This window comes from Thunnus albacares, chromosome 20 (genome assembly GCF_914725855.1).
Source record: "Thunnus albacares chromosome 20, fThuAlb1.1, whole genome shotgun sequence".
NCBI lineage: Eukaryota > Metazoa > Chordata > Actinopteri > Scombriformes > Scombridae > Thunnus > Thunnus albacares.
Window position 1 is genome coordinate 13536720 of NC_058125.1, and position 72089 is coordinate 13608808.

The 72089-nt window shown below is 39.9% G+C and overlaps 2 protein-coding genes across 5 annotated transcripts; both read right to left on the reverse strand.

Moving 5' to 3' along the window:
* Positions 1–2294: 2294 nt before the first annotated feature.
* Positions 2295–47621, reverse strand: svild (supervillin d). Of its 4 annotated transcripts, none has more exons than XM_044337309.1 (30): positions 47492–47621; positions 47208–47283; positions 34122–34657; positions 29554–29588; positions 26100–26161; positions 23723–23820; positions 22413–22518; positions 20633–21069; positions 20174–20291; positions 13268–13415; positions 12624–12707; positions 12235–12321; positions 11633–11816; positions 11105–11277; positions 9762–9923; positions 9307–9443; positions 9008–9155; positions 8452–8597; positions 8105–8280; positions 7682–7817; positions 7254–7554; positions 6857–7011; positions 6614–6716; positions 6292–6499; positions 6065–6198; positions 5755–5910; positions 4992–5135; positions 4661–4773; positions 4150–4305; positions 2295–3758 (listed from the first exon to the last, which is right to left on the reverse strand). In XM_044337309.1, the coding sequence occupies exons 3-30, from the start codon at positions 34508–34510 to the stop codon at positions 3672–3674; spliced, it is 4383 nt and encodes a 1460-aa protein (XP_044193244.1). In that variant the 5' UTR covers positions 34511–34657; positions 47208–47283; positions 47492–47621; the 3' UTR covers positions 2295–3671. The 4 variants fall into 4 exon arrangements, with proteins under 4 accessions (XP_044193244.1, XP_044193243.1, XP_044193242.1 ...); XM_044337308.1 differs by lacking the exon at positions 47492–47621 and adding an exon at positions 47380–47485; XM_044337307.1 differs by lacking the exon at positions 47208–47283.
* Positions 47622–49063: 1442 nt separating this feature from the next.
* On the reverse strand, positions 49064–55564 carry LOC122970662 (glycylpeptide N-tetradecanoyltransferase 1-like). Its single transcript, XM_044336810.1, has 12 exons — positions 55461–55564; positions 55228–55336; positions 54868–55012; positions 53369–53487; positions 52145–52236; positions 51527–51643; positions 51243–51413; positions 50817–50925; positions 50437–50607; positions 50150–50317; positions 49811–49948; positions 49064–49249 (listed from the first exon to the last, which is right to left on the reverse strand). The coding sequence occupies exons 1-12, from the start codon at positions 55478–55480 to the stop codon at positions 49226–49228; spliced, it is 1383 nt and encodes a 460-aa protein (XP_044192745.1). The 5' UTR covers positions 55481–55564; the 3' UTR covers positions 49064–49225.
* Positions 55565–72089: the final 16525 nt, after the last annotated feature.

The window sequence follows — 72089 nt, forward strand, 5'->3', positions numbered from 1 at the left end:
GGCATCACTGTGATTTGAGGCTCTATAGGGAAAAGATGTAAAACCAGTGTATGTTTTGAATAAGTGCTCCAATTGGTGTGTGTTCACTGTATGTCAGTGACCCTGGGTGTGACGCACAGATGGTGCTGTGTCCTAGCTAAGCAGGTGTTTTTAAAACAGCTATTGCAATGCATGAGTCAGGCAGACTGTGATGGATATTCATGACTGTTTTTAACACAGTGTTTGAGACATTTCCAAGACTTTCACCCACAAACAAAAACATCTTCACCGGGGATCAACAAGTTGATAATTTTTTTTATACTTCATTTTCTCCTCATCACTTCTCGGTTATGTATAACCCAAAAAACTGCACAGATTTAAAGGAAATGCTTTGTAGAACATAAAAGTTGAACAGACATCACCCTCTGGTGGTTAAATATGAACATGACTGTCAGTATTTCCTTTAACCTAAAGCACAGCTCGCAAGGAGGTCCTCAGAGAAATTAGGAATAAGATAATTCCAATATTATTTAGACTCACTATATTTAAATTTGACTACTTTGAGTCAAATCTTAAATCAAGGAATCATTATTCGCCCACCAGAATTGTATTCTTTGCAGTATGGACACTTTGAAACAGCATTTAGACTTTCATGTTGGGAAATTAAATATTTAAAGTGTATCTTAAAACAACAGTCAGATGTACACATGAACACTGAAAGAGGTTTTTCTCACTGTAATCATTCCTCCTGTTCATACTGGCTATTAAAAGATCCCCTTCAAATGTGCGTTCAGTGCAAGTGATGGAGGCGAAAATCCACAGTGTGTCCACACAATTATTTTGTGCAAAAATGCATTAAAAGGTTTATCTGAAGCTTATAATAGGCTTCAGCAGTCTGAGTTAGTCATATCAAGTGGATATCTGTCACATTTATAGTCTTTTTAGCATCAAATTCCCTCTTTGTGTTTCCCTGTTGAACTGCGGTGGAAGTATAGTAACAGAAAGAGGGACTTTGGCACCAAAAAGACTAATGTTGAAAGATATCTACTTGACTTGACTCATTTGGATGACTGAAGCTTCATATTAACTTCAGATAAACTTTGAAGGAGGCTTGTGGATTTTGGCCCCCATCACTTACATTGTAAGTTCATTATGAAGGGATCTTCTAATGGCCAGTATGAACAGGAAGGATGATTACAGCAAGAACCTGTTCAGTGTTCATTTGGGCACCGGACTGTTTTCAGAAATCCTGAAAATATGCAAACCCGTTTAACAGTTGACTAAACATAAAAAAAAAATAGGTTATCTGAATATTATTCAAGAATAATTTTATTCCTAGCACTGTGGACGCTTTGAGAAAGCATTTATACCTTCATGTTGGCTGACTTGGACTCTTGACCTCCATATTTCTATAAAACCCCTGGCTACAACCCTGAGCACAATAACGTAAAATAGAATGAGCCTGCTGATCATGATGTTCTTGAATGTTATCTCCCAACTGTACAGTATTTAATGAGCCAAATCTAACGACATCAATCTGTTCAGAAAGGGCAAACCGATACATCTTAATGAAATGGGCATTTGTGGCCTAAAGGGGTCCTAACATGATAGATTTTAAAGCAACAAATCAAACAAAACTGCAGAAGCAGCAACACCAGTGGACATTCCTCACAGGGGACACTTTGACTTGTCAAATGCAGGTGTTCCTAATAGCATTAATAACTGCTGTATTTAATTTAGAAGGACCAGTTCCAGCTCTGGTATTGTGTCTGCTGCTGGCAGCCATTGTTAATGAGATTAGTTCCACCTGTGTTTCTCCTGCTGCGACAATGCCTGCCAAGAAAAAAGCCTATCAAGATGTTTTAAGAATAGTGGCTTGGGAAAAGCATGTTTTTACCATTGTAGTGTAAGTTCAGTGTTTCTGTGCACTTTTTGCTGAATTTCTACTGGCTTTGGTAACATTGTGCTCGGATGTGACCAATAGACCCCAAAACAAAAAAAATGCCCCCTTTATATTAAATATCAGCACAGTGGAGAAAAAAAGTCACCAATAAATGAATGTGTAGCTATTCCAAAGAATCAGTTCTATCTGTACTGCAACTATTTCAGACACTTCAGGATGTTTTTGTAGGAAAAGCACAGGTGGTACGAATAACCTTAACAATGGCTCTGTGCGTCTCAGTAAGCAATCGTTAATTTTTATTACCTACACCTGTGCTTTTCCTACCGCAACAAGTTAAATGTCTTACTGTAGGTCCTGTTTGTGAGAGTAATGTTATGATGCTGGTGTTGTATAAAAGGAGATCAGAATCAAATATTTTAAAAAATATTTTATTTAAATGGGAATACTGAGCTGTATCTCATTCCCTACCACCAATGTTTATTTTTATGTGCCAAGAAATAAATGCTGGCCTGGTATCTGTCTGTCTGCACATATTGTATGATGCATATCTGACATATCACAAAAAGATTCATATTGCAACAAATTCATAAATTGATTGTTAAGCAAAAAAATGTTTGTGAACATCATGCAGAGATTTCACCAATTCAGACAGCACAGGCGATTATTAACAGTATATTTCAACATACCACTTTCCCCTGAAAAAAAAAAAGCACAGATTTTGCAGTATACATTTGTGGTGTCAACAGTTTTAAAAAAAGCTGTTTATACTGCACAGTTTCTCTCTTCCACACCCACACATAATACTTTTAAAGTTGCACATTTACACATTCACAAAAACATTTATGACAAGACAAAAAGATTAGATTTGGTCCCAAACAACCAGATGATCAGAGGGTTGCCATCAGTGACAGTTATTCATGAAATCCAGGAAGTATTCGGTACCAAACTTGTAACTGAAAAAACATGAGGCGTCAGTTTCAATGTCTCATCCATGTAATGATTGCAAAGTAAATGGTTCATGTTTCAATTTTGACCAATTTCTGTTCTTCAGAAGGTCACAACCGGATGACAAAAATAATCAAATCAGGATATTATTAATAAGGAAATCTTTGGGATTTTGGAGTTTACTTGCCACATGCACCACACGTTCTGTTACAATAAAAAGATGAAAACTGAATATGTTTGCTGCAGCAATTATAACAGCGGAAGACGTCTAGCACACAATCTTGGTCTGACACCATCAAACAACTGCAAATTATAGGGATTGTTCTCTGAACTTTGATTTGTTTTGCTTTTCATCTTTTCTTTGTCAACCTCAAAGTGAAGACATCTTTGCTGAACAACTGAATCTCATTACACAGAGCTGGCTTTTGCATGAAATGTAAAAATTGATGAATAACTCCCTCAGTTTTAAACCACACGCAGTTTTTATACAACACATTCTCACACAAAAATTGACAATGTTTGGAGTAAACATAAAAAAAACATTCATTTATAGTATATTACATATTTATAATGTGAGGGTAACTATTTTTTACCATATAAGGAAAACGTCTCGCCATCAAAAGATTGCACATAATAGTTGGCTAAAATAATTCAATGACACAGGGAAACTTTAAAAATGGCATTGTTATTAAAAATAGATCAACATTTGAACAGAATTGTACATTTGTTTTTAATCCTTTACAAAATGAGGACATTATTATTTTTTTTTTTCCTGGAATACAAAATTATGAAAAGCTGCTGAGAAGATAAAAAACAGGCAGATTTGCACACAAAAAGCTGTGTTTTAAAACAGGCCCTTGCTTTTCTTCCGATTCTTTTGCTTCCAGTTTGGCAGGGCTTTGAACTCCACCCGACTCATCTCGAAAAGTTTCTGCAAAACAGTAAAGCAAGAGGACAACAAATGTAACACAGAAGGTAACATGTGACAACAGTTTGTTCTCAGTGGGCCGAGTGCTGTCGTAACAAATAATGTTTTCACTCAAAGTGTTTGTGCGACTGTACCTTTTAGTATCTGTGGAATATTCTAAACCTGTGTACATGTATATCTGCGATTTCTTTCTTTTACTTTTTCTGCTTTGTTCTTAAATCTTTCCTTTCGAATGTGTAACAGTTTTATGTGGATACTGTTTTAAAACGTTCATCTTGTTTCCTTCATTTGGTTTGCTTTTTTTTGTACACACTGCGCAAAATTAATTGCAAATAAACAATTTTAACTTTGATTTCGCACTAAAATCGGTCTTTTGGTCTTCTCTTTGCCCTACCTTGAAGTCCTCGTCAGAGAGGTAATCCTCCAGCCGTAGAGGGTCCACTCCCTCTGGCAGCGGCACAGTGGTGAGCTCTTCGATGGAGTACTGCAGCTTACTGAGCTTAGACAGCGCCTCCTTCACTAAGATCACTTTGTTCTTGGAGCTCTCAGCCTGCATACACATACAATACAGGAATAGGTAAACAAATGCAAAACTGAAATACTATCATCCCTCTGTTTTTCTAAGCTAAAATTATACAATTTAACAGATTTAAATAGCTTTAAAATATGCAAATCAATAACACCCATAGGACAGAATATACAGTACTGGGGTGATGGGGGGCTGAGATTGTTATATCACTTTTACCAGGACAGATCCTGTTCAGTGAGATGATTTGGATTCTTTCTAGTGTCAACAACATGGAACGCTGCTGTCTCCTGTTTCTCAGCTGTGACAGCTCTCTCAACCCCAACACAGACTTTTCACAGAGACGCCACAGTGGGGAAAAAAGAGAAACGTCTCCCACCTTTGAAGTGACACTGGGGTCTTTCTTCCAGTATGGGAAGATGTTGGTAAAGGTGAGCGGCTCACAGCCTGCTAGGACCAGATAGGCCTGAGGGGGGCGCCGAGGGTTCTTTTCTGTTAATCAGAGAAGACATGAATTAAAAAAAATGCATTTGAGTTCATTTCCAAATTCAGAAACAAGAGCAATAAATGTATTATTTGAAGACTATTTATTAAATGAACACATGTTTTTGTGAACTATAGACACTTTTAGAGGGATAGTAAAGGAAAGTAAACAAGGATTTTAATCCTAACAGACTATTTAAATACAGTGGCTGGCTGTGAGCTCTGACCTTTGCAGTACTGCAGCACAGTCTCCATGGCACACTTCCTCTCGCTGTCCCAGCGCATCTTTGCCGAGCCGGTACACTGCGTGTCTTCAGGCTGCCAGCCCTGCCACAGGTACACCTCCATACGGTTATCCAGCATAAACAGGGCTGGTGAAGTAATAGCATTAGAATCAGCCAAGATGGCAGAGCTCTCATATACAGTAGCATAGACAAAGAATCTTTCAATGCTATTGCTTTTTGGTTTTCATCAGTGCAAGGTTCAAACATGGAACAATGTGTTGCTGAATGTTTTTGTAATTTTTGCATCTTTGTGTGTCCTAGATGAGAAACATGCCAAGAAAAACTATTTTTTGCAAAATATCTCTTATTCAAATTCAGGATGACTCTAAATAACAGAACATCCGCTATGTTTTTCCATGACGATGCATCCCTAAAATGTCCTGATTATTTTGATGAATGCTGCACAAGAGGGCAAAGCTTCAAAATATGGGATAGGGGGATTTTTACAGTACAGTCCATGACATCTGACCTAACAAAGATAAGTCATTTTTGGTGAATAAATAGTCCAATTTCTGGTAAATGAATTCAGTCCTGTATGTTGACTCCAAGTAGCTCTTTTATCTTTATTCTAGGATAACATATTAGAAATAGTTTAACATCCATCTATTCCAGAAAGAGAGGAAAATGTTTAACTTCTCAGGCAACATCAGAAAGACTAAAACATAATTTGCTGAATTGCAACTCTGCTACGTGTGTGGTTCTGTACCTGGCTGTGGTGCGGAGTACAGGTTCTCCTGGAGGAAGGGCATCGCCATGACTCCCTCTATCACCCTGGCGGGATACAGCTGCTCCTCCCCTTCAAACACGCCGGAGCTGGCACTCAGCCGGAACAGCCGGGGTGTGTAGTTGTACTTCCCTGGATCTGGAGACAACACATACATCAGAAGCAGCTATTAATGATCTTTCTCTGTCTTTCTTGCTGATTATGTGTTTGTAGTTGTTAAGTAGAGGTACGGAGGGAGAAATGCCTGAAGTTGCTGAGTGGTTTTAAGCAGCCTGCGGATGTCAGGACGTACCTTGCAGCATACAGTCGTAGGCCTTCTTGTCCTTCAGGCCCAGAGCCTCTGAGAACTCTGCAGGTTCAGCTCCTTCATCAATTTCCTCAACTTTCACATTGCTGGTGATGCTCAGACCTAACTCCGAGGGACACCTTGAAGACAAACACATAGAATATTATCAGTCCACCACACAAGACATATGACCATCTATTAGACATCCATTTATCCATCTGCACATGCCTTACCTCTGGGTTAGTTTGTCCACAGCCCTTTTGGCTACCTGTCTGGCACTGACATGTGCTTTACAGCCATGCCACAAGTAGAGACATCCTGTCTGAGCATTAAGCAGCACCAGGCTGGCACGAGAGCGCAGGCTCGCACGCTGACAGTCCACCTCCACCAACAAGGCCTCCACCTCTGCTTCACCACGTACGCAGAACAACCTCCAGCCCTCTGGGGAAGGGACACAGATGTGGTTAGAAGTGTTTATGTCAGAGTATCACCAGAATAATTCAGTGTGTCTGTTCTGACATAAAGAATTAAAGGCAGTATACTTTATTACTTTACCTTTGTTGTTGACATTGTCTTCCCGGCTGCCCTTGTGAATGATCAAACCTCCCTGGAAGAGCTGGAGGAAGCAGGGAGGCTCTTTCCCCTGACTCACCAACACCTGGATAAACGGATACAAGCAGATAAATAAAGACACACTAAAATCAAAACACTAGCTAATTATGAGTGCTACTCTGGAACAACACCTACATTATAAGCAACAATTTATTGACTGTGTTGTTGTGATGAACCGATACTGACCTGTGAGCCCCTGAAGCTGCCCAGCTCCACTGTCATTAAAGCCGAGGTTCCTTTCTCACTGATGCTGGAGTGATGGCCCTGCCAGAAAAAACAAGCAGTTCTCTCCCTTCCGGGAGCGCCGGCACTCAACTCCCCAGGTTTCTGTCGCTTCCCCACTGACAGGACAGAACAGAATCACAGTGAAGTCAGTGGATGGAAAAGCTTTCACACCATGTCAACCACAGTTAATCTATATCTTTCCTCTCTTTTTTTGGTGATAAACAAATGTTTTTCAGCAGCTTTGTAATATTTTTTTACTGCCAATGTACTACAATATTTTCATTATATTAGAACCTTCCATTTCACAGGTTCACAGGTCTATTGTTTAGGCTTCAGCCAAGCCAAATATATGACTCACCGAGTGTGGTGATGGAGTACTTCCAGCGGATGATGTAGGCGTCACCCTCGTGTAATTGGCCCAGGCTCTCTTTAGGCAGTTCCTCCTCACCGTGCTCTTTGATGTGCCAGGCGTCTACAGCTACTGTGGCCAACTCTGCCTGCCTTCTGTCCTCTGTCCGCACCAGGCCATGGCCCCGCTCGACGTCCACCCCCTCCAGAACAGACTTCACTGGCTCTGGCTCGTTGTCCAGCAGGGCTTTGGCGTCGCATGGTTGCAGTTCCAAGTCAAATGGGGAGCGTACACTGGAGTTGACTGGGCTCTGAGGAGACACAGAAAGCAACAGTATTTTCAGCTATTCAGATTTCCTGCTAATGATAAGTAATAATGCATACACTCAATGTCTTCCTGCAACTGAGTAGAATATAGAAATTTCTATCATTGTCTACCTTGATTTCCTCGGCTAGGGCTTGTTCCTCCTTTTTCCTCTCTGCCCAGTCCAGGAACTTCTCTCTGAACAGGGATGTCTCATTGTGCTCTGACAGCCGGCCAAACAAAGCCCAGCTTGGACGGCCCTCCCCTTGCCTTGACAAACACACACACGCACACACACAATCATTTAAAAAGTCTCTTTTGTGCAGCTTCTTCTGGGAGCTGTAATGGCAAGCTTAAACCACTAGGGGTTACAATAACACAACCAATACACATTTTGCAGTTAATTTATGCCACTTTAAAAATCAGATAAAACTGCATTCATCAGGTGCACCCAAAGTAATATATATTCAAAAATATATTCAAAGTGCACTACAGCTTTCTTCTACAAATGTATACAAACTGCTATAAACGTGGGGGGATCAGCATGTCATACTCACTGAGGCACATCCTTGTTTGTGCAGGAGGCATCTAAAGGGTTGACTCTGCAGTTTGTGTAGTCATAGCTGCCACTGTAGAGCTGTTTGCCCAATTTGACGGCTACTTTTCTGTCGCCCAAGGGCACATCTTTCCCATGCCATACGTACACTTCACTGCCAAAGTCAAACACTAAAACCTGGTGTGAGGTGGGGTTTTAGCAGAAAGAGAAAAACATACGTATGGAACAGTCTGTCTGAACACAACAATATGTATTACTTTCTATGCAACTAATGTAACTTTTACAAACCAGAAAAGGTTCAAATTTACAGATCTGTATAGGAGGTCATTAATCCAATAGCTCTGTTACCTCTTTAGAGTTCAGCAAGGAGACACTCGGAATGGATGCCCAGGCGTCTTCATGTGGCACCAGTTTTTCTCCCTCGAGTCTGTAGATTCCATTAGAGTCTACCACTCCACTCTCATACAGCTCATCCTCCTCTGGCTCCCCTGCCCCTATAACACACACACACACACACACACACACACACACACACACACACACACACACACACACACACACACACACACACACACACACACACACACACACACACACACACACACACACACACACACACACACACACACACACACACACACACACACACACACACACAGAGCAGAAAGAGCAGGCTGAGCATATGTGCAAGGTGGCAGAAGGGGGGTTTGTGGTTAGACAGATAATCCTTCAAATGGTAAACGAGGCTTCAAGCCTACCAAGTCAAGTCAGAAAGCATCCATGAAGCTGACATGTTCTTGGTGAAAACAAGGAACACCTTCTCACTGATTAGAGTCATTAGAAGTTGAGAACAACTTGTGTATGGGTGATCCTTTCTCATTACATAATAAATGTGTGTATGTACCTCTATACTGGGTCTTTCCTCCCAGAAGACTCCAGAACTCTTTGGCCCATCTGCTCTCAGTGTTGATGCCCTCCTCCAGCACCGTCACTTGAGGGGCCTTACAGCCAAGGTCCCTCTTGGCCTGAACGAACGATGCCATCTCTGATGCCTGGACACACAAAGCACATGTCACGTTCATATACAGGTGGAAAGTTTATCATAATGTATGAGCACTTGTCAAAATGGTCATATCTAACATTGGTTCTGAAGCCTTTCTTTCCAAATATGAAACCTTTTATTCTGGGTGTGAGGTTCACTACCTTAGCTTTCTCGATGACGTTGGCAAACTCGCCACTCCACATGAAGCAGTGCTTTGGCGTTATGAGAAGGAAGCAGTCGCCGCTGTTTAGGGATTGGGCTGTGGGCTCCATCAAGCGCACCTGGATGTGCCTCCGACCTACAGACAACACAAATATAGATACACACACACACACACACACACACACACACACACACACACACACACACCTCTGGGGTTAGACACAATTTCTGAGGGTGAAGAAACAACCCTTCCAAAGAAAGCGCAGCATGTGCTTATTTGCAACCAGATTTCAGCAGTCAGTGATATGAATCTGTAATTTACAGTTTTAGTTTTAGTTTACCATTTGCTCTTCATTATAAACAGTAAACGGTGAGAGATTACTACATTGTTACTACACATGCATTCAACAAATATTTGTAGAAAAAACACAGTACATCTTCTGGCGTTTCTGACCTTTGATGCGAATAAGCATGAGTTTGTGGAAAGGCACTGCACTGTTGTTGGTCACAACATCGGTGGACTTCACACTGCGCAGGTTGACTTTGCGGAAGTTCTCCTTGCTGGCGAGGCCTGCCAAGGCCACATCGGCCAGGTTGTGTTTGGAGTGTTTTGCCACTGGGTGGTAGGACGAAAGGATGGTCAGTGACACAGTTATCAATTTATACAGGGTAAATGTTGAACTGACTGATTATTACTGTTTCTTGACCAGATATGCCATCAACAAGTTAAGTCCACAAACAAAGCTTTTGTGTAGATGATAATAGACAGGAAGTGTTTTTTGATGTCTTCTTTCATGTGATCTCTTCTGTTCTCGCTTCCTCTGAGGTCAGACTAGTCTGTGACGAGTATATATACAGAGGAACTGAATATAGAAAATACAAAAGCAGCAACAAAAAACTGATATGTATGAATATCTGGTCGCTAAAACGCATGAGTTTTTTCAGAACAGCTTCAATCCACAGAGGGCTTCAACTTAAACTTTAGCTTTCATGCGGTGCGTTTATGGCACATGCACTCAAATAATCGATTTACGGTTGGCTGTAGTCATCTGATTTCTTAAATGTCATGCAAATGCAAAACCCGTTTTCCATAATCAGGGAAGGGGAAATGTGATTTCCGTGCTGGTCTTGGCTGGTCTAAGACTTCAGACATACATAATGTGTCAATGTATTTAAAATAATCGGAATCAAAATCTGACTCAAACTGAAACTGACACAGTAGCCACTTTAAGTCATAACAGTCAGGAAGCAGCATCTGGTATCACTAAAATACACTAAAATAAGTGGTTTCCTAAACAAGGTTGGGGTAAGGGAGAAAATTGATTACTGTAAATCTGCACGCACATGCAGCATCCATTCAATTACTACAGTGTATGTAAACATGTATAAACATGTCCAACTCTGAATCTGATGGAATATTAAAGTTGTTTTACATTTTGTATTATTTTGGGCATCTCTTACAAAGAAAAGCCAATAATATCATGATATTTCATATTGGAACAGTACTATATTTACTGAGTGTAATCTTATGCTTTTGTTTTTTTTTTCCTTGATGTTTTTATGAGGGTTTCAGACACCAGTAGAGAAAACTACAATGTTCAGAAACCGCTGAGAGCGACTGGAACCCAGTAGGTTTATCAGACACAACACAATACATCTTGGTAGAGCTATACAGAAGATTTTGATTGTGGAACTTTTAGTGGTTCTTTAAAGCTGTTAAGCCATCTAAGACTCTTAAGTGTAGCTAGAGTAAGAATCTTAGCAGTGCTACAGAAGGTAAATTTTGAGTAATCCTACTCCTCTCCACTTGGATCCTCTTGGTCTCTACTGTGGCTACGTTAAGCCTCTGTTCAGTGTAGACCTGGCGGATATCGTTGCGGGCAGCCAGAGCCCGCAGAGGGTTCCTGGAGCCCTGATTCCTCCTGGCTGGTCGCACTGCACGCTTGTGCTCTGCTACAGATGAGGTGAGCCTGAACAAAAATACATATAAAACAGTGGTATTTATTCACTCAAGCAACAAGGGAACTGGGAAGTGGAGAAATTTTAGGAATTATGAAACATTAATGTCATATGATATAATGTGTGTTTATATGATATAATGTAAAATAATGTATAATGGTTATGTTATTTCTGCCATAATAATGTGTTCTTCAAGTCATTCCCATATTGAAAATATCTGACAAATACTTTTAAGGACATTATTGATGGCAAAGGATCCACAAACTGTACATTTCTATTATTGTTACTGTAATTAGATACAGAAAAAAATTCTTAAAAATAGTGATAAAAATGCCATTTATTCATGTAGGATTATTATGAACTAACTTTGGTGTATTGGCCTGGATCTGGCTGAGGTCCTCCTCAGTCACAACCACGCTGGAGTCCAGCGGTGTCATGGGTGAGGCAGATTTGTAGAAGCTGCCAAATGTCTCATCATCATCCAGGGTCATTACTTCTTTCTCTGTCTCTGCAGTCACCTCGATGGTGGATGTTTTGCTTGTGCTCACACCTGACCGATCCACCAAGACAGGAAACAGGAAAGATTAAATCAACTTTTCTCTTGCAGTTGATGCTTTTTTTCCCCCTGAACTGTGATTTTGGTAAACAGGACGAGGACATGGTCATAGCAAGTTAATTCAGACTTATTGATTCAGATACTATATATACACAAAGTGTTGAATATTCTATTTTAAAATCCTCATGTCTGTGTAGGTTAATCTATAAAATACTCCTCTGTGATGTTCTTATTCACTTCTGTACAATGTACACAATGGCTGGGTGGCAGTGAAATAGACATGAGAATGAAATTAAATGAATGTGGAATAACAAATCAGAATACATACATGCACATAAAGTAGGCTTTTAATAACTATGATTAATTACATACGATCTTATGTGGAAAACAACGACAAATAGGAGGATTGTACCTTTATTGTGAAGCTTGTCTAGGAAGGATTCAAGCTTGTCAAGCCGTTTGTCTCCTTCCACCTTGACATCAGTTCTACTGGAGATTTCTGTCCAAAAGAAACAAAGAGAAGTCTAGCTATGAGTGGTTACATGTTTGTAATTTTTGGTATCAATATTGGTTTAAAGTGTTTTCAAAGATTCAAATTAAATCTGATTGTCATTTTAAATTAGTCAGACATGTGGACACAAGAATGTAGGTCAAATATTAATATACTTTAAATACTCACTCATTATCTTAACTACACTCTACTAGGTTTATTGCAAGCAACCGAGGTATATGGTTAATCCATTTATTAATTAACTGAATGACTCACACACTGACTATAGGTTGAAGGGGAATGTCTACTACCTTCATGCGGCTTCACAGGTGTGGCATTTGACTTCTTGAGAGAGATAAGAGGTGACTCTTCCTTTCCTGTGTCTGTCACAAGACCTGGTGGAACACAACAGGAGAATTATTTTGAGGTCCCAGCTTCAGAGTTCACACAGTATTCAACAAACTATCCCATGTGTTTTGTGCAAACCACTAAAGGCTGATTGCCTGTGTATGGAAGATCAAATTTGAAGCAATGAAGCAGGGTTTCCACCAGTGCATTGCAAGTCGGCAGCCTGCAGGGCCTAAGTTGACTCTGCACCAGGCCTACGTATCAGGGAATTTTTTTTTTTTTTTTATGTATTTGTAAGATGTTCTTTTAAAGTAAAATTTGTTATACAAGTAGCGTAGCTCCTTTAAGGAATAGCTCAGTGTTTTGTGTGTGCAGTCGAGAGAGAGAGAGAAAGAGAGAGAGAGAAAAAATGAAGTCAGCAGTGAAGGGGGTTAGCCCCCCTCACTTCAGCTGGATGGTCCCTCCCTCCCCCTCCAAAAAGACACTTAGCCGCTGGCCCAAACAACTTTTGTGGTGGATACCCTGGTAAAGACCTGACTCATCACAGTGGAATGACGAGCTTGCTTGTGCTGGTGTCAAGCCACAGTGACTGAATGCTGTAGTTTACCCCTCTTGGCCATGCGTCCAGCGACCGTGAACTGGATGGAGTCGTTGGCAGCTCCTTTGCCTTTGTTCTTCCACTGCTCCTCCTTCTCCTTGAGGATCTTCATCCTATCTGCCAGCGACATCTTGGGCTCAACATCCACACTGGATTTCTGTTGGAATATTTCAAATACAATCCAACTTTAGATTTAGCATTAGTGCTATTTTTAGCCATGCTAACAGCATGGTTCTAGGTGTGGCAATTTTGGTCTGAAATTTGAAATGAAATGAAATTTTGTGCAGACATTCATGGCCCCCAGAGGAAGAAGCTTACTGACTTTAATGATCCCCTGACTTTTTAACTATTAGATGAATTGCCATAAAATTGGGAGCAGATGGTTGTGTCCAGGGGATGAATCAAATGACTTTGTTGATCCCCTCACATTTCTGAAAGTGCCATCAACAGAACAAGGTTTTTGGTAAAATATCTCAACATCAACTATATAAATTGCCATGAAATTTGGTATACATGTTCATGTCTCAGTGTGAACTGTAATGTCTTTGGTGACCCCTGACTTTTCATCTATCCATCACCATATCCATCCAACCATCACCAGGTAACATTTTCAACCATCACCAGGTAACATTTTCAATATGTTCAGTACTTTGGTTTATGAATTAATGTATGCAAAAGCAAACCCATGTCTACCAGCTACAGCTGTAGTTTGTGTTTAATGCTAATCAGCAAATGTTAGCATGCTAACACACTAAACTAAGATGGTGAACATGGTATTCCTGCTTAGCATCACCATGTTAGAATTGCCATTGTGAGCATGTTAGCTCAAAGCACTACTGTGCCTAAGTACAGTCCTACAGACCTGCTAGCATGGCTGCAGTCTTGTTAAGGAATGTAGATCTCTCACTCTCCTGTCCATAATGCTTCACACAAGGACATACAGTTATGGAGACAAAATAAGGAAACATTGAGTGAGCAGAAAAGGCTGCATGAGGATAAGAGAGGCTAGTGGTGATGGTAAAGGAAGATAGTGGTGCAACCACATGCACAGAAAGTAATCTAACAGATAATTGTGAAAGATCCCATGACTAATTATTTCTGGAAGATGGAAATCTATCCTTGGCAAAGTCTGAGCGTGGGTGTACTGCTTCTCCCAAAAACAACTACTTTAAAAGCAGTTTTTATTGTTATTAAAAAAGCGTTCTTAAAACAAAAAGTATGAACAATGTTGAGTCTTGAGAGGAAAACACTAAAATCCCTGTTTATATAACGAGGCTATCCATCAACGATTATTCAGTAGAGCTTTCTTTATGTGATTTACTCCTGCTGCCATTTTTTCACCTGAACTCCACCATTAAAAATGAATTACCAGGGTTTACTGGGCCCCCTGGTCCCACTGGACCCCAGGAGCGGTGTTTCAGTAATTAATGATATTCCTCTCCTAAATATCTGAAGCGTTTTATCGCCCTGACTGAGTTTTTACTGGCTGCGACCCCTTATTCCTTTGCTAATAAGGAGCAATTCATTGCGTGTAATGTACCCTGAGGGGTGACTTTCTCAACACACAGCATAGTCTTGCAAAAGCAGACTTATCTCAGCACTACGACTGCATTTTCCCAGCACAGGGGAAACACAGAAAATACATTTCAAGCAGAAAAACAAATAAAACTCAAGTTATTGAACAAAATAAGGCAGATATATCATGGTGCTTGTATGTATTTATGAGTATATATGCTGTAAATTCTTGGGGTGCACTTGTGTCTGAACTGCATGGGCTGTGTAACATACAGTATTTATTCATATGAGAGCAAGGAGAGGGCAGTACTACAGGAAATGAAAGTAAATGACTGACAGTTGATTGGGATTCCTAAAACCAAATAGCTTGTTACAGTTATGGAGGAATTTTCTTTGTGGATGAATGATGGTCTGTGTGATCCGCTGACTGTCATACCGATACTCATGGCATCATCTTTACTGTCAACTCTGAAGAGCTGACTTAATCAGTCACAGATGTCAGCAACTTTTAAGAGTAAAAGGGTTTCAGCTAAAGTGGTGAACTTCAGTCAGGCTGATGTCAGTGCAGCGTTAGAAAAGGAAGTTTCCCTGCAGAATCAGCAGTCTATTCTCCAATTATGACATTAAATACACGAGTTAATACAATAACAGGAACAAACATATAATAACTACTCAAGTGTTTTGTGAAATGCAAACGTCAAAACTTTTCTGTTTTAACGTTGTTAAAATGTTTATTTGACATGTGCAATAATATTCTATGAGATGTCATATCAATAGTCCCTGTTTTTTATGCTAAACCTGTGCATTGTGTGCAAACTTTGGACAAACTGTTCAGCGGCTAATAGGTTAATTTGAATCTTTAATTGATTCCATGCTTACCACTATCATTCTCTTTATTTTATGGCAAACATTAGAGGTACCCTGTGGGTTTTTTTTTTTTTTTACATTTAACTGTGTGTATATGTTGAGGTCTAACAAATGGACACATCTTTCTTTAGAAAACACTTGCAAAGCAGATTTTTAGAAAAATTCTGAAACCTGCATTGTTTACATCCATATTTACTAGCTAGCAGACTTCTTCTTTGCTGCCTTTTGCCAGCACAATGCTTGTTTTCTTGGCACATTACCGCTATCTGTAGATCTGTGAAACAAGGTGAACACATTGGAATACAAGTGCATGAGACAAGCAAAACAGAGGGTTGCTCGTAACAATGCTCCATAGCGCTACTAGTGGTCAAAACTTTAAGTACCAACTGTAACATACAGTATGTTTGGTATTCTTACTGAACAATTTATCAGTTAGACATATTATTATTAATTAATTCTTTTGATCAACTCAAAAACACTACCACATTATCAACAGCTCACAGAATATAAAAAATGAATGAAACAGAAATTACAGTACATAGATCTGAGCCAACAGTCGCTTGGAGAAGCAGAAACAAAATAAGCTGGTGGTTGGAGACTTCCTGTAACTGGTAGGTCAAAAGTTTAATCTTTCAGTCCTTGTCTCCAACAATATATTTACTGTTATCAACTATCACTGAGCAAGACACTCAATCCCTGCTTACTAATCAGTTTTGATAACTTGGTGGGAAATTTGGCCATATAGCCAGCTAAATTTTAATAACAGGCCTGGGGAATCTATTTGTTATTTGTCTCGAATGAATGTGAAACATGCTGCTATACACAACCAGCCATGTACTGAATGAATGGAAAAACACTGGTTTCCCACAGACAATCTTCTACTCAACACACCAAAATCACTTACACACGCTCCCTTTCTCTGTCTCACTACACACACATCGGCAAATATATAAGTGGTAACAGACTTTTTTTAGAGTCTAATGTCAAACATATTGTATGGTGTGGTCAAATATTAGCCTGACATGAGACAAAAGTTCAAAGAAATACATTTAATCATAGAGACATACACACAGGGACAACGCACTAGGTCCGGACATCAAAGTGAACCCTTGCTGATTTCTTAAAATGAAAGTATAAAACATCTTCTGACCTATAGAGGGGTTTCTGCACATACTGTAAATGTTTTGAAGGTATTATGACTAGTATGAGTTTCAGAAATCTCAGCACACTAATAAAATATACCTTTGTACTATAAATCCTGTTTATTGTACCTTTAAATTACTGATACTCAAATCATCTTTCCTAATTGCTAATACAGTATGACCTCTAAGTACAATCATAATACTTGTGCAGTCATGCAAACTATAATATCATACTATAATATATAACTATAACATGTCATATCGCATGGTCCTGAATCATTGTCACACACTTACAGTCTGACACACCTCCTCCAGCGAGCAAGCCCATCTCTGGAGTCAATCAGGGAGGGGAAATACCTTGGCCTGACAGGACCCCAGAGAGAGAGTAGGAGAGGAAAAGGGCCTGGGCCTCAAACCCCCACAGGAAACCATTTTTCTCAGCCATGCCTTACTGTACGGTGAAAAGCAGCACCCTCGGCCAAACCACTGACACAGATATCTACCAACTGAGGGTCAGTAAACCACATTCATGTAGCAATAGCAAGTGTGTTGACAGCTCTGATTCCTCAGTGGTAATCCTGAGAGAGTGTGAGAGACTGTCCAGTGCACAGCCGCAGAAATAAGGGCAAAAAAAAATAATTAAGAAATTAAGTCCATGCAAAGAGGCGCATACATACAGTACATATGTATGTACACAAACACACTCACCTGAAGAGACTGGAAAAGGTTGACAGGCAGGTGTCAAAGTCAAAGAAAGGGGGTAGAGTCTGGAGTTGAGAACAGAGGTAACTGGAAATACGGGAAAAAAGGAGGAGGAGAAGTAGGAAGAGGAGCAGAGGAAAGTAAATAAACAGCGGAGAACAGAGGAGAGAGAGAGTATAGCAGGGCAACATTAGAATGCAACAGCTGGAGCGAGCAGGTTTTAGCGTGGCCAAAGAAGAAACCAGGGTCATTTAAAGCATGGCACAAAGTTTGGCAGGATAAGGAAAGGAAAAGGGAAGTAGACTGTTTATAACCGCGCATGAGGAGAGAGGAAACACCATCAACAGAATGTGATGGACATGAATTATTCCAATTAATGAGTGTATAAAACAAGCTTCACCATTTACTTGGAATCACATGAAAATGTCTTGCCTTACTGGTGGATTTATTGTCAAAATTTTGACTCCTTTCACTGCATTACTTTTTTCACGAACGATGCTATGAATTATCTTTTTAAATCGCCTATTTAAAGAGCCCATTTAACACACTCACAATGTATTCGAGATAATCAGCAACTGATTATCTCTAATATACTTTCTGGGAATCAACACACAAGGGACAACATTTCCAGACGATCGTTAGTCTTAATGGACTGATGGATGTGTGGGGGCGCAGCCCGGTCAATGTTTTGACTTTTGAAGAGAAGTCAGACTGGTCACTGAGTCATTACTGGAATACAAAGCCCAGACATTTAAAAAGGAAACTGTACACTTTAAGACTTCCTTTAGATGATATCTTTCTGTGTGGATTTCCTACAGACGCTTTAAAATGTGTACCTTAATATGATCTCAAAATGGAATTTAGATTAACAAAGCAGCACTGAATCATTAACTGGTGACATGTTGCCAATGGTCAATGTAACTTATGATTAACAATCAATAAAAACACGACAGACCATATTTAAATTAAATTTACAACATGGCCTCATTTTACAATACAACAGTGCTGAACAGAACAGCTTAGCAGGCGTAACAGGAAACATCTGGAGCTGGTTGGAGATGACCATGGTGTGTACCATGCATGTTTCATTCCCTGGTCTCCCACAGATCAACCAAAGAGCAACAACATCTGCTCCGGCTTGGCAGTGCAAGATAAAATGACATACCTAAACATGAAAACCAATGGCCTTTTCTTAAGAGACAAACGGAAATGTATCAAGAATAGTCATACAAGAAAATGCCCTGAAGCTAGCGTTGCCATGGCATCAATTCCAATAATTTAGCCAAACCATGTATTATTTGCAGCTCTGATGTAAGTTAGTTTTGCAGAGCTCTACAGTACAGTGGTAGCCACAGTGGACAGAGGGTTCCAGACCAATTCACAGGCAACGACCTCAGATAGAATTAAAAGGAAGAAATCCGCAGACTTTTTGGATACCAGCTTGGTCCTCTTTCATGCATGCAAGTGTTGAAGATGCAGTTTCTGTGCCATCAATGGAATTACACTAAATTTTCATGGACTTTGTGTTGATTTATTATAATGAGGACAGACCACACAAATATAAAATGACATCACACTTCAGTATTTAGTTAACTGGGGATTTGTTCAAAAATTTTGGCTGTCTGTAAGTACTTATAAAGTGGCTTTTTCCAGACTACGAGTGGATTCATTCTACAGTTAGCTCATCTTTGGATAGAGGATGAGCCCAAACCAGAAATCCCCCAAGAGGATCACTGATCTTGACAGACATCAAGCCAAGAGATGACCTGTTTATAAATAAACATGACATCATTTCAATCTTAGTGTCCATTTGACTGTTTTGGGGATGTCCGTGTGCCAGACATAGGGTTTTTGCACTGCAATAGTACCATTTTTTACTTGCACTATCCATGGAATGGTTATATGGTCTAGAGTAGGTTTTCCACTTGAATACTCCTCAGGGGTGGTCTTTTTTGTATAGAAGTAGAGCATGTAGAAACCTGCATGCACTTCTTTCCCCACAAAGTGGGCCACTTAAAAATATGTTGGTTGCCTAAGCATGTATCTGCTAAACCCTCTATGCTGACCTATGCAAAAAAATATGACCTGAATGTTTATTTGCATTTGTGAGAAAAGTCTGTTAAGAATAGAAAAGCTTGCTTACAGAGGGAATTATTTTTTTAACTTTGGGGACAGGAGAGTGCAAAATTCAACAAAGGAAGCAGGCTTAAGTTTGGAAGGTTTGCAGGTGTTTGGTCATGGTATAGGGTTTTATTTTTACAAGGGGAAGGGGGGCGTGCCTCTTTTTCTCTTTGGGAGGCTAGCTAAGCCCTGGATCTTTGGCATCACCACTCCCAAATCTGCTACGCCCCCAAGCCCTACTAACCTCACACCCTCTTGGCAGCAGCTCAGGGAAATAAGCTGATTCAGCAGAGGGAGAAATGTGTCCAAAGCCAATTCTTTCTTTCTCTGCACACAAAGCTGAGGGGAAGCCTAAATGTACAGCAGTATGTGCTCATCACCTCCCGTTAACCCAGCTCAAAAAGACTGATAACTATCACTTGAAAAGCAATGCACTCCAACAAAAGTAGCTTTTATTTTTAAGAAGTTTTGCTGACCTGTTTTTAATCCTAACAAACAAATGAAGTATCTACTTAACTCCACAACTCACAGAAAGTGTTAGTCCAACAATTTAAAAACACTGACTCACCTTTTTCCTCCAGGCGTTTTCAGCATCTTGGAGCTGGCTGAAGCGATCAGCCAGCGGTGTCTGTGTCAGCTCAGGCACTTTGGTCTTTTTCACTCCATCCTTCTTCTCACCTTCCCCACTATTGGACGTTGCCAGTATAAAAAGAAAATAGACACATGTATTATGGAAAGCCTTAATGTGAGTCACAAAGGAGCAAAAGTTTGTGAGAGAGATGGATTCTCTTGTATTTAGCTATCACGTAAATCAGATTGCGTAACACTTGGTCATAGGTCCATGGTAATATCTGTTACAATCATTGTATTATCTGTATACTGTACTAAAATAATGCAATAACACTTGAAACATGTATCTAATATTTGTTTGTAATTCCTTTTTCTTTGTATAGACAAACATATGGCCATTAAGGCCTTATAATTAGTCATTCATCATTATGCATGCGGTGTGTGTACATCTAATGACCTCTGTTTGAGAGAGGAACTCAGGCTTCCATTCAAACTGCTTTCCAGCTCCTCAACGTCCTCAGATACTGTAGAGGTCTTCTCCAGGCTCTCATCAGGCGAGGGACTCCGCATCTCCTCAAAACTCCCCCCACTGCTGCTTCCCTCCCTCTGTTGTCTGTCAATGATGAAGCTCCCCCCGTCTGTGATATCATCAGTTAATGACTCATCCTCTCTGTCATTCTCCCCGCTGAACTCTTCCCCAAACTCCTCCTGCTCCTCTTCACCCATCTCCTCCTCACTCTCAGCGTGGCTGAGGGTGACGCTGCTTTGTCGGGCTGGCGCGCTCTCAGGCGTCGAGCCCTCACTGTGGTCTGATTCCACACTGGTGGAGCGGCTTTTCTTTAGGATTCCCTTGATGCCTCGAGGCTCTGAGTCTTGGCGCTGCAGCGAGGCAGGCTGGCAGGGAGGGAGGAGAGGGAGGGGGAGAGGTGTACAGAAAGGGAGAGAGAGAGTGCTATTATATTTATAATATCTGGAAAAGCTGACGAATTTCAGCTTGTTTACAGTTTCCACAAAAATAGTGAGAACCCTCTTTCACCACTACTACCATCTCTGCTTTCAATGACCTACAGCAGTTATCAAGAAAAGGTCAGATGAGTGGGGTGAGGGGGTTAAAGAGACATAAAAGTGCTGATAAGTAAAACAGAGCTTGAGTAAGGGGGAACAATGGCAATTAGAAAAAGGAATCAAGTGAAAATCCAAAAGTTAAGGGTGGAACAAATAGAAGCAAACAGTGTGTCAGCAAAGACTGTTCTTTGTCAATAAATCTGCAAGACTTGTTTGGGGCATCACATGTGTTTATTGTGCTTTTCAGAAAGAAAAAAAAAAAAGATGTTAACAAAAAACATATGTTGTGTCAAGTACTGTTGATATTGTAAGAAAAAAAAGCCTATTGTGGTCAAAGATACTGTAAAATCTTAACCATTTTTAGGATGAGATCATGCATTATTTATATATATATATATATATATATATATATATATATATATATATGTGAGAAAATAAATCAAACATAAACATGCAATGATCTGTGCATTGTGTGTGTTAAATCTGCTAATGCTTAGATGATACAACAGCAGCTGGAACAACAGCAGACGCCCTACTGACAGGTCAAAGGTTATGAGGGAGTGCTGATTTAAGAGGAGATGAAGGAAGAATGAGATACTGAGCCCAGCTGGGTGTGAAAGAGCAATGCTGATCAGATGGTCTGGTTAAATTAAAAACACCAGAGTGCATACTGTGTGTCGGTTTTTGCATGTGGAAAACCGTATGCGTACATACTTTCTTTACATCTGGGTTACTTAATAATGTTTGTCCAAATTATAAACTAACAGCTATGGTCGGGCTCTTGGTTGTGATATGATTTGGTATCTCGTGATGAGTTTAAATGCTGGAGTTTAAGAACGTGTGTGTTGCAACTCACATCAGTGACATAAATTACAATCTACACATCAACTTCAAAAAACTAAACCAAACCAGATCCAGAGGAGAACGGAGCCAAAGTTCAGGTGAGTAAGAGTTTTGGAATTGACTCACATCTGGTAAAATGTTTCAGAATTGCCAAACAGCAGTGGTTGAGGATATGATCTTTCCAAACACAATCACAGTTTTATAGCCGAGCTATTGACTTTTGAAAACCATGTGACATTTTTTTGGAGATACCCTCATCGTACTTGCAGTATGAAATCCTTAGAATTCATGATCTTTCATGCAAAATGGAAATACACTGTAATACTGACCTTTTTTTCTTCCACTGTGGTATCACATTCATGCTGCTCCTTCCATGAAGGTTCATCTGTGGCCTCTTTCTCTTCCATTTCCTTGCTTATACAAGTTTTAGGAAGGCTAAAATATCAGCAAATAGGGACAAAGAAGGGTGGAGACACAAACAGAAATAAATAATTAAATTTGTTAACAACTTTGACTGATAAACAATTCAGCCATAACATAATGGGGCTATGGGAAAATGCTGACTACAAGGTGAATTCAAACCCACAAACTAAGACATGTAACAACAGCATCTGTCTTCTCTTATGGATGAATTCTCAAGGGTTAGGGCTATAGTTAGGTTTTTGTTTATTTTTGAACACCATAAGTAAGCAAGTGTTGCCAAAATCAATAAATAGTACTGATTTGGTGCTTTGTAATCAATATAGGCACTGGACCAGCATAATAATGAATACACTATGTAGTCTAGGCTAAAACACCACATTAAAACTTGGCAGGTTAACTAAGACCACAAGCTCGTAATCATCTCATTTGATCTCTGAGTGTTTTTGGACTTTGAAAAGCAATAATACTCACTATACCTTCGTCCCAGAAACATTCACATTTGCTTTTGTCATTGAGCAATTTCTTTTTTCATTTTTGTTTCTGAGGGTAAGTTCTTCAAAATAGAAATTTATTTATATGAACATTTTATGGATTATTGCAGTCCACATGGACAAAAAGGGACAGGGATGAAATAAATTATATCTAACCTGTCAGACACTCACACACCTAAACACACACACACACACACACACACACACACACACACACACGCGCACACGCGCACACACGCACACACGCACACACACACACACAGAACGCAGTCCAGATTCTTTACTCCAGTGGTTGCAGTGCTAAGTACAGTCTGGCTCTCACTGCTGTAGCTATTAACTTCAATCTGGTTTGGATCACCATGGCTACCGCATAGCCCTGAGTGTTTGTGCGCTTATGCGTGTGCATGTGTGTATGTATACGAGTGTGTCTGGTATTAAAAGGCAAGCTCTGCAGGTTTATCTGGTTTATCTCTGCAGCTGTTTACGTCATTAGACTGCCTTTCAATTGGCCTGTAATTACCGCTGTGCTCCATTCAGTCTGCTTAGTTTAAAAGGTGGATCAGTTTGTTCTATTTGCTTGTGTTGTACCATACGTCATGTACTGTGGCTATAAAATCTATTACTCAAACGGTGAAAAAGAAGTCTACACTGAGCATTTTAAATGCACTTAGTTTAACAGAATGGTCTGACCATGCCGGCATAAAAATAAGTTTTAACCTGCCTACCTAGTACTGGCTTCCTCTTCGTCGCTGCTGATTAGCTGACGGTTTCGTCTGTCGTTGGCAGGTCGATCGCCGCTTCCATCCTCCATCTCCTCCACATCCTACAGGTAAAGAGGAGAGGAGATGACAGCAGCCTAAATGTTAGGACCTGGAGTTCTGGAGAAAAAACATGTTGCTTAAGTCCTACACCAACTGTAAAAAAAAAAAAACCTTGATAAGTCAAGCGAATGAATGAATTGGGCACCACCCCTCCACTTGAGCAAGGCAGTTAACTCCTCTGATGCTGGGTAGATTTGCTCAGAGGTCAGTAGTGCAGTGTGCAAGTGACTGTGAAATATGTGAAAGAACAAGTAGAGAAATCTACCCACCCTGAGTACATATAGTAAAAACTATAAAACAAGGAGAGATGAGCAGTGCCAGTGCTGCATTTTCCACATTAAAGCAAGTTCCCCTCAAGGGAGCCATTAGACTTTTTATAAATGTTTTGGCATCAAGTTAAATATTGCTTCACTAGGTCCACTATCTATCTGACTCACTACCCATTTTAAGACCTGAGGGGATAGATACAGTTGACATTGTAGGGTTGGCCTACGGCATTCTTGTTCAGGCTGTTTACACTTAAAATAATGAATGATAAATGCAAATAAACACTTTCAAAATAGAAATTTGCTGTTCAGTCTGAAATGGAGAAAGTCTTGTTTTATAATAGCTAATTGGAAGATGAAGAGCAACAGAGAAAATGACCTTTCATTCGGAAGACTCAATAAAATAAGTGTCTCACGTAATCTCTACGTCTATCTTTTGTGGTCTATCAGTCAGACTTTGTCCGACCTGCATACAGTGTGATCCATGCAGCTGTATGTCAGTAAACAGTACCGAGGCCCTGGGGTGACCTGGTGAAGAGAAGTGGATCTCCAGCTGTGAGGAAAGCAACAGAAATCAAATGCTCCTTTTTTTTTTTTTCTTCACAAAATGACATACTGACGCTTACAGAATTAGAGGCTTCTTCCGAACTAATCGAAACTGACTGATTTTAAAAACGGAAACTTATTTTCCACCCAACATGAATGCGCTGCCTTCTGCAAAACAAGTTTTTATATACTCAGGGAAATTCAGTCAGGAAATTCAAATTATAAATGAGCTGTATCTTCCTTAAGGAGTCTCCATGTACACTTTTTATTGCCTCAGTTCGTACTGGAAAGCAGACGTGCTGTCGTAACCTCACTCCTACTGTCTTCCCTGCTGGAGACACTGACTCACTGGCTTTCAACAGGGACTGTGGAGGAGAAAAGAGTGATAAGGGGAAAAGACAGTGAAGGGGTATTTCTCACTGCTGATGACTTTGAAGTGGGGTATCTTAAAATAACACAGATCTGGGAGGAGAGAGAAAAGAGAAAGGAGAAGGGAGAAACAAGAACATGGAGTGATTGCAAGACAGTTTCTTCGTGGGAGCCTGTTTTCCCAGCAGGTTTTTGCTGCCATCTGGGTTCACTTGGCCAAGCTTGGCACTGCTCCTGGTCTGTGAAGGCCAAGTTAGAACAGCTATTTACATCCAATATCTTGAAACCTAACCACTTCTGAAACCTAAGCAGCCTGGGAAAGCCTGATACTCATTCATTTTTAAGTACTACATGTCAATATCTCCCATTAGGATTGGGGACAATTTCAAGGTTTTGTTCCTGAGTGCATCTTCTAGCCCTGTAGGCTTTTCTTCCCATCGCTGCCTTAAGACCTCCATGGACTGCGTGCGTGAAGTCATGACTTTGGCCAGAGCGTGCATCCAGGTGCAGGACAACTCAGCGCTGTATGGAACAGCTCAATTTGTTATTAATGGAGCAATCTTCCAAAAAAAGGGGGAGGGGATGGGGAGTTGAAGCATACACCAGATGCATTGGAAAAGGTTGGGAGTAAATCAGCGAGGAAAATGAGAAGAATTAACCATAAAATATAGGAAACTACTCATACCATGTGTGACATCATTCATCGATTTTAAACTCATGTTTTTAAGCTTGGATTTGGTTTACTGTGTGCGGTCATCAAGACAGTTTTTGGAGGTATGAAATTTAAATTTGACTAAAAATGGAAGGCTTGGAGCTGAGGTGGGATAAACAAGGTTGTAATAAGTGCTTCCTATATTTGAGTAAACAAATTGGGCCTCACACATGTGCTTGAAACATTAAGTCTTTTAAATCTATTTTCCATTAAAACAATAAACCCAAGTTTTAGTCAGTCTGTCAGTGTTTGGGTACCTAGTTTGACAGACAAAAATTGACATAAGTCAAATTAAATGTCATAGAATAAACATCGTGTGCTACAGAGACATGTACACACCCACACACTCATCCATACAAAACAAAATCTTTGGATGAAAATAACCTACCTTCAAAAGAGACATTTTGGAAGTAACACTCGTCTTGGCTGAGTCCACAGGCTTCTCTTCAGCTGTAAGTAATACACACACAAGGTTTACCATACATGTGACAATAAGAAGGCATTTGTTCAAAGAATGCAAAGAATTGCTTTCTGCAAGTGTAGTAACACATGATCAGGCATGGTGTCACCTTAGTACGGGGATTTCAAATGGACAGTGTGTGTTTGGCAGCCACGAAGTAACGGCACTGTTGATGGTTTGGAAGATGGTGAGGTCAAACATGGTCGACCATATGCTAGCTTTTTTATGATAAGAAAATACAACTACACATAAAGAAAGACAGTGAGAGAGAGGATAAAGTCTTTCCAGGTCAAATGGAGGTTTTACTCACTTGAAAAAATGCAGACAGGAAAACTGTCAGGATATAATCTTATTGGCCTCACCAGTGCTTCTAAGGTGTCTTTGGAGCAGGAAAGGAAATGAATAGAGCGATATGTCCCCTGCGTCAGGATGAGTCTGAAAAGTGGATTCAGACATCCAGAGAAGGTAAAATCCTCCTCTCTCTAACAGTGACTCAAGAGTTTGAATGTAAGATTTTTTTTTTTTTGAAAAAGAGGAATTAACTTTGTATGTGTGTGTATATGTGCAAGAGAAAAAAGCAATAATTTCACATGTGAGTTGTCTAATCAAAGCCAGACCTGAGAATAGAATATTTTAATCTGAACGAAAGGAAACAATTAAATTTAATGCTATTCCAAAACAACACAAGTTTCTAAAGTCAGCACACAAAATTTCATTTTCCCACTCTAAATCTGTTTTTATTGCTTGACAATAAGACATTTCAAGCCAAAATGGCCCCTCTCCAAAGAAAACCAAGGAACAAACAAACCCAAATAATGGAAAATCTGTGACAAACTCAGATTCTGTATTCTGTTGAAGACTCATACTCTACTTTTGAGTTATGTTTCCTGGTTCTCTCGCTGTCCAGAGCGTAGCGTGATTTACTACAGATGATGAAACACTAAGCGTTGCAGACCAGAGATACTCGAGAGTGTACTCTTTTAGTCTTGACTTCTGCCCAATCTTTTTTACATCATCATCCATCCAATGCAGAAAAGAGAGAGAGATTAAAAGAAAAACTCAAGTGATGGAAAACCCTCCATTTATATTTGCTGAGTGTTTTCATCCATCTCTCAAGGCTGCTCAGTTACAGCTGCCGAGAGCTCATTGGATGAGACTTTGACCTAGAATTGGCCGATAGAGTCCACACGGAATATTAGCCAGCAGTCTATGAGGAACAGTATAGAGTCTATCACTCTGCATAATATACTTTCCAACAGAACTACCTTTCCCCAACCACAAGAAAAATCTAATAGAGAGTATTACTTGAAACAGGTTGAGCTTTACATACTGCACATGCGATATGTGTGATCACCTACTGTATGTTATGTGGGGAGCAGCAGACATTGTGCTGCAATCATTTTGAGCTCATTTGAGCATGACAAAGTACGCATGTGTAACTAAATGGCCAACCATCAGGAGCAATTTGGGGTTCAGTATCTTTCCCAAGGACACACATGCAGACAGGAGGAGTTGGGGATTGAACCGCCGACCTGCTGATTAGTGGACGACCCGCTCCACCTGCTGAGCCACAGCCGCCCCACTAACTGAAAACAAGTATGTAACTGAAGGCATATATGATATATTCAGTATGAAGCAGCTGGGTGTGTGTATGTGTTGCTGGCTTGTGGGATAGCTGAGGACTCCGGGAAACCCTTGATGCAGCCATGAGAGGCGATCTGGCTCAGAGCACTGAATCCCCTGCCAGCTTGGACAGGAAGCTCTGTCAGCCATGTGGAGGCATTGCCAACGCGCACACACCCACACGCCCACACACATATTCTTTCTACTGCAATTTTCACTAAGGAGGTGAAATACACTAGTTATTTGTTTTTCTCTGGTTAGTTTATGTACAACCAACATTTGACAGGCAATCAATCATATCACAAACAGAGCAGTTCTTCTATGTGAGGGCTGGGCAAGATTTTAGTCAGTAAAACAGTAGAGCACTATTTAACTCAATGAGATCAACATGCAATGGCAATATGTGATTGTCAGCAGAATATCAGTAGCCACTGATGGTTAAATTTCAGAACCTGTCAAATATACTAATCACCATTTGGATAAAATCTATGATTTATTGACACATGAATTCACAGCTTTTATCTACCGTCTATGTTTCCTGTGCACTTTAACATGATGTGTCATTGGAAGTTGCGAGGATCTGTAACAGGCAAATTTTCAAATAATGACCGGATGGATTATTTTGATTCTTACAGAAAAGGTGATGGACTAGAGAGGTAGTATGTACTGTGACCTCAACATCATTGCGTCAGTCATAGTTTACAGAATACCATTTGCCAACTCCAGTTTTAGCTCCCATGTGGGTGTGCATGATTAAACAATAAGTTATTAAATCTTGCAACAATGTTGTGAAAGAAAAAAAAAGTATTCTTTTGAAAATCATTTGGACTTGGTTTACTAGACTTCCTGATTAAATTATAGGGGAAAAAAAATGTCAGTTGACATTGTTGTGCAAATAAAACATGTTACACAATGCTTCCTTAACATGTCCTCAAAAACTGAAATGACCCTGCTGTTTTGCTCTTGGGGCCTTCCAGTCACCTCTCTGTCACCATCTTTCTTTCTCTTGTTCAGTCTAGCACACACAAACATACACGTACACACATACACACACTATTGCAGGCAAGTAAGCAAGCACAAAGCAAGGCACCCAAATCAAATCCATAGGCAGAGAAATACATACAGTACAGGCAGATAGGCTAGTAATCAGTTAAAGAGAAATAAAGCTTCTGAGACAGACACACAGACTAGCAGACAGAGACTCTCAGGCTGTGGGCTCAGGTGGCCAAATATAAGTCAGAAAAGCAGCCAGCGGTGTGTAAACTCAGCCATTTTCTTCTATGTATTGTTACAAGCTCCAAATTCAGTCCATACTGCTAGCTAGCTGAAACACAATCCCAGTGTAATTGCATATGATCTAACATTTGCACAGAAGGACGCACAAGTGTTAGTGCACACACCCAACGAGTCATGGCCTTTGAACAAAAACTGCAGGCACGTGCCAAACATTATCTCCCTCGTTTTTTTGTAAAAGAAAACCATCGCCTGAGGCAAAACAGTCATTTTAAATTATACAGGGAAAGAAAACAGTGCCAAATAAATCAGTATATTGGTTTTCTTTCACTGCTCCTCCTCCTCCTCAGTGGCGGAGTGTTAAAAGAAACGTGTCTATAAACTAGGTAGGTGATCTGACATCAGCCCTGAGCTCAGTATTCCTTCAACACTGAGTAATAGAGGGACCTTGAATGAGTTCAGAGATAAAGCAGTCTGTGGAACAATAGAGGATCTGAGTGCAGTGAAAGTGGAGAGTTCTTCTTACCCTTCGGCTCCTCTGTGTCATCGGTTTCCAGCAGCCTAGGAGAGAGAGACAGAAACATGAGGTCACTTTCTAACATACTGAAGTGATGACAGAAATTACGTAGCTGCCGTGATCGATGCTTGCAAACGAGACAGAAAAATGAGTACATAAAGTCTTACATCTACTACTATAATCCGAAAATGGAGACTCAAGCCACAGAAAAAAGAAACTTGATGCAGTATAAACCTAACTAACAACAGGCTGCAGAAAGCCACTTACTCTGCCTCACATGATGAGCATCCTACAAAATTTACTCATGCTGCTCTTCCAAACCCATGTTGATAATGATATAAAAGCAATGCTTGTGTAGCATTTGAAGATGGTCATTCATCTCTAAGTAATGGGCGTTAAATATGGATGGGAACAGCAGCTGCCTGTGGGGTAGCAGCGATGATGTAACAGGAGGAGGGGAGAGGGCTGCATTAAACACAATAGAGAATCGTTGGGGACAGCTGGGAGGAGTCAAAGGTTATTGAAGAAGAGTAGACGACCCCAAGATGATCCACAGGATCGGAACCAGTCCAGGCATTTTTTTTTTTTTTTTTTTTTTAAAGAAATCTATTTTGGCTAAAAAGAGCCTGATCCATTTCTGATCATTTTGTTGTTATTCTCCACTTTGCTCCATTAAAAACACTGCGACCACACAATGTTGTGCACAAAATCAACAAACAGCAGCCAGTAGTTTTAATTAATCATGACAGGCTGCATCAGCGAATGGTGGGAGCAGAGCCTCTGAAGTGAAGCTGTTCATGGAAAACTGCATTTAGACCTAAATGTTTTGTTCATGATGGAAAAGAAGAAGCAGTTGCTTCAATAATTTAAATGAAGTCATACTGTAGTGTGGACTGTGCAGCTGTATTATGTAGGAAAAAGTCCCAAAACATTGTTGAAAAAGTTTGTTTTTTTTTGTTTTGTTTTACAGCAGTATGTTATTATGAGTAATTTTCGGCTTGGGTTTGGCTACTGGGTAGAGTTTTGTCAGTTTTGGATTGGCACGCCTCACTAGAGCTAAGTGATATCATGGGAATCCAAATATGCCAGGCAAAGGAATTAATAGTGTAGTTACATGTTAGGAAATGTGATGGTGTGTAACAATAATGACAGTTAGGCTATGTAATGCACAATAAGTGGCTGTGTAATACACACATTGCATAATTTAACATACTTCAGCACTACGGTATATAATGTCACCCTTTAAAGCTAGTCTACGAGAAAGACTGTTAGCAGGTCTACCCTTAGCAGTCTCAGTGGCTGATGTTACTCAGTTCTCAAATACTCTAAACACCCTCCTCTGCGACCACAGGCCCCGGTGACACTTCATCAACCCCACCTACATTTTGACTGCTGGCTGAAGGGCCATACGCAATCACAAAAAACTAACCAGGGAATGACAGTACAGACAGTAATGGGGGAACGTTGAAGAGCGAAAAGCTAAACACACATACAAGTCAAGGCAGGCAAGTCATTAATCAAACACTTCCTCACTCTTGGTCTATTTAAAATTATGTCATACTCACAGAGCACTATGTGAAACATGGAAACGGACAGAGAGGATATAATTAAAGCAGAGAGGAGTTATAATCATGACTTTGGCATAGTTAAAAGACTTAAGTCTTGTTGTCTCTAATTAGCACACTTATTTGTCCTCTGTCCGTCATATGGTAGGTACTGTTTTTTACACTCTGTACTATAAACGTTCAGCCATGTAAACAATAATCAGCCCAAATCACATTCAGTCTTTTTCAAAGTCCAAGGCTTTTGACTAACTGCAATGTGCCGGTAGCACAATTACTGGTGTTTACTACACATGCTTAACATATAGAACATCCAACCCAAAATACTACTATATACCATTCCTGCTTGTGAAGGATATTTCTTTAATTTCCTACAACCTAATTGCAACTCCAATAATCTTATTTTGTACATTATACATTTGTATGATTATACATACCCTGCAAGATTGTATAATCTAGTATAGTTTGAATGGATTGCTGTGAAACTGAAGTACGTCAAGTTCTTTTTATGGTCATAACAAAATACATTTTAGATAAAGAATCACATTTTTGTACAAACAGTGCTCTTGTCTATGTGCTATGGTTCAGCTGATAACATTAACCACCAAACTAAGGAATCATACTGTCTTCTTTGTGAAACGAGATTAAGGCAGCTGCTCAGATAGCCAGAGGGCCGAGATTACATTTAATTGAACAGATAAATTCAATTGTGGGACAGTACAGAATATGTATTTCTTAAATTGCTAAGTGTAGATTGTAAGTAACAGTTCATTCTAAATGTCAAAACGCAGTGTTTTGGAATGTAACTCTTCAACTGCAATTTTACAAGGGAAGGATTCCTGTCTGTGTCAGATAAACGCATTGACTGACACGTTTCATTATCACTGGCTTAGCCAAGTTCCAGTTTCCTTTAACAGACACCCACAACCATCTAAGAAGATTCAGTGAATACGTGCCAAGTTCTTATCAGAGAGCATATGCAAGACAAGCAGGGACATATTGCGCAGTATCAACATTGTCCAACAACTCCAATTACCACTAAGAATTAAAGGTGTAAGCATAATATATGAATTAACCAATAACAGAACAGACTAATAACAATGGCTTTTATATGGCTCCTCTGTCTAATCCTATATGTTGCATAAGTGTGCCTGCACACAAGACTGCACAGCCGGATTTTGACATGCAGAGAATGTCATAACAGAACTGACAAGATTAGTGGTTAACGTGACAGACATGCGAGACAAACACATCAACAAGTTAACCTGCCTTTGTGCTCTCTGTTATTAAAAAAAAATGTAGTCCACAACGTTTTTATGTGATTGTACTCTGTATTTTGTCACATATTTTTTTCCCCACGGTGGTTAGTTGACACAGTTGTATAATGTGCAAAAAACAAAATTGAATCCAAATTCATCAATATCCACAGTTTAAACTGAAAGTTGATGCTTAATTACAGAATATCTTATTAAAAGATTCTGAAAGTGGATCAATTTTAATACTGAAATCTTGCACCTTGAACAAATAAATGTTTAGTTTCTTTGATAATAAACCGTTGCTATGAGAGATTATCCAGTTCAACACTTGATAGCGGAGATCTGCTGAAACCTGTCACACTGCAAGTAGCCTATTTCTTTTCAATTACAACACAAGCAATGCCTTTCCCAATCTTATAAAATAATCTGTCCATAACATCGAAGAGGACATCAATCACAACTCTCTGCATATGCTGCTTCATTAAGCAGAGGGCATGAAAACTTGGCAGAGCTCAGTAACTCCACCCCCACAAGCCCCAAACTCTGACATATCTCGACACTTCTGTCCATCTCAGTTCTTCTCTCTCTCTCTCTCTATCTCTCTCTCCCCCTCATTCCCTCAGGCTGTTTGTCAAGAACAGACAAGCCTGGCTATGTGCACACAGCAGAATCCAGCTTGATTACAGCTAAAACATCCCCAGACCCACGACTGGACATGTTTTGCTCCATCTATGCACAACGCTCAGAGCAGTCCTGGCATCCAATGAGAAATCTCCAAAAGTCTTCCAAGACTGATTTGTTATTCCCTGGATGTGTTAAACACATGAGTCTCTCCATATGAGTGTAAAGTGAACCAAAACAAGCAGCTTGCATGTCATCACAAAAAAAAAAACATACCATAGCAAAATAAATGTAGCAGTTCTTGGCTTTGCACACATGGCCAATTTTGGAAATGTTTGCAGTTGTGTTTATTTCACACAGAATAAAGTGTTCTCCAAATGTGCCGACTTGTCTCCTTTTCGCTCATTTGGGGCCAGCTATCCTTGTACAGTAAACTTATTAGTCATTATTAGTTGAAATCTAGCTAAGATACATGTATGAATATTAAATGCAACAATCTAAATTATTAATTATGATATTATATATATGTATATATTTCTAAAATGTTGGGCCCCCCACTTATGGCAGAGGTATGCTTGGAACAAACTAGTTTGTGCAACATGTTGTCTGGCCATGTCTGAGGACAAAAGTGTTCACAGCTGTTCTGAAGAGCCACACTCGAAAGCGGGGCAAAAAGCCTGCCGTCATAGAGACTGGTGAGAAAAGGTTAATATTTAAGTTACTACAAGGACCTTTCATTTTGTGTTGATTTTGGCAGCCCCTGTGGACAAAAGTGGTAGTGGTTCCCGGAATGAAGACTGCATTTCACATGAGCACGGCCGACTTGCCTGTTTTCTCACCCCCGCACGCCTTGCGAATCGCTGAGTGAAGCGCGTGTCAATGTGGGATTGTGCATTTTGGAAAATTATAGAAATTGCAGGACGCAGCTGCCCATTTTCAACGTTGGAAGTTTGGAGCATACTGGCACCCTTACCTCAACTTGTATTAGCCCTCTGAGTCCCTATGCCTGGGCAGCTTAGTGTTTCATGACTCTGGCCAAGTTTATGTCACATGGAAAACTGCGACTGTTGCTGCATAAACAATAGGCAATAGACATGTGCTTTTCTCTTAAAAGTACAGACAATTTGAATAAACTCACCTGAAATGAGAGGACGTCTTTATAGAAGAGCTGACTTCTGATTTAGAGGATGAGATTGTGTCTGTTTTAAGGTGAGTGGTAGCCTCTTTTTCCTGGGCAGGCTCATCTTCAGTGTGCTCCTCAGGTTCTGTAACTTTATTCCTGAGGCCCCTCCTGGTATACGTTTGATTTGATCCATTATCCTCATGTTTTTCCTTCTCCTTGGTTGATGAAGACACTGTTTCAGTTGAATCGCTGATTTTCTTGTCCCTGCGGACATATTTGGAGGAGAATTCTTCCGTGTTGCCATAGCGCTCAGCCAGTTCCCTCCTCCTTTCTGCTTTGTAGCGGGCAATTCGCTCAGCTTTGGTCTCTGGGGCTGAGCTCTGTAAGGTGTCTATTCCATCCATTTTGTAGTTTAATGCACTTTAGGGTTTAAATGCAAGTGAGAAGATGCCAAGTTGCTTCTTCAGTTGTCCTAACCCAGTTATGTAGATCAGCTTTCTTGTAGATCTCCCTTGTCAGCAATGTCTCACTCCATAAACATCATCCCAGTGCTGCAAACAAGAAAGGAAGACAATGTTAATGTGTCATGATTGCAGAGCAGCATTTCCAACAACAGGCTCTCTAACACTGAGCAAAACTGAATGTACCAGGACAAACACATCTCCAGCTTTCACAGGAAGCTGGCCACAATTGGCTCAGCTGTAGAGCTCCAAGCCAAGCCCTGCCCTGCCCCAGCTAACACCCCCCTGTGAGAATGATGTCAGCCAGCTCTGCTCAAAGACAGCCGACCACCGCATTGAGACTCTCATATAACCTCTATTCCATCAGTTGGAGCCATCTGGAAAGAGGGAGGAGGAAGAGAGAGAGAAAGATAAAACAACATCTTCACCCCACTTTATTTCTTACTTAATTGGGGGCTTTGTGCCTGGGCTAATCACTTCTTGAACACTATCCAACCCCATAATAACTCAGTATTTACTACAAACACAATGCATGAGAAACTCGAAATTGCCCATGAGTGTGAGAGTCAGTGTGGTCGTGTTTTTCTATTGACATGTGTTATCCTTGTGATAAACTTGCAACCTGTCCAGGGGTGTATACAGCCTCTCGACCAATGTATTAGGTTTCAGCCCTCTGTGACCGTGAAATGGATAATCTTTTAAACATCTCCTTTCCACATCTAGCACAATAAAAGAAGTGCACCATTTAATAACTTTTGACTGTTCTATACCTAGTGGGTTAAATTTAGGAGGTAAAAATTAGGAGGTTGAGTTGAGCTCATTTTGTTCCATTAAGTATTCACAGAGCAGAAAACCACATATGGCTCAGCTGCAGAGGTCTTGAAAATTTCACTCGCTTAAACGCATCGCCAGCTGACAACAGCAGTAAAAAATTATGTGTGTGCAGTTTCTGATTGTTCCACACCAAGCACAAGGGCTTTTCCACAGACATTTCTCACAGCACAAGTATGCTTACGATGCTTTGGGGCTTCTGTCTGAAGAAAGCCAAAAAAGAAGGCCAAGAGGGATATGAACAGATGGAGGTGTATTTACTGTATGTTAGAGGGGCTTAATGCTGCCCTGTGGTATCCCTCCAAATGCAGGGTAAGAGTTAATTCAGCGCGTAAACGCTCACATTTATGGCCAGGAACAGAGGTATGGAGAAAATATAAAAGGGGGAGCTGTGTCTGGACAATAGGGGACAAAATATATCCTGATATTTCTACTTGTGATATGTTATCAATACACTGTTGTCAAGTATCCATACATTTTTTTTTTAGGACCACTCAGAATTGATTCAGCTACTTTGGCTCACCACTACCCTCCACCTCCTTATGGAGGTGCTGAACAGACTGGTGACAGTGAGATGGATGGCAACTGTAGGTGCCAACAGAGAAGAAATGCAACCAAAATAACAGTAGCCATGAGCAGCTGCTGTTAGACTAAGTGTCTGTAATGGAAATACAAAGAGTCTGCTGGAGCTTTGACAGTCACCAGAAGCACGTTCATGGCCCTTTGTAAAAGTTTCTGTGTGGTACTTGTGTTGTAGCTGAGCTAGCTAGCATTGTACATTATCTGGCCTATTTCCTGCTCTTTGAAATATTTTTTTTCCTTTCTTCTTCAGTTATAGATATTGTGATATATCGTAGATTTTTTTGTGTGTGATATATCGTGTATCACAGAATTGCCTTTGTTGTGATATATCGTTATTGTGGAAAGAATATTGTGATAGTATCGTATTGTGAGTTCATCCGTCATTCCCACCCCCACTGGGCAATGTAATATAATAAATGAGCTGACTCCAAGAACCTTTTCTGTAATAATGACAAACTTGAACAAATCTCCGGGGCACCCCCTCTGACCTGTGACCACCTGCTGGGCTGCAAAAAAAGAACAACCTCGAACTCTTGTCCCCATCAAAAAATATGGCTTCGAAAATTACACAGGAAATCAGTGTCAGGGGACGTGTGTGCATGAATGTGTGTATGTGTGTGTGTCAGTCTCTACCTCAACCTCTCTCATCCCTCCTCAACCAAACATTACAGTGCTTGGCTAAACAACAAGGGACCACATTGCCTCCAATGCAGTTTATAAACTGTAACTGTTGGATGATTACATGTCACCTGGTCCTTGTTATAAGCCTGGAGATGAACGAGACACTTACACACTGGGAAATGTATGCTCTACCCTATATAGAAAAAGAAAAAAAAATACAATTCACCATCTGTTTGTTAAATTAACAATTCAGCATTGGTCACTTCAATTCCAGTGAGTCCAGCTACAAGTATCCATGGCCAATTAAACTTGGCCAGAAAAGAAACTAGAACATATTCTGGGAATGTACCTGGGATCAGATGGGGTTAAAGCTTTTTAAATGGAATTTACTGCATAATATGAAAACCAAATGGCCTATTAAATATGCAGGTCTAATCAATTGGTAGCAGTAAATCCACTACTACCCAGCCTTAAGCCTTCAAGAACTCTACAACTCAATAAGCAACGCATGTTATGGGACTTGCAGTTATTTTAACTGCCATTTTTCTCATCAAAACCTAATACAGATGTTTTAAACGCAAACATGTCACTCCAATTCATGTGAATTTCCTTATGAAGGCAAAAGGATCCTGAGGCTGGATGTTGATTTCAGGAGTATGCACACGATTACATAATTCACCTAGGTCACTACCTATAAAAGGAGTGCTAAACAGTACGCTAAAGCTTGTCCATGGAGACCCAGAACATAGAGTTGCTTTGTTTGGAAGCTACCACTGTTATTTTAAGCAACAACAGGGACTAAAAGTGAGTCATACATTAAAAATCATCACTCCTATCAGCAAATGTGAACTCACCCAAGAATATTTGTTTTGGTAGTTGTTTTATCACTGCCAAAACAACCCAAGGTGTCTTTACCTATTTATGGTTATTTCTCCAGAAATAAAGACATACAGGGCAAGCAGGAACGTGCAGGATCAACACACACTCAGAGGGCTTTGAATAAAATCTTATCTGCTAGTATTGATCCAGTCCAAGATAAAGTTGGTTTCATTTGCATTAGATGAAAGTAGATAAATGAGATTGTTTAGTCTGACAGTCCTAAAAAGGCGCTCAGTGTCACGTTTATCACAACTAAAAGGTTTGTTGATGAACAGAATGGGGAAAAATGAGCACAAGCAGCTTCCTTCAATTATTTTTTCACCAATAATGTCTTGCACAATATGTAATTATGCCAGTCCTACCTGCTAATTCATGTGAGTAATATTATTTCTGTTCCTCTAGGGCATGTAAACAAAGCGAATCCTCAGTTTCTAATCGCTGGGGTGTTCTCTGACCTTTTGTTGTCCATTGGGAAATGTTACTGGCTATGAGAGGAAGATCTGTCTCAACAAAGGCCAAGTGTGTCACTTCCTGACTGTGCCCCATATCCTCCTTCATAAAAGCTCAATTAAATCAGGAAATGTTGCTCATAAACCTGGCAAATGTCCAGAATGCTCTTACGAGAAGAGATTGGTTACAGCAGTAAGGAAACTTTGGATGGGTTCAACAGCCATGCATCCCCTTTGCACTTAACACGGTATCGGATTTAACGTCATCATTTCCTCTTGTAAGTCCAAGTGCTCCTCAATGGTCATGTTTTTAAAAAACCACTTACTCTTCCTGCTATTATAAGCATTTACTGTAGATTACATAATACCTGTTTTAGGCCTACTAACACCTGCAATATACCACAAATGCAGAAGTTGCAACAACCAAGGCATTTCAAAGCTGATTTAATATGTGATGTCCTTCAATTCTCAACACATTACTGGCTAGAGTACTTTGTTATTCACTGATAAATCTCTTTATTTGCCAAAAAGGAGTTCTATCAACATCCCTCTGTGCAGCAGGCTCAAAGTGAACACAAAGTTCACAAAGCACAGAAAGAACTTGGTGATGGGAAAAGTAAAACTGTCACACACGTCCATAGGAAGCATAAACATTAAGCAACAGGCTCAGACAGACAGCCACCTCGGAGGCAATAGCTGACCTGTAGTACACCGGTCTGCATATTTTTTTTTTTTTTTTTTTTTTCAGAATTCACATGTCCACACAAGAGGACAGAGCAGGAATGCAGACTACACCCTACTCATAAACAGTGGATTTACATGGGGAAGGTAGGGGATCTTGACTGTATAAAAATTCAGGGGCTTTCTCTTCAAGTGAGCAACACCCAAACTAAAGCTTGAAGAGGCAAAGCGATAGATACCATGGTGACTTAACAGGCCCGGATCCAGTCTGTGTGTGCAAGCTTTGTTTAGCAAACATTTAAGGTCTTGTGTCAGCCTTTAAGTTTATCCCACAGCTCCCTACAAGTCAGGGGTCACAGAACTAAAGGAACGCAGAAAATTACCAACAATATACAAACAAGTGTATAAATGTGTCCTGCCACTATTTGTTATACAATAATCGGAGAATTTCTCAGCATTGTTTCACTTTAGCTTTGATGGAATTCTGTCATCAGTCTCCTGTTTTAATCTTTTATCTTATCTTGAAACCTTTGGTCGACACCGGTGAGAATTACAAACTGAAACTGCAAGCATTTTGACAATCATTAGGTTCAAGAAGTACACCTCTGCAAGCTTGTGGTACAGTACACAAGGTATCTGTTCAGCAGCAACAAAATTTGTATTATGGCAACAATTTGCCACTGTAAACCTTCAGGACTCCACCGCAAGCATCAGACACCAACTTTCCTTGACGGTACAAAAAGAGAGGAGGCAGTTAAAGACACAGCCAGCTCCTGACACACATTCTTCATGTGGGAAGAGGGTGGAGAGTGGAAACTTTGCTGCACTGGGAAAACCAGGTGCCAGTGCACAGACTGTGGACACAGCAGGCAAAAAAAAAAAAAAAGACGGTCCATTTTTATAGAAGTTCCTTTGAGGCAAGTTCAGGGATTATAAAAGAGCAACACAAAACATGGAAGTACACGTACACTCTCTATTGCAGAATCAAGCAACAATTTGACTGCACAATATCTGAGTGTATCTCAAAACATTGTTTCATCACTTTGAGGTTCTAAATGGACTCATTTAGTAACATTATGTTTATCCCTAACTATCCTACATCTTAGTGTCACTACTGCAGTCTACAGAAAACCACAAAAAATCCTACCTAGGGTTAAAGAAAAACATCACATTAACATCTTACCTCTCCTTAATTCAATATGAATCCAGAGAAAAATTACATACTAGACTGATTTTGTTTCAACTCCTGTGTGTGTGTGTGTGTGTGTGTGTTGTATGTGTGCTGCATATTGGTATACATGGGTGTGTATGACTGCAACCAGGTCATGTGACCAACCAGTAAAAGCAGATAGGCCTGAGTACAGGTCACCAGTCCCTAATCCAATAACTAAATCTTCCACATACTATATATAAAGCACTGGCCTCTAACCAATCAATTCAACCAAACAAATGCATCTGAAAACAGCTGGGGAGGGGGCGGGTCTAGTGTGTGTCACCGTTTTTGAAGCCACCCGCATACAATAATCAACCACATACTGAGCGGCCAATGTGCTTCTCATTAAAAAAGCAATCTTTCAGCAGTTAAGGTGGTTTAAGTATCCTGCCTGCAACCGCAGACAGAATGACGTATTAATTGCAATCGTAGAGTAGAACACTTCATCCTGTTGAAACGAGCCTCCATTAAGAGAGAGTGCTTCAAAGGATGATTCTGAGAGGAGGGATGTGTTTGTGTAACACAGCAAAGGCCCTTCATTCACATGACTCAACTCTTCCCGGGCTCTGAGCGGTGAGGAAACGAGGAAACGTGGGGGAAGGGGGTTGAAGCAACAAAGGAAGGAAAAGCAGTGGAAGGAGGAAGAGGAGTATGCAGGGTGGATGAGGATACAAAAAAATAAAGGGAAGGAGGATGAAAAGAGTCCAGAGAAGAAGAGGGGTGGGTACAACAAGAGAATGGAGAGAACTGTGCAGAGGTCAGAGCAGGAGAAAGAGGAAAAGAGAAGGAAAGGAGGGTGGGCAGAATGGGCTTTTGTGGGGGTGGATGTGATGGCTTTTGTGGGGCATGTGTCTCCAGGGTGCCAAGGGGCCCCAGTCTGGTGGTACGGGGGCGGAGGGAGGACAAGATCCGCTGCCGCTACAGAGGAGGAGGAGGATGGGGCAAAAACATGGCCTGAGACTAATCCATCTCTGCCTCTCCCTCCCTCCATCCTCATTCTCTCACACAGACACAAACTCCCTCAAATCCCTTTTACCAGAAGTCCTGCTGACTGGAGCCAGTCACCCATGAGGCAGTTGACATAACAACCCCTGGGTACTCATGCCTGCACTCTGCTTGCCTTGGTAACTGACACTGTAAAAACTGTACTGACCTGCTTGAGGCGGAGCTACCATTGTCACCAGGCTAAGAAGGTGTGCTGCTTCCTCTCCTTGAAATCTTTGTCAAGGGGGACAACAGCCTATGTAAATCAAACTCAATAAGGCTTTGAGGTTTTACACAGAAGAGCTTGTGTGTGTTTTCCTCTATTTTTCCTTTATTTACAGACTAGCTCTTTGTCCCAGCCTTCCGGCTTTCTATTTGCTGCATTCAAAAGGAGCCATTAAATGTGACGTATGGGAAAGCAAACACACACATGCACTGCAGCGCACACTGACACTGAAGAATCACAAAAACAGGCTGACAGGAATACACACACACACACACACACACACACACCGGCTCTCCAACAATAATGGAGGCTGGAGTGTGGAGTGGGAAGGGTGGGGTTTATGGGGCTTTATCTAGCTAGGAGATCATATGCATGCATACACGCACACACACAAAACACACAATGTGCTACATTGGATTCCTTTCAAAGAGTTAATGCAGGCCAGAAAACAAACACCCGCACTGTTTTTTTTGTTGTTTTTTTTTTTTTTATAGGGCAGATGTAGTAGCTACAGTTAAAGCACCTATTCTCACACCAATGGCTACCCTTGTTACACACTGACATACGGAAAGCATTGCCTTGCTCCAGCAACACTTCACTTCAACTGAATTCGCCAATTTTTGATGGAAAGAATGAAAAGTGTGCAAATTGTCCAAGGCATTCGTCAGTACACTGAATTGAAGCCATGGCAACTAAGTTAAACTATGAGTAGAAGAAGAAGCTGATGATGGCTTGTTGTATTGTCTTTCTTTTTCCATGTACACTTCCAGCATTTATTTTACTAGTTTCTGAACCCTGAGAAATGTGTACAGATGCACATTTTTGTACAAAAATCTAAATTAAAAACTGCCAGCATGGAAGAAATTTGACAGTACAGACTTCTCTTGCAGGGGTCCACCAGTGGCTTGAAAATGTAATGAAAATGCAAAACCTCACCTTATTTTCACTTTACATTACAGGAATTCCTCAGATAATAATGTAATTACACCTACAGGTATCCAGATTTACATATACAGTACCAGTCAAAGGTTAAGGCACACTTTCTCATTCAATGGGAAGGTGTGTCCAAACCTTTTACTGGTACTGTATGTTTCAGTATGATTTTCAGGTGTCAAAAAGTATCTGGTGCTAAACACCGACATTAGTCTAGTGATTTCTACTGTAACTCTCACAGTTCACTACAGAGTAACTGAAAAGCTGCTTCTCTTTAGAAACCATCTAATGCGATTTTTCTGCTTGTCAACTGGTCTTCATCCCCAGAATGGCCGCTTGTAAGACGTAGACAAGACTGAAGAGTGAGAGAGAGAGAGAGAGAGAGAGGGGGGTGGGGGGTGGGGTGGGATGGGGAGATCAGTGGGGTGGAGTATCTCACCCGGACAATCCTGCTCATGGGGTTTCTCTCTCTCTCTCAGCTCTCTGGTGTCCACGGTGCAGAGCAGACACCATCTGGCCAGCTGGAATGCTACTGAGCAGGGGGTTGAGGGGTTACGGGGTCTCCTGTCTTGCAGGGGGATGGGTTATGGCTGAGAGATGGAGTATTAACAGTAGTGGTATTAACCATTTAATGCCACATGAACTAAACTCTTTAAAGTGGAAAAATACAGTGACTGAAGCCATTAAGGCCATCTGCCATTCTCTTTGCAGTAAAAGTCTATTTAAATATGTCTCAAATATGCAGGATGCATGTAACCTGTTGCTTATTGGGTTACACAGAAATGGATTCAACCTATATTACCTCTTGGCGCATAGGTCTATGATAGGTTAAAGGTCAGTTTCATTGTTCGTTAAATGAAACGTGCTGAGTGACAGTGAATGACGGTGTTTTGTGGTTGATATTTCTCGTGGTGTGAAAAATCAACTAACCACTCTCCTTAACAGATGATTCACATGGAATCAACCTGAAAGTACATCTGGTTCCTCAATTCCTGTGAAGCTGACATTTACGGCCCTACAGCAATAGCTTGGTTGATACACGAATAATTGTACGAACTACTGTATTTTACAGAATAAACCGAATGAGGGCAGCACACTCTGCAAACATTAAGATTGATTCAAGACAACTCCCTTTGCAGTTTGCATTCAGTGCTGCGGTGTTTAAAGACAACACTTTAAACTAATCCCTGCACATGGTTTACCAAAGACACATTTGTTTGTGCAAGTTTTATTAATCAATGCTTCATGGCAACATCTGTGACTCACATGGACATAAAGGCAATAAAACCTTAGTTGACATAAAAGTCACCGTAAAACTCATTTGTTTTGAACTTAGGATTGAAAACATTCTCTGACATTTCATTCTAAAAGGCTTTATTTTCAGTTGACGATGGTGTCAGATGAAATTCTGCTCTGGCACGGAGCTAAAACAAAGTGAAACGTAGTATGGAAGGGGGCCTTGTGCTGCCCTTATGCATGGAAACTATTATATGTGTGCAAATCAAATGAAAGTCTGAAGTATAACCATATGTTTATATGCCATGCAAATATTACACTGGTTAAAAATGTCAGTGAAGTGGGCCTTGGCTGTGCGGTTGCTGACCAAATACAGTTAACGTCTCGGTGTTGAAGCTGGAAGCGGTCCACTAACTGCTAGCAACGTTTACAAATATGTCTTAGTGGAGATTAGCCTGAGGGCAACCCCTAAACTCTTCCCTGTGGAGTTCCTATTGCTCACATTGTCACATCCTTTCTGCTTTGTATAAATATTTGTCCTTTAGAACTTCTTGGCTTTGCACTCAGGATTCAACCCTACTGAGAGCTGAGGAGAGAGGATAGGTCAGACCCAGAGAGAGGGGAGAGACAAGCCTGAGTGGGTGGACACTGTGCTTGCAGTTCAGCAGCAGAAATTTACTTAAGTGTTACGTAACACAGGTAGGCGAAGCTAAAGACTGAGAATCTCTGAATTAAGAGAATTACATTTTGTTGACCATGTGAAACAATATCTACCGTACTAAATGTCTTACTTAAAGCAATTCAGTGCCAACATTCTCTGATGCATGCAAGGGGAGGGCACTACGCTGTGTGCCAGACGACGAGAACATAATCAATGATACCACGATGATCGAAAAAAAATGATTGAAACATTCTTTATCTTTTAACCAAGCAAACAGATTCCTAAGTCTTCATAATATGGTCACAAACTAAGTAGGGACAAAAACAAAAGCTCATTAGAAAGAGAACCCTGGGAAGTCTCTCTTGCTCCTTCTTTCCATCTTTGCAGCTGCAGAAATGCATTAATACTTCAAGATTCAATCAAGACAAATGACTGAATATGTAATGTAGGAAAGCATTCAAAACCAAAAGTATCAAATGTTGATCCAAAATAGACATAAGTCATTCTTTACTAATTTTGAACTTAACTGAGGCAATGCACAAGTGTGTTTATTTTGGGCTTCTCCTCTTAGAGGCTTGTTAAAAACCTTAATTACCCATATAAATCTAATTTACAATCCTAATTTAACAAGCAGGTTTTTTACATCCCTTCAATTACTTTTCAGCTAAGCAACACTCTGTGGGAAGCACATTTACTCGGTGCACCGAATAAAAACTGAGAAGGGATTTTTGGCACAGATGAGGTGTGCAGGTTTCTGAGGTGTACAGAGACGAGAATTGGTCTTGAGGAGTCAAAATTGTGGGTAACACTTGGGAAAAGTTTATTTTGAGACAAATACGCTTGTGGCCTTCATCAGGGTCATTCTGGCGTGTTGGTCTCACAATAAAATCGTCCTTTACACACCTGTCGAAGTTTTGACCTCCCAAAACAAAATCTCAAAGTTTCACCTTTATGACAACATGCTGGCACAACGGCAGCAGGACGTGCAGAACAAAGGCCTGCTTTAAGAGCGAGGGAAAGTCCTCTCACAACAGCCAAAAAGTGGTTATAAATATACTGCTACCAGACAGCAAGAGGCTTGAGGATCAAGTAAGTCATAGCTGAAGCTTGTTGAGCTGAAGAGGTTAATATCATATACAGTATATTTTAAAAATCCCCTTCTTTATCTAAAACGCTCATTCTTGATCTCTCTGGAGAACATGTCGGGGATTTTTTTTTTAAAACACACCCCTTGTACTTCTTGCTATTGTCTTGTTGTGATTTTAGTGATCAAGAAATTGAAACTTGATCCACAGTTGCACTCATGACAAACTGCTCTGAGGAAAAACGTCAGCTAAATGAACAACATGTTGATTTTCCAGTGTAGAACGAGACAAGTCTCTGCAGCTGGAGCCCTCACCCGCAGCACACACCCCCCCTCGAAGTCCTCTCACCAGTGTTGAGTAACAAGATCCCTGCATGGGCAACACAACACCGCCCCCAGACTGACACGGGGCGTTCAGGTGAATGATAACACTTACCACAATTACATAACACACACGTCTCCTCAACAACAATGGCGCGTCTGTCTCTCTGTTTGGTATCTTTACATGACCTAAAGAAAAGGCAGGTAAAGAGCAGCAGAGTGTGTTGAGGAGAGAGAGAGAGAGAAAAAAAAAAAAAAAGCAAGACAAAAGCCACTCCCTGCTTGGACACATTCTGGTCCAACTGCTGTGCACATGCTGGAAAATGCTCAGAGGGGACTGCGCTTTGTCCGGCAACTTGCTGATAACATTAACACAAAGCAGCATGCTGTGTTATTAATGAGTTCAACAGAAACACAAACATGTGCTGTCCTGCTCAGTACTTAACACACAGACACTGAGTGTGTTTTATCAAGGCACGCATCAGTACTCTTCTCTCTTGTCTTGCTCAACACCAGCTTGGGTGAGGACAGTCTTGGGAAGCCTGTTGTGACACAGAACGACGAGATGCCTTACAGTGGGAAAATTACAGTCTGGCAAGCCTCAAATACCATAGCCCATGGATACGAAACTTCAATTCCTTTCATTATATACACCATTTGAGAAAAAAAATAACTTTTGAAATGATTGGCAGCACACAATTAAAAGAAATATATAGCGGTTTTTTCGGAAGATAGTAAGTACACAGTCTCTTACACTTTTACACAGTGCATTTTGAAGATACAGTGTAATTAACGTCAAGTTATGTGTTTTTTTTTTTTTCCACCTAACATTACATTATTCTAAATATAAACATTTAAATTCACAGGCTGGTGGAAAGTGATAAGAGTCAGGGCCGGCTAGAATCATAGGAAAATGATTGCTGAAAGAAATGCTCACTGAGTAAACACAGGCTCACAAAGAGTACAATCACCATATATAAACATTAATCGGGCAAATCTCATCCACCTCAATGTACACATTACCCAAGCAGGTTGCAAGTGTTTGCATAGCTGGGGTAGTTTGACACAGATAAACATGACTTTGATTCCAAACTATTCTCTGCCAGCTCTCTAGCGCTGCCACATTACTTCTGCACTCTATGCAGCAGCGATGAAAAATAATAGCATGCAGTGACCTGAAACGATTTCTGCGTGTGTTGTTTTGGACGTTAGCCTTCCTCACACTTTCTTATCACTTTGTTTTCGCAGGTGGTTTTTGCAGAACACAGCCCTGCATGTTCACTCCCCTCTCTCTCTCTCTCTCTCTCTCTCTCTCTCTGTCTCTCTCTCTCTCAGAGAGCCGTTTAGAGATTGGTCTTGCTTACCCACTCTAGTAGTCTCTGTTGACCAATTTGTAAGTCCAAAGTAAGACAGGGGGGTGAAAGGATAAAGCCAGCTGGTTTGGACGTGCAGTCACTTGATATGTCACACAGGGACTGCCTCGAACAAAAAAAGTGGTCATACAACGGAGCATTGGCTTGCAGGATATAGGCTAACGCTAGTTCATAGTTGCCTCAACAAAACGGTACAAATAGTAAGTAGGCTCTTTTAAATGCAACCTGTTAAGGAAGTGGGTTGAAAAATAAGTACGATTTGCTTCAGTCTAACTACTGTATCGTGAGAACTAGGCTAATAATTAAGGAAGGAAACAACACTGACTAATGCAATGACAGCTGCTTGAGTGTGACTACAACAACGTTTCGACATCATATCCTTGTTGTAATATTGTATGGCGACAAAACATTACTGGTACATTTGAGCATTTCCTTACAATCGCTCACAGGAAGCCTTTAGCTCGCGCTAATGCTTTTAGGTTAATCAATGTAAGTGACAGCTTCGTTAAGTCATACTGCAACAACATGCTGACTACAACACAAACTGCGAACGGAACATAACATACCTGCAATGGAGGTCAGCTTATGCGTCAGCAGACACAACATCCACTGAAGTTTTATCTAGAGACGCTTGTGAGACAGCTGTTCAAACAAAATACGACGAAACAAGAGTAAACTTTAACTTTTAACAGCACACTCGCTGTGTTTTTAAAAGTTCGTACCAATGTTAACGTTAACCTGAGGCAGTTGAGTCGTTGGAAGTCGGCAGTTAATGTTAGCTAACGTTCAGCCGGCGACAGCTAGTCCTCGCCGACAATGAGAGGAGGAGAAAAAAAGAAAATAATTTTACCCTTGTCTTCGTTAGAAAACAGTTTGGTTTCCTTGACTCATCCTTTACCGTCGCAGAGCAGAGGCTGCGGTGCGAGCTGTTGGCATGTCTCAGTCACTTCAAACTTAAAATGCCTTCTCGCTGCTGATTGGCCGAAACTGAGGCGTGTGTTGCGTTTGGGTGCCTCCTAAAAGCAACAACTTCTCGTTTAACTGTATACTTCTACATTTCAACGTGAAACGCTGCGGTTATCTGACGACTGAATACGTCACACAGATGAGGATTTTGCATGCAAACATGAACGAGCTTTTTTTTTTTTTTTTAATATAGAAACGTTCTATAGATCCGGTGTTTTTCGCTTGCGACCCCTTAAAATGAAGTGCAGAACATTGTTTTTTCCCACCCAAAAGCTGGATTTTGAATAGTTAGATTTGGCACGACTTGGCCCAGTTACATTATTTTTTTTGCTTGCACGTTAATGTTTAAAAAAAACAAAAGAGTACATTGGTAATACTTTTTTTTAAATTAATTGTGAATGTGAAAGGTAGACTTTTACCAACATCATTCCATTGTATTGCTGTAAACTGCTGTAACTGTTGTAAACCAAACTAATAATTGCTATACTTGGAGGCAACATAACACCAGATTTACTAGCATCTATGCCTCTTTGTCTGTGTCCAGCACACACGATAAACACACACTTAGTTTATATCTGATTTTTGTTTGTTTGTTGCACACCTAGCAATAAAATGCAAAGCAGGTGACGTATATGATGCTTGACAGTTAACTTTAAGGCTGCAGCGCCCCCTGTTGCTCAATAGTGAGGAAATGTAGGCACATTGCGGTTTTATATGTCCCAGTGCAGTAATAAGCCAACAATGAACAAACGGATTTTCTTCTTTTCTCCACAGTAAATCAGAAAAGGTTAGTGAAGTAAATAAACTGAAGTAAGTAAAGTAATAAGTCTAAAATGATGTGGTTAGTAGCAGCTTTTGAGTTTTTTCAGGGCAAGAGTGTTAAAAAATTACTCCTTACAAGTTTACTTAAGCTTTGGTTGTGAACATTCTGTAAAGGGTTAAACCCACAGAGACATTTCTTCCGGATTTTCATATACATCTTGTATAATGCCTAAATGGGATTTAACTTGATTGCATTTATGCCTGACATTATGCATGCACGCTGAAATTGGATTTCTTTGCACACCAAAACACAGATTGTATGTGTGCATATTAGATTGTGTTTTTGTGTGTGTATGTGTGTGTTTGCTCCTGTGTACATGTGCTTGAGTGAGAATGATTAATGATCTTGTCCTCTAATCAAATCTGTGTATTGGTCGCACTAATATTAAGTGTCATGTCACCAGAGGTTATGTGAATTGCCTGTTGAAATACCCAGAGACCCACAAACACATACACACACACACACACACACACACACACACACACACACACACACACACACACACACACACACACAGGGTGCATTTTCAGAACTGCTTGAATATGTTTAATCAATTCCATATCATGTCAGAAACAATCTTTTCCTGTCACAGAAATGCTGAACCCAGTGAATAACTGACAGCCAGATGATGAATGTATTTACGAATGGAATTTTATCTTTATTTCTTTCATTGATTTGTGTATTTTGTTGTTTGTCAGATTATATTTAAAACTCAAATTCAAATTGGAGAGCAGTTTGATGTCCACCAATCTCTCTGGTCACTTCATCTTCACCACTCTGTCATCTCTTTACCTGTTAGTTGGGTAACACCAAGCCCACCTGTAAAACACACACCTCGTTACAATGAACTGGTAAACAACTGACTTCAGTGAACATACAAAAATTTACAGTGCTGCCGTACTTTGCATTTCTACATTTTACCTGTGGTGTTTGCATTTACTGTTTTAGTAAAGGTCACAATTTGCTGCAAATATCAGAATGATTTTTCAGCTGTAATGACATCAATTCCACCAATAAAAGAACAATAAAAGAAAGTATACAGCTTCATGAATCTAGATTAGACCGTGAATTTCAGTTGCTCTGCTTCATCTATCCTCATGCATCTTGACATTGCCACATATTTGGATCTAAAACCAATTTCAGACATGTATTTTTTAGTTTCTTCATGAGTGTTTTGATATTCAGTTAACCTGAAAAGGTAACTTTGCAAGTGTATTGCAGTGTTTTAAGGCATTCTCCCACTTGTTTTACTTAGACAAAACTGCTTAAATGACCAGTACTCTAATGAGATAAAAATCAAAAGCAACCTGGCAAAAAACCACATCTATCAGCGAAATGGTATGGAGGACTTTGGCCTTTGACAATTTGAATATTGAGTACCTTGTCTGGACTCATGTTAGGACACATCCAGTTGTACAGGTAGTAATGAAGGCTGTTGTCACTGATGCTGAACTTGAGCTTCTCTAGGAAACTCTTGTTATCCATCACATTAGGAGCAATGAAGATGTCAAAACCTTTCTGTGAGTAAGAGGAAAAAAGCATTTATTTTGTCACTATTCACACACACAAAAACACAAAGAATGTATCCTTTAAGTGTATTGATGTCTATTCTGTTGGCATTTAATGTTCTGAGTGTCTTTTAACTTCTTGAACGGCTCTTAAAGTTGATTACTTTGTACAGTTTTTAAATTAATGCGATTTTTACTCTGACATACTCACAGATTTAGCCAGGACCAGCGTGTCCTCCATGAGGTCCACCAGGTTTGTGGCAGTAGGTACAATGTAAAGGAGATGAGCTGCTCTCAGGTTGGTGTGGACCAGATTATTCAGCACCTTGGAGGAGACGCTGTAGAAGCTCACCACGTCTGTCAGTGTACCATCATCACCCTGTATGTGAGGAGGGGAGCTGGATCAAGTCTATGACATAACTACTGCATTCATTTATGTTTAAATGGTTTTCCCACTTCAAAGGAATTAACAGTAAATTGTATACTATAAGGTCAGACCTCCACTACATAGGTGTCAATCACATTCTCCCTCGGCAACAGCCAGTGCTCAACTTCCAGCAGAGACAAGATGGGGCTGAGGTGAAACTTGCAGAGATTCTCCTGGAGAAGTGAGTGTATCCCCTGAACATCTTCTTTGGTCATAGGGCGCAAGCCAGTTGTCTTTGTCACCTTGGAGAAAGTGGAGAAAAGAAATAGCAGGACAGGAAAAAACACACTCACAGTAAGTGCTATTACAAGGAATTTATGTCGTTTAAAATAAATATCTTTAAATATTTTGTATACATCTGTCAGCTGAAATGTTGTCAGGTGTTATGAGGTCAATGTGAGACTATAGTGGCATTAAAGATTTTCACCTCTAGGTGGCAGCACAAACTAACCTCAGGGAGACGATAGAATTTGAGAGCTCTCTGCAGGTTCATGTCTCGTCTCACACCTGGATAGTTGACCTCCATCATCTTACGGGGGTTCAGAGGTCGTTGCCAGTATCTAAAAGAATTTGTTTATTCATGATCATGGACAGAGCAGGTAGACATTGCTACACATGAAGCAAGATGCAAAAGAAGTAATGCATTGGGAATCTAGCTGAAGCTAATTTGTAGTATAAAGGTTCTTGTTTAGAAGAATTAGCATATGTACACTAAAAACAGTAACTGCATACGTGGTATTTACTGGAGGGTAAAGTAACACCCATCACCAGATAAAGAATCTACAAATTTTCATTCATGTTTATGCTTAAACTGAGAATTGGAGCCTCACTTTGCCTTGAAATGAAACATGAATCAATCCTGTGAAGCAGATACTACCTGCAGGAGCTCAGTGGTGTGGGCAGCACTATGTCAGCTGTGTAGACAGCCTGGTAGAGGCCCTGCTGGTTGACTTGTCTGGTGAGCTCTCGGATCAGAACCGGAGTCATCCGCTTGAGGCGCAGCTTCTTATGAACACACAGGAGTTTGACCTGTACCATCCGCTTCGCCCTGCAGAATACGTTTTGAGCGTTTACTTTGAGACATTTGCAGGAAAATTGCCACAGTTTGGTTGGAAGCTGATTTCATATAAAAACACATCTATATGTTTGTAAGCTACTCACGTTTCATATATGCGGACTTCTGCAGGAACGGCAGCAATGAAGCCCACTAACTTCTTATTGGCATCTACTCTCACACCGCAGTGCCACTGGGCCAGCCAGTTCGGAGGCTGTAAAGCCCTTAAGAGGAAAAGAATGAATCTGTTTGCAATATGACAGTGAATAAATGTAATTTAGGTAGTTTAAAAGAGATGAGCGTAGGAAGACTTGACTGAATGAATTCTGCAGTTTTACTTGTCCTCAGGGCCAAGGACCTGTGCAAGTTCCTGGAATGCTAATGTTAATTACTTGTTTCAAAGTAAATGTTATTATGTTTTGAAGGCAGGCAGAAGCAAAGAGATTACAGTAGCAGGTTTGTTACTGATAGGGTGCATTGAAAGGTTGGACTCGAAGGTCAAGTGGGAAAACGCTGCGGGATCCAGTCCTTTCAAGACACCCGGAGACTGAAATAAATATGTAGCAGTTGAACTGAGCAGTTTCAAGGTGTGAATGTGTATGAACGTTACACAGGGTGTTGAAACAGAGCACAAGCACTTGGTCATTCACTAGATGAATAAAAGGTTAAGAAAGAAAGTTTTCCTAATATATACTCAAAATCTTGAAATCAAAAGTGACACATACCATCGCAGATACTCAAGAGAGAAGTCAAATCTGAAGGTGTTGTCATCATCTTCCATGTAGTTGTTATTCAGTAGTGTGCATAGCTCTTTCAACTGAAAGGATAGTTAGGAAAGTATTGAGTAGCTTGGATTTGAGTCTCTGACCTTCAAAGCATTTTTTTCCTAAATCTCACTGTCCTTGCAGTGGGCAGAAAGGACTGCCTACAGCAAGGAAAACTTCTACCAAAATACACCTCTCATCTTTGAAACAGATATTTCCATCACTATATTCTGTGATCCTGGAAAGAATGTAGAGATAAACCAGTTACTTTCTCAGTCTAGACTCTGAAAGACATATATGTGGTGTCTAATTATGTTCAACATACAGTAACTTACCACTGCATAATGCTTTATTTTACAGGTCCGTTAAGTTTATACTAATTTCCCAGAAATTTTCAGAGTAATTTGCAGGTATCAAACTGTTAATTTTTAGGACATTTTACAGAAGGAAGTGGCCGTTAGTACAGATTCTTTAGTGTCAATAGTCCGTTTATTATTGGTACGGAATTATTATGCATTGTTTCAAATTGTTTCAAAATGGAGGAACGTTTTTGCTTGCAGGTGATACACCAATCGTTCCCATGGTTTGGGTTAAAATGGTCAAGTTTAGGCACAAAAACCACTTGGTTACGGTTAAGGAAAGATAATGGTTTGGATTAAAACAGTAAAATGTGGTTAAAATGTCCTATTTAACAGCACTAAAATGCCCAATGTGACAGTAAAAAATGTCTGGTTAGTGGACTACAAGAGGTCCAGTGTCAAAGTCTGTTACTGCCTCGAATAAAGTTCCCCTCCTGTTAAAATTGTGTTTACGAACCAATAGAACAAACCACTATCAGTACAGAAAACCAGTTCAGCCCAACAGCCTGTGGACTACTGGCACGGATAGTCGATAAATCATTGCACCGGTTCCGTAGCCGTAGCCGGTGCCTTTACAGGAAGGGTGGTGGAATTTGGTACAAATTATAAGAAAAATTGTGGAAAAAAGTTAAACTATGTATTTTCTATGAGTTAGAGAATTGTTAAGAGTCTAATTTATTAATTATTTATTTATTTATATTTATTATTTATTTTTTATTTTTTCTGTTTTTCCTATAATTTGTAACAAATTCCTGTAAAATCTGTAATATGTCCTAAAAATTAACCATTAAATACCTGTAAACTACATCAAAATTATATTACCTACCACTGTAGGGCTGGTCAGGTCCAGAGTGTCCCATGAGAAACCCTGGGGTAGAGAATAAGGCTCCTTACGGACACTGGCTTCACCCTCTGTTATTTGGCCATGAGTTGTTATACTGTCACCTGAGGACACAAGACAAAAAGAAAGTAAGGTACACATAACTTGATTCTCAATATTTCAATGATAGTGGCTGATATACTTTTGAAAGTTACTTTTTAAAATGTATATACTGTATTGTTTTTATATTGACAATGTTGACAGAATTAGAGGGCTAGTTGGCATTATTATTTTGTATCCTGTATACAAAACAATAAGGTAAAGGTATCCTGTGTAATTTTCGACAACAGACAGCACCAAATGGCTACCTCCAGGGCTGAGAAATGAAGTCAAAGCAAAAGTGCCAAAAACTGCACTTCTCGCGCATGGCTACTTGAGGCTGGCTCCAAAACTGAGTCAATCCCCAATCGGCCCACATGTTAAAATGCTCCACTTTACAGCACAAATAAACATGCTTGCAGCCTGAAACAAAAGACGGTTTTGGTCTCTATAGCAAATTTCCGTATTCATGACAACTGTACAGGGGATGAATTTTTATATAACTCACCCGTTTAAATTTCATTAAGTCTTAAAGTTATGCTTAATGAAAGGCATGGCCGCTTTGGGTGACAGATGGATGCTGTCACAGGCAAGTGGCTACTACTGTGTCAACATTGGTTAGGTAACATAACCATGATGTTTCTTTGACGTTTCTCAAATTCCTCCACCTTCCTCCAGATTCACAGAGTATAAGTGTAGCCGTAGCCATCGCTATTTCATTATGTTTTCAGTTCATGAAAGTTAATTGTAACATTTTGGTCACTTAAAAAAAGTCTTGTTCAGCATTTGGATTTACTAACAGACCCTCTGGAGTCAGATGTTCAGTTTTTTCCGGTAAGTACATTTTGTTTTAATGGTCTTAAGCCTGTTTTTTGCTTTAGCAGTAGCATTAGCATTATGACAGTTAACCACAGACTGTAAATGCGCCTAACCAAGCTAGCAGCTAGCGCTAAGGTTAGCTCTCCACTCTCTTCCAAATATTGTCACTTCTGGCTCCAAAAATCCAAAATGGTCAAAATGCAAACTCTCAAAATGGGAAACCACAAACCAATGGGTGAATTCACAGTGGCTACATCCATTATTTTTTACAGTCTATGGACAGGACCCACTCATCAACATTTTGTAACACAGTCATACACACCACGACCAAAGGTAATATGATACACATTTCTGCCCACAGTTGTTGGTAGTGATATGCTGTGAAAGATAGGAATGTGCCAAAAAAAAATTAAGGATTTAAGATTAGAAAAATTAAGAAGTAGCTTGAAGGTTGGTGTAAACAATGTAGGTTTCAAAACATTCAAAAGATGCATTTAGTCCTAACTGTTGTAATACAGTATTTGCACAGTCAATACTGGTGTTGGAGCCAGTGCTTTTGTACTGATAAAAGATGACTTGTTTCTTACCCAGTTTGGGGACAGGCTGTGTGTCCCAGAATTGGTATGTGTGTTTCTTGGCCTGCTGCATGGTTTTGGGTAAAATCGAACCGAAGGAGAAGAGATGGAGGGCTTTTTGGATCTCCTGCTGCTTCTTTTCTGGCAGAGAGTCCAGCTAAAACAGGGCAGGGAAAGGACAGGTTAATAATCCCCCCTAAGAAGATAGAAAATTGATTGTCATCCAAAAGCATGAACCAGCTTGAGTACAGATGCCTGCAGTGAAAAACAGATACAAAACATCTAAGCACAAATTTCAAAGTGTGTGCCCCCACAAATAAGCACACACACACACCTGCATATATGCACTCACACTCGTACAAAGACACAAACCATTGCAAATGGGTCTCTGGGCCCCTCTGGTTTCCAAGTATCTTGCTTCTTTTGCTTCTTCTTACTCTTCTTTACACTGCCACCTTCGTCCTCTTCCTGCTTCTTATCACTAAAAGACATTTTCATGCACTGATATTCCTGCATATTCAATCCGTATTCAGTCAATTTTACTGCTTTTTACTAACTTGAAAAAAAACAAACAAAACTGAATACAGAGAGTTCGGCATACTTACAATGGGTTTGATTCAGTCATTGTAAAACCGTCAGTCCTTGAAGCTGAGGGTGAACTGAAGTGTTTTTCTGATACATTTGTGGTTTTTCAGCTCTTATCTCAGTGAACAGCAAGGGGAGGAGAGTGACCGCCTCAGTCACCCAACCCAACACCCACCCAGCCGATAGATAACTGAGGACAATACTAATAATTAGATATAACTTCTCACGGCCTTAATATGTTAGGCAGCTGCTGAATAGAGCACTGCTGCAGATTAACGCGTATAGCTGCCTGATCCAGAGAGCAGATTTAATTGTTTGAGGTTGTCTGATTGCAGAGTTCCCATATATTCTCCCATTTGGAATTCAGCACTTTTTTTTGGCTTTATATCTCTCGTGGACTTAATGATCATTGTCTGTAGTCAGTATGATGTACAGTAGGCTAACACTGGCTGAACACGTTGACCATACAATAGAGTGGTTGAAAAAGTGTTCAAGCTGACAAGAAAAAAAAAATGTAATCAAGTGAAAGATGAGCATATTGTCTGATTTGAATTTACACCCCTATTTTCACTTAACAAACTGCTTTCTTTGCATATTTGTAAGGAATTCTGGGGGCTCTGAAACTCTAAATGGTAAAATACATAACAGAACAATATGTACTTAAAAAGTATTTAAATCTCATGTCATCCAGCAGGGTGCTCAGTGTCATTAGTTAATGTCAGAATGAAAGAAGTTGTCAGTGGATATCTCTGTTTTAAAGAAATTCACGCAAAAAAAAAAAAAAATTTTAGTTGGTTCCTTTTCAGCTGCAATATGGCTAAAATATTATTTACATTTCTTTTAGCATTTTGATGATGCACTGTACATTGGGATATTTATGTATTTTCTCTGAAATAGCTTTGCAAAGGAAATTTTCTCATTAAAACAACACTTTAGCCCTAACAGCCTTTACTTAATGCAGCCTTTACTTACTTACTTGTTTCAGTAAACATCATTAAATATATTTAGACAAAATACAATTAAAACCAATTTAGGACTATAAATACTGTATGGGTAAAAACCTATGAGGTTTTTCTACTGAAGAACAGTATAAAATCAAGTGCACATCTAGGACTTATGGCCATGTCAAAAAAGCTAATTTGAATTTGAAAGAAAGAGAGTGCTTTATCAAAAATAAAGGAGAACTAAATAATAAAACACAGATGAATTAAATTTCAATATACTGAAAGTAAAATCTCACCTGGGGGAATTATCAAGTACATTCAAACAAGTCAGTTAGCTGCTGCTGGTCCAATGGCTCCAACAACTCACAGCTTCTTCCTGCTGATCATTCATGTCACAGTTGCTAATAATAATTGTCACATCTTTTGCATTGTGCGTTCTCCTCTGTATACCTCAAAGGAGGTTTACTGCAGTCCCTGTGGAGTCTGCTGCATGCTGCTTGGGGAAGATCCCCATGAGCCTTTTGTGCCTAATACATCTTTATAACCATGCATGCTATAAAGGGCCTAATTTTTGTTTGATCCAAGTGTTTCTAACTGAAATATATATGTAAGATGGTAGATGCAGCCTGTGTTTTTTTTTTTTTTTTTTCATTTTTAAAGTGCAGCCCAGAGCTATTCTTGTCTCTTCCTCATGGTTCTACTGTGGTATTATCCTGCCACTGAAAGCTAAGTGCCAATAGGAGAGGGTTGCTAACACCTGCCACTGTTCAGAGTGAAGTAGTGGAAATGGTGCAAGGACCTGCAAAGCACATAAACAACTGTTGATTTGACAAGAAAGAGGCAGAGTGCAAAAGAGGACAGAGGAGCATGTTTCTCTTGAGGCTCAGGTGTCTCAACATAATGCAACACACTACATGTTCTACCAATTACTCACGGCTGGTGCACTTTTCTCTCCAGCTCTGTGCTAAAGAGGGAGCGGCAAGGGATGCTGCAGGACGACCAAACTGGTGACACAGCCAGTTCAGCCGCACACCCTGGAGGCAGCAGTAAGGCAAGGAGGATGAAGGCTAAATCAGATTTCCAGTTTAACAAAACACCACTTGTCCCTTGTGAGCTGATGCAGCTCTTAATACACTCTATATCTGTCCATTTCTACGTCTAGCTTTCAGTTTTGTTTTGTTGAAGCTGTCCTATTTCTCTTTTGAATCAGAAAAAGACACTTTTCCCCCCGCAAAGGTCATTAAAATTTCATCTTATAACTGAGCTGGAGCCCTCTTGATTTACTGAAGAAGTCACTCAGGTTTATCATCTTGTGGAAAATAATTCGCCCATTTTGTTGCGAAGGTAAGTGATTAAATTTGAATGTAATAATGATTTGAGTCTGCCCATGATGCTTACTGTAATACTCCACACACTAACAGCATCCAGCTCCCCCAGGGTACCTCCACTTCCATGCTGGGATTGATGTAGATGCATATACTTATTAATTGCTTTGTTAATTGTTTTGAGATATTTATCACCCATGGTGAATTTGATGCTATCAGTATTGCAGTAAGCATCATAAAACCTGTCAGCCTATGGGAATGGCATCCATTTTTAAACATTTTGACCTGAATAAGATCAGACTGGGATTAAAACATTTTCTTCTTAAATAAATACATTTTTGGTTTGGAGTCATGCAGGCATTACTCTTTTAATCAATTGCTGTTGAAACCATGGGACACAAATATAAAAAGGATATGACTTTCAGCACATAAGACTGCTATTCTTACCAGTATAAATATGATATAGCATGTCATTATGTTAATGCAATTATCATGGATCAGCCTCCGTCCTAGAATTTTGTGGTATAAAAAAAGAACACTATTGAACCATATGGACTAAATGAAGAAATTAATCCTGTTTTCTATATATAATGTTTCTATGAAGTCTTCCATGGTGTTTTTTATGATGGATATGTACATATTATTTGATTTGGTAATATGACATCAGATGGATGTAAGCAACACCGGACGCAGGCTATTCAAACGTCTTCAATGTCAGTGCTGCCTTTTTCTCCGAAGAGGACATGCTTCATGTCGAACATTTAGTTGCTGCGCCTTAATAAAAAGCTCTAACAATAATGTTATGCTCAAGATTTCATCACTCCAGATCCTGTATCATTCGAAACACCAATGTGAGCTTTAAATTGGTTGGTGCATGGAGATTATCCTTAAACATAAAGTAGACTTAAAGTTACCAGATGTGAGTTAACAACAGACATTATTTTTCATTGGTTCGTGGGATGATTTTTGTTTTATTGTTTCTTTTGTACTTTAATATATTTGTACATGTAATTTTGCTGAGGCACTAGTTTTCGGTTATTCTACAGTTACAATTATAGTATCCCTAAAATGCTGACAATAAAAATGAATGTCATGTAGTCAGACTCAGACCTGTAGATGGCGCAGAAACACCTGCAATAATAAAACACACTCCTGTTACAGCCAATCAACAACAAACTGCAGTGAGGCAATTTTTTGCTCAGGGAATATGAGGATAACCAGGCAAAGGTATGTTTCCTGTGTGTGTGTGTGTGTGTGTGTGTGTGCATGCGTGCGTGTGTGTATTTGTGCTGGTGCCTGCAGTACACACACTCTCTCTGACACACACAAACACACGCAGTCAGAACCATTACTAATCTGTAAATAGATCTGTATTGCTGTGATCTCTCTGCCGAACAAGATCCTCCTCGCTTTGCCTCGCTCTCTCTTATTCTTCCCCGTCTCCCTCCTGTGTCTTGGTGTCTGTAACTCTGTTGTTTGTGAATGAGCGACAATCTCTGCATCTCTCTTTCTCTCTGCTGACTCTTGTCTTTCAGTTTCTCTGACTCAGTGTCTCTCAGACTTCCTTTTCAGCTTGTTGTCCTGTCCTTGTCTCAGTCTCTCTAACTTATGCATTTCTTTATCTCACCTAAATAAATTCAATCCCTCTTCACAAGCATGACTGTCAAGTCATGCATAATGATCTCTCAATACATAGTAAATATTATAATCATTGCAGAGGAATAATTAGGCCATTAAACATCTGGTTGTTTATTTGTTTGTTTGTTTCATCTTTCTGTCTTCATTTCTTTGTTCACATAAAAATCTCTAGTATTGGCATGTGCTGATTAGTATCGCTCTAACGTAAGCTAATATTAGCCACCATAAGCTACTGGTCATATGCTACCACACCCAGTAAAACTGTAGAGATAAAACCCACTAGTGTATTGAATAAGACAAAGATGTTTATTCCCTATATTCAAATTTTTGTTTGTGGAAGGTAGAATGTGCTGTTTCTTCTTTCAAAAGTTATGTAGTCTCACTTTAAGAACATTTCATTTTAAGGCCACTTAGCATTTAGCTTTGCAATATCCGTTATTTCACTCATAGCACCAAAGAAAATGTGTACCCATGGATGATTCTCAAATCTTAAAAGTATCACTATCTGCTTGTTTTAATTTCAAATGTTAAAGTAATTTAAGTATTGAAAATTCAAAAACTTTAATTCAGAGTTTCCAAAACTGTTTGATATGTCCGTGTTTGGCGAGTGAATTAAGGAAATAGTACAACAGTCTTGCTTTATAGTAGGGAGTGTACTATCTCTCCTGCCCTTCCTCCCACACACTTGTCACACACTCATCTTGATGGGCTTTCTATCCTAAGAAAAGGCATCTAGCCTGAGGCTGAGCTAAGTGGCACCCCACAAGGGTGACAAGCAAGGATCACACACAGAATTAAATTGAAAAAAATATATATATTCTTTGTACTTTTTGTTGTTTTGACATCAGGAAATTTCATGGTCCAACATTACAGGTAAGCTGAACTGTGGGATCAACTCACAAAAGTTGTTTTTTTTTTTAGCATTGTCCAGAAAACTAAAATTCTGTGGTTGAAGTGGTGACGGCCGACAGCACCAGTCTCCAACAGTCTCTCTCTTGACTGTGCAGTCATTGCCGGCCTGGTCCTAATCAACATCTTTCAATCAAAGAGTCCAGGATGATACTTTGATGTTGCCAACAATCCAGAAAATGAAAAGCTTGGTTTTGTTCTGATTGGAAGAACCTCCTCCTTAAATCATGCAATCGGAGTAGCTTGGTTGTTGATATTATTTGGCCACATTGCTGGCTTTGATGAGTGGGATGGACAATGCTATTTGCATTCACAATGAGCACCGAGCCGAATCCTGCTTGTTTTCTCTCCTTGCCAGATTCTGTTGTAAGAGAGGTCTAGTTTTCAAGATTAAAGCTGGCCGGATGTGTGACTGGCACCTTGTCATTTCTGCCTTACATCTTACATTTAAGGCATGTAGCTGGCATTACAGTTAAAACTGACTAAAAGTGAGGGAGCTGGAGTCGGCATCTTACTCAAGGACACAGGGGATAATGCTTGGCTGTTGTGGGAGATCAAAACATTGACTTTACAATGATGATCGTTACATCTACAACCACTAGCAACCTCCATCTCACCTTTCCTTTCTGTCTGCCTTTTTCTAAGTCTCTTTCTGCCATTCTCTGGCTTATCCATTCCCGCGAATGCATGAGACAGAACAAGGGGACAGGGTCACACTTCACCTGTCTGGCTCTGTACTTTCCTAAAGTTTCAATGGGACCTCACTGAAAAGAGAATCAAATCTTACAACTCTTAAGTTAAGGACGAACATGACACAAGTACCGGTAAATGAAAAAGTCAATTTCTTCATTGTCCTTGACATCTTTTAAAAAGCTGGCAGGACTTTGGAGACTCAGTCACAGAGAAGGATGAAAACTTAGTAGGTATTTGTCTATATAGTTGTGTGGGTTTACACTTAGACTTCAGTCCATCGCCCATCCGATTTTAATCACAAATTAATTTTGTTTCTACTGCTTTGGAGTAAATGTGGTGTAATATATGAGTCTATATGTGCCATCATGTTGGTGGGACAAATAACTGTTCCCGCAGTATCACTGCGGAGACTCGAGGAAAAACATGTTCTCACAAGGTAAACTATTGAATTTGAAGTTTAAGACTTGGTTTTTGGTTAAACCTGCACTGACAGATTTTCTGGCCACTTGAGGGCGACAGAAACAAGTTGTGAACACAACACTGGCACATCATCACCTTCGAAGTTATGTTGAACTTGTTAGCAAACAGTTGCTTATTTACACATCCAGCAGTTACGGAACAACATTATCATTCTGAATGGAAGCCCAATATTCACTCTTCTTTAGCTCAATTTCTGGTCTCTATCAACTCCTGAGGAAAATATCTGGGTTTCTAGCTGCTAAATGCTCCACTTTCTTCACCAGCTAGTCACTAATTGTGTCTGTTTGCTGTTTGTTGTGGAGCAGGTAGTCTACAGTGGGTTTTAGAGCTTTTTCGCTGACAACAGCTGCCTGCTGTGGCTGAAAATGACACTGAGAGCAGTGAGAGTGAACCAAAACAGTGAAGTTGTGGGTCAGACAGCTAAATAATGAGCTGAAACTCAATATAAAGCTCTGTAAAGCCGAGAAGGGCTATGGAGTTGGGTGATAATTTTCTGTAGGTTCATCACTGCAAGCGAGATTACACACTTTAATTTGATACATTGTTAATATAAAAAATGTCAGTTGGTTATGGTTAAAGTGAAGTTACATAATGCAAGTCAATTAACCGTATGCTTAGAATGTATTCAAGGCAACAGTTTCATTATTTTTAGCCTGATATGGAATTCAATACAGGTAACCTCTTGTGGATTAAGTCGTTTTCAGATTATAGCATTTGACATGAAATGAAATAAAAACAAAGATTATCCAGTTATGGGCCAAAAGAACATGCCATGCAATGATGAGATTCATAAAGTAAGCCGATTAAAGGCTATAACTGGAAACATGGCTGAGCTCTAATGCCTATTTAATCTATCTAGCTATGTTTCAGAAGAATGCTACTGGCCTGCTGAGAGTACCAATCCACAAATACAACAAGGTCTGAAAACTGGCAGCCCCTGTTAGTCTATACACTGTATAACCTATGAAAAGGTTATTAATATACTGTAAATATGCCTCAAGAAATACACAGAAAGTCATGCAGGACTTTATTTGATGGACTGACTATGTAAGTGGATGCTAGTGTCGATGAATCTTAACTTATATTTTGTTTTGTCTTGATGTGTGAAAATACTATACATCCTCAATGTAGTTGGGAAAGTGCTCCACAAGATCAATGCTTCAAGAAAGTAATATTGAAATACTGAACGTGGAAAATTTACCGGTAAATGGTAGAGGACAGTCACCTTCATATTCTTCATATACTGTACATACAGTTCATATTCTCTCACTGGACATATGGCATGTTGCTTGAAACCCACTGGCACTGCCTCTCTGACAGCTATGAAACAACCAGCCTGTATCTTTCAGAAAAATCGACAAGAATCAGGCCTCAATAAACCAAAGTACAAAAGTAGTGCATCACTGTGTTTGTACAGTAAATGAATGTGTGCCTTAGAGATCTCTCTAGATCCAATCTCTTGTCAGGAAGAAAGAAAAACACTGTGGCTCAGGAGGTAGAGTGGGTTGTCCACTAATCAGAAGATCAGTGGTTCGATCCCCGGCTCCTCCAGTCCACATGTTGAAGTGTCCTTGGGCAAAATAGTAGACTCCCGAATGCTGTGCCATCGGTGAGTTTGTGTGTGAATGATTAGAAACTCCTCCTGATGAGCAGGTTGGCATCTTGCATGGCAGCCTCTGCCATCAGTGTGTGAATGTGGCATATAGTGTAAAGCACTTTGAGTGGTTGGAAGACTAGAAAGACGCTATATAAATGCAATCCATTTATCATTTACATCTAGAATGAGCGCAGTGTGATTGCTTTGAACTCATATGCAGCAACATCTTGAAAGTACAGTACATAAAAACACATTTTGCTGTGACTTATTTCACTTAACACACATTTGAAATGTGCTGTTTTAAATGTGTTCATCTTATTAATCCTTTGATCAGCTCAGCCAGTCATTTGAGTTGAGATCTAAGGAGTAATTTCAGTTCACTTAAGTGAATAAAAGCAAGCAGCGCACAAACCAATTCACTGACTCAGGCCTGGGTTTAAAAAATTGAGAAGCTGGATGAGTTTTAGATCATAATTCCTCCAAAAGCTCAACATAAATCTGTTGTTATCTCTGTTGTTATCTTACGCCAGCGCTACTTGTAAATATGTTTGTTTAATGTGTTGTCAATGTGTCTAAAGTTTTCATCTTTAAAAGTAGGTAGAAAACAAGAGGGAGACATGAAAAGTTATTTTTGCAGTTGTTTTTAACTTTTTTTTTTGTTCTGTTTCGCTTCTGTTCTGTTAGCAAACTCCATTTAAACTTTTTCCTCAGCGACCAACTTTCTCCATAATATTTTCATTGTGAACAAATCTGTCGTTTTTAACTATGGGGGACTAATCTACAAATATGTATGTGCCGTTTCTATTCATGTGACTAAATTCTCCAATTCTACTCAATTATATTCTGAGCAGAAAACAAATCTTCTGTTGGATTTTGGCCATGGCAGTTTGTGCATTCCAAAACTCATCAGTCATTTCCATTATTCTACCAGCCAAAGTAATTTTGGGCTTTAAGTGAACCTCCATATGCTGGTTTAGGTACCTGCCAAAGTGGCCTGTAGAAGTAGACGAATCTTAACAGCCACTGTCAACATTTACTAGCATTTACCTATATTGGCTGTTGGCTCATATTACTTTCCCCGCACTGATTGTGTACGATGCACCTTATGTGGGATAGAATTGGTAAGAATTCGAAAATAGACACTTACTTCTACAGCATCACTATGAAACTAAAACCTGCCAGCAATATCCTGCCATCTCTTTTTGTGTGTCTTTTGGTCTATTTCTTACCCAATCTATCTTGTTTTGTCTCCTCCTCTCACCTCCATTTATAATCCTTTGTTCTCGGCAAAGAACTTTGTGACGAGTCTGCTTATGAATAGGACTTTATAAATAAATTTGTCTGACACCAATATTTCCAGAATAATTTAGTATCCCGTTTAAATCAGCTGGTGACCTAACTTTGGATGCTGCACCAGTTTTTGAAGAGTGCCAAAGCAGCAATTCAAATTTGCTTTATTGGCATGAATGTCACAACAACAAAATTGCCAAAGCATCAAGAACCAATGAAACAAAATAACATTAACACAACATTAAGATGGATATATATTAATTATATATATACAGTATATCCTATGCATGTATTTGTGTGTGTGTGTGTGTGTGTGTGTGTGTGTGTGCATGTGTGCGTGTGTGTGTGCATGCGCTGTGTGTGTCTAGGTCACTGTCCCTCAGGTTGTGGCATGTTGACACATATTGGGCAACAAGACATTGTCTCCTTCTCATAGGAGTATTTTTAATGTTGAGAGGTCGTTAAGCTCTTTGAAATCCGAAATTACAGGGTTGAACTTGTTAAAATAAATGTCAATTATTTCACTGAATGTTTTACATTGTAGGAGGAAGTGTAATCTCTGTCTCAACCTCACCTATCGAACAGTGACCACGTATTCTGTTTTCTTTTGGTTGCCATGATTTTTTGTGTCCTCCTCTTTCATTTATGGTCACTGAGCCTGTACTTGGTTAGGATCTATCTCTGACAGTAGAGTGATATTCTGCCAATTCATAATCTCTTTTTAGGGCCAGATAACAGTCTAATCTACTTTGGCTTTTAGTTTCTTCTTTCCAAAGTTCCAAATAGGTTTCTTTACATTGCGTTATAATTTGGTTTACTTTGATTGGCGTTTTGAAAGCAGTGTTGGTGTGAGACTGATCAAATTGTGTCTGAGAAGGGGCGGTTAGTCTCAGCATCAACTGACGCAGGGGACTCTTTTCTGGGCTGAGATCTTGGGTTTGGAGGGCTTTGGAATGGAGGGTGTCTAGGGGGCTGGATTTAAAGTGATTAAACATTTTGAGTGCTCTCTTTTGAATGCTAATTATCAGTGGGTATTTGCCTAATTCTGCTCTTCATTCATTTGTTGGTGTTTTTCTGTGTTCTTGTAAAATGTATCTGCAGAATTCTGCATGTAAAGATTCTGCTGGATGTTTGTCCCAGCAGGTATAGCTATGATGACTGAGTGGACCCCACTTTATGCAGCTGTTGCTGTAGTCTTTGTTCAGTAGGAGACAATAGAACAAGGTCATCGGCATAAAACAGAGACTTTACCTCTCTATCTAGGAGGGAGAGACCAGGACATTGATCCAACTGAACATCGAGTTAATTTTCATTAAATAAAGTTGGACTTAAATCGCAACCCTGATGAACACCTCTTCTCTGGGTGAAGTATTCAGTTTGTTTGTCTCCAGTTTTAACAGCACACCTAATTCCAAATACATTGATTTAACCAGATCATACATTTTGCCCCCTATACCACAAAGTCTTTAATAGAGCCCTTTGTGCCAAATAGAGTTGAATGCTCTCTTGAAATAAATAAAACAAGTGAATATCTTACCATTTTTTGTTTGGTGCACATGTTTGTTAATTTAAGTGTGAAGGGTATATATATGGTCAGTGGTGCGGTGTCTTGGGCCAATTTGATTCTTACTCAAGATGGAGTGTTTGTCATGAAATCTAGTATTCTTTTATTTACAGAATAATTTACTTTGAAAACTACTGACAGATGCCACAGTAGTTACTAGGGTCTGATTTGTCCCCACTCTTATGAATGGAGGAAATGAGCCCTTTGCACCAGATGTCAGGAAAACATCCTGATTGTAATATGATATCAAACAACTTCAACACTGCACCCTACATCTCTGGGGTGCTGCATTTGAGCATTTCATATTTAATGCTGTCTGGACCACAAAAGAGATTTTGTCTGTGTGGTCAATTCTTCCCAAGTAATTGGGAAATCAAGGGGGTTTTGGTTGTCATTAATTGTTTCTTCTAATGTGTGGAATTTTTCTTTTTAAATACATTGATCTGAATTAATTAAATTTATTGGTACTATTTTGATGGGTAATGCTTGTTGTTGCTCTGTGTTGACGTTGTTCCACATATCGCAGAATTGATTTTGATTAATAGTATTCTCAATATCTTTCAGTTTCATGTGGGTATAATTTTGCTTCATATTTATATAATATTTGCTTAAAATTTCATCGTACCTAATGTGTAAGGCTGGGTTGTTTGGTTAACAATGTTTTTCATTTGCCATTTTTCTCAGGTCTTTTCTGATGGTCTTGTATTCTTGATCAAACCATTTGTCAGCATTTTACCTTTTAACAGGGTTCCGTTTTTGTTTTATAAGGTCAGCTTTAATAGCTGGCCTATGAAATATCATATTGATATCATCAAGGGCCTTGTTTACATCATCTCTAGTAGGGACATATTGATTTTGGTCCTATATTGATATGTTATTCATCAGATCAGGCGAGTTCATGATGAATTTGTCTCCACTGTCTGGGGCCCATCTGTAAGTAGTATTTAATTTACACAGCTTACGGGGTTCCCTTTTTGTGTTACTCATTTGAGTAACACATTTATTTGGTTGTAGTCTGAAAGGGGGGGGTTGCTGTCTGACGGTGAATGCAGTGATAGTCATGTCAGTGATTGTATAGTCTACTACACTAGACCCAAGAGCTGAGGAGAATGTGAATCTCCCCTGAACCTACTGTTAACTATGTACAGGCCTAAGGCCTGACAGAGATGCACTACCTCCCTGCCATTTTGATTTATTCCAGAGTCAAGGTTCCGACGGATGATGGTAGTTGTGGTAAACAGGGGGACCTGACCAAACATGGTTGTTGCCTTGTCTGTCTCTGACAGTTACTCTTCATGCACCAGCCTTCAGGTCAGACAGATAACTCTGCTCAAGTTAGGAGACATTTTGGCTCCATCTGGGGGGGAAAAAAGTTCTATGAGAAAGAGTAGCTGCACCAAAAATGAGTTCCTGAATATTTCTCAAACTTGGACCTTTCCATTTTGCAAAATAACCTTCAAATAATCTTCAGAAAGATTAGAAAGAAAGAGGTAACAGCATTAATCAGCAAGAACAGCAGAGGAAATATCATCTTTAAATCAAAACAACGAGCTAGCTGTAAATTGCTAACTGCTACCTGTCACTGTTACCAGCATTCCAAAGGAGAAACTGCACTGAGGAAGCTAACAGAAGAGTTATTTGTGAAGACAAGAGGATAAATTAAGGGGTCCTTATTGGTGGCATTCTCTCTCTCCATGAGCTGGTGTCATGGCGGTGTGACTGACATTTGCGGTGGCCCCTCCTAATTCTGACTATGCAGTGTCAGAATTTTTTCCATGTCTACGTCTACATCTGCATTATCATGTGGAGTGCAAGGGAAATATATCTGTGATTGTCATTTTCTTTTGGACGTTCGTAACAAAGTTACAAACTTTTGCTAAGAGAAATACTGGCTGGGGGAGCTAAAACAACTGAGTGAGCTTGGTCTGCTACGCCCAGTGGGCCCGAAGGAGACCACAGCCTTGCTTGGAGCTGCACCGGAGAGGAAATAGCAACAGGACGAAGCAGGGCAAGACGCGCAAGAGTGCAAGCTAGACTAACTGCTAACCCATACAAACCGGCAGTTCCAACAATCATGCTGGCTAATGTTTGTTCTCTGGGCAGCAAAATGGATTATATAACCCCTCCATCAGTGCTGGTCACTTGCTGACATGCACCAGCTGTCAGCATTGAGACATGTACCAGTTGCCAACACTGAACTGAAACATCCACTTTCTTTCTAAATGCACTTTAATGCACTGTGCTGCTAACTGTTCAGGGGTTTTTTTTCTCTTGGGATTTATATGTTTTTATCATGTTTTTAAGGGAATTTTTTATCCTTTCTGTTGTTGCACCGCTGTGGGCTGAGAGGAACAGCATTTTTTATGTGTGTATGTTAGTACACAAGAAAATGACAATAAACCAAGTCTTGAATCTTGAAGTTTCATCACAAATCATCATGACAGAAGATGCAACACTGACATAGCTCTCATACCCTGTTATTACCACATTCTCTGCTTTAGTTTAAGAAAATGCACCATCCCACATCAGATTGCCAAAATCAATCCTCATTTCTTTCAAACGTTTTAAACATTCACTGTAAATCAAAATCTGTTATTACATCAATCTTCAGTGTCAGTTAAATAAAAGAAAAAAACTAACCGTCATCATAGTCTTATGGAAAACTTAAAGGTCTGATTTACAATTCGGTTTAAGATGCTGAACTGAATTTGATTAGATTGCTCCATTCATCCATCTGGGTTTCATTGCAAATCATCATGACAGAAGGTAGAATAGACAGATGAACTAAATAAATAAAAGGAGGAGTGGGTAGCAGAAAGACAGGGATTAATAAAAGAGGAGCTGTGTTATTGGGAGTGTCAGGCTTTGAGTGACTCAGCCTGGGAGCCTCCCAAATCGCTTTACTTTGAAAACGATAAGACAATTCACCCAATCATTGCTTTGTTAGTGTGTGTGTTTCAAACTATACTGTTCACTTTTTATCCTTTTTTTATTGTACATGCACATCATAGACTGTAGATGGGTGTAGCGAGGTGTGACGTCACCCATTGGTTTGCATTGGAGCCGGTTTGAAGCCCAAAGTTGCTGCTTATGGTCGACGACATCTCGGACCAAATCGAACGTTAGTTTACTGGGACCACTGACCAGTGCCAAAGTAACTAATGCACACTCAGGCATTAGTTACTTTAGCTAAATTGTGCTAAGACATTACACTTGCTGAAACATTACGACAATAGTCCGGCTCAGTGTGAGTCACCGAGCCGAGGAGAGCGGCAGGTGACAATCAACGGCCACACGGCAGACAACAAAGCTACTATAAGTCTTCAAATCTGATTAATGGAGCAATAATTTCCAAAATGACCACCAACACACTTATTAGAGGGATGGAATTTAACGATTGAGACCATAATGATTCATTGAAAAAAAATGATTGACTTAGTATTTCTAGAGAGAAGTTGGTGCTTTTCAAATGGGAGTCAATTGGAGTCAGGGATTTATTGGAGCCAGTATCTAGTGGCCATCAGTGGCATTGCATTTTAAGGTATATAAGGTACTGGTGCATTGCCCTCAGCCTCAAGTGTGCATGCTTGTACTGTGAGGACATCAATTGTGTTTGTGAGAGATATAACAGGGATGTCTGTGACAGAAGGACAGATACCTCTAAGAGGAAAACTGTGTCATGTGGGAGTTAACACTGTGCTCAGTTTCCTCAGTCCACGCTTTTCACTGCTGTTATGAGGTTTGCCCTAATGTGAACTCTGTGTTTGTGCATGTGTGTGTTTGTGTACATGCCTAAATATTTCAATACAAAAGTCACGATTCTCCATGAAAGCACTCCAAAATTCAACCGTTTTAATGGGAGGAAATATTTGTCACTGAGGCAGCTTTTCACAGAAGTGTGTGCGTGCGTGTGTGTAAGTGCGTATGTGTATATGTGTGGTGTTTGTGTGCGCGTGCTATACAGATTAGTTTCTGATCCCCACGTAAACCAGAAATCAATAGGTCTCAGTCTGTATTCAGACGGTTAGACAGACAGTTCTGCTTCAAAACATCCAAACATCTCCTCTACTCCACATTCAGAGCACACAAATGTCTTTCTGACATCTATGAAAGAGAGAGAAAAATAGAGGGGCAAGAGAGAGAGAGAGAGAAAGAGAGAGAGAGAGAGAGGCGAGAGAGGGTACCAAAAAAAGGGGAAAAAGAGCAGGGGAGAACAGGTCTATTTTTGACATCAGCAAAAGATGTGGAGTCAACTCACAAAGACAGACAGATGGACAGAGAGTGATGGTGCAGGAGACAGCGACTCTGTTTTCCTAATTGGATAATACTAAGAGAGAGAGAAAAAGACACAGAGACATAGTGTAGAGCAGTTTATGACATCTACAAAGACAACGATAGACCTTATAAGCTGTAACCCCTGTTGACAGAGACAAAGAGAGGAAGAGACATAGGGGTCATATAAAGATAACCAAACAGTAACACAAAACGGAAAACAATTTTTAGTTTGCTGTGCTGAACAATTTAAACTTCAATGCACACTCATTTCACTAATTAAAGTAACATTTTCACAGAAATAATGTAATAATAAAATTGTTATTGCCAGTATTACCATGATATACCACAACTGTACTTATACACAGTTCAGAAAAGCTTTGACTTTACATTATGCCCTGGTCACACCAGGAAGTAGCCCAGCAAAATTTCATGTGCACAACTTAGCGCGAAATAAGTGATGCTAGAGGCTTGATGATGAGGGTACTACTCGCAGGGCTAGTTGGTGAGCTACTGTGGCAGACGAGCTAATGGCTAGTAAGCCAGGAACATGCTACTGGCTTACTAGCATGCAACTAGTCAGTCACAATCATGGATGTATTAGGGAAAACAGCATACCACATTACACGTTGGCACCCAATTCAATCCTATTAAAAGATGAATTGGGTGCATATCGCAAAAAAAAGCTTCCGCATATTTGGGCTCATAGGGCATGTACACTAGAGTCAGGTCACTTTATCGGTGCACAGACACTTCTTCTTCTTTTCTTATAAAGTAATATTTTGAAAATTAGATATGGTTTTAAAGCTTGCTGCAATATTACTGGAGTAAGAAAACTCAAATTTTGGATGACCTGGGTGGAAATGAGGTGGAACATGTCTGAATGTGATAAGATTAGACACCTGCAAATCAAGCATGCTCCTAAAACATACAGTTCTTTTTTAATAGCTCTGGAATGGGATAATGTTTCTCAAAATTCATATAGGTGAAATACTAAAACTCAAAACCTGTTGGTTTGCTTTAGCTTTATGGCAAACATTAGTGTTGTTCTCTCCTGACTAGATCCCTGCTTGTGTTGTATCAGCTCTCAGATGTACGTCGCTTTGGATAAAAGCATCTGCTAAATGAAATAGTAAATTGTAATTGTAATGTTGTGAAAAAAACAACTCAATTTATGGTTAAGAGCAAATACACCTCTCTTACTCAATCACATCAATATTGGTACAAGTGTATTAATAATGTATGATGAGGAAACAGATGACAATATATTGCTGCACTGACTTTATGTCCCACCCTCCATCTTCCGTACAAGTGCAAATGATGGCTTACATGTGGTGCTAGTGGGAAGGTCAGAGGGTTATCTATATTAAAATGGCTCTTTCTGTGGGAGGCATGAATTTGCTCAACAAATGACATGACTGTTTACCCTTTAGAACATTAGATATAATGTGTAAAAAGCTGACAGTTTGCCTGGAGGTTGGTGCCAGGGGAAAGGTCACTGGGTCATCAAAATCCAAAGGATGCGTCCTCTGGGGACCATGAATCCATTGCAAGAATGTAATGATGCTCCGCTTTACATAGGTATGTTATATGTAACAATTCTGCTAATCCTTAAGGTCAGAGAGGGTGGCCAAAATCAGGATAATTCACCTTCTGCTTGCCATGAATAACTGGTAAATTTAATGAGAATTTGGTTAAATAGTTTTTCTGGTGTCTCGTCATGAACTGAAGTGTGGGTCAAGTGAACAATTTGATTTGCTTGTAGCGCTAGATGACATATGACACAGAGATTAAGTATAAATGATCCTCTGGAGACTGAATTTCTGTGCCAAATTTCATTGTTGAGATATTTCACTCTGGACTCAACTCACTCACTCAAAGACTGACAAGGCTGACTGACTGACTGACCAAGTGGGATTTCCACCCCGTTAAACAAA

Coding starts and splice junctions, on each gene's coding strand:
- svild (XM_044337307.1), bottom strand. CDS start 34,510: ATGGATGGAATAGACACCTTACAGAGCTCAGCCCCAGAGACCAAAGCT. Junction 26,162..29,553: donor TGACACAGAGGAGCCGAAGG/GTAAGAAGAACT, acceptor TATTACTTACAG/CTGAAGAGAAGCCTGTGGAC. Junction 7,012..7,253: donor GTACTCCATCACCACACTCG/GTGAGTCATATA, acceptor CTGTCCTGTCAG/TGGGGAAGCGACAGAAACCT.
- LOC122970662 (XM_044336810.1), bottom strand. CDS start 55,480: ATGACTGAATCAAACCCATT. Junction 55,337..55,460: donor ATGACTGAATCAAACCCATT/GTAAGTATGCCG, acceptor AATGTCTTTTAG/TGATAAGAAGCAGGAAGAGG. Junction 51,414..51,526: donor GAAGTCCGCATATATGAAAC/GTGAGTAGCTTA, acceptor CGTATTCTGCAG/GGCGAAGCGGATGGTACAGG.